At 49.2% G+C, this 71884-nt stretch overlaps 1 protein-coding gene across 3 annotated transcripts; it reads left to right on the top strand.

Annotated features, from left to right (window-relative positions):
• Window positions 1–31287: 31287 nt before the first annotated feature.
• LOC132385429 (heme-binding protein 2-like) lies at window positions 31288–55689 on the top strand. 3 transcript variants are annotated; one of them, XM_059957494.1, is made up of 7 exons: window positions 31288–31968; window positions 38603–38671; window positions 39586–39664; window positions 43579–43690; window positions 44413–44546; window positions 53516–53673; window positions 54978–55689. In XM_059957494.1, exons 2-7 carry the CDS (start codon window positions 38613–38615, stop codon window positions 55075–55077), a joined length of 642 nt encoding a protein of 213 aa, XP_059813477.1. In that variant the 5' UTR covers window positions 31288–31968; window positions 38603–38612; the 3' UTR covers window positions 55078–55689. The 3 variants fall into 3 exon arrangements, with proteins under 3 accessions (XP_059813477.1, XP_059813475.1, XP_059813476.1); XM_059957492.1 differs by lacking the exon at window positions 31288–31968 and adding an exon at window positions 31969–32085; XM_059957493.1 differs by lacking the exon at window positions 31288–31968 and adding an exon at window positions 32017–32089.
• Window positions 55690–71884: the final 16195 nt, after the last annotated feature.

Here is a 71884-nt window from a genome sequence, read left to right as displayed (position 1 = left end):
CAAATATGTAGAAAGGGCTATGATTTAGTAGCCATTACAGAAACATAGTTGCAGGGTGGAGAGGTTTGGGAATTAAATATCCAAGGATATCAGGTAATATGGAAGAACAGGCAGAAAGTTAAGGGATGTGTGGTAGGGCTCTTCATTAAAGGTGAGATCAGGGCGATAGTGAGAGATGACGTAAGATCTAAAGAGCAAAATATTGAACCATCTGGGTAGAGATTAGGAATAGTAAAGGGAAAAAAAATCACCGGTGGGAGTTGTCTATCAGCTACCGAATAATAACATGACAGTGGCACAGGCAATAAGCAGAGAATTATCTGAGGCATGTAAGAAAGGAACAGCAGTTGTCATGGGAAGTTTAACTTGCACATAGACTGGGTGAATCAAGGCTGTCTTGAGAACTTCAGACAGTGAATACACGATAACGTTCTTCAACAGCATGTTACCCCTACACACTATCTTAGACCTGGTCCTGTGCAATGAGGCAGGTAAAGTTAGCAATCTTGTAGTTAAGGATCCTCTTGGAAAGAGTGATCGCAGTATGATTGAGTTTCTCATACAAATAGAGGATGCGATAGTTCGATCTAAAACCAGTGTATTATGCCTAAACAAGGGAGACTACAACGGGATGAGGGAGGAGTTGGATAGCGTAGACTGGAAACACAGGCTATATGAGGAACAGCGGATGACTTTCAAACAGATTTTTCACAGTGCTCATGTCCGTATTGGAGCTGTCTGAGTTGACAGCTTTCTACAGCTTTTCCAAACCCGTGCAGTTGCTCCTCCCTATCAGACAGTGATACAATTGTCTGTTTCAGGAAGGTTAGGGACATTGGCCAATGTTGAGGTGGATGAGTTCCCAGGGTCAGACAGTATCTGTCCCAGGAAATGACAGGAAGGACGGGGGTGGGGGGGAGTGTAGTTGAGAGACGATGGTCACTTGTCTGCCATTTGTCTGTCACGGATGGGGTGCCAGATGACCAGAGTATGGCTCATGTTGTTCGCTCACTCAAAGATGCCAGCAAACTACAGGATGGTGAAGTGATTGGAAAACATCCTCATGGATAGCGTCCATGAAATGTAGGAGGGAGGGATTAAGAGTAGTCAGAATGATCAGGTCACAGGAAATGCATTTGTTTTCTCTTGGAAACACGGGAGGGATGGGTTAAGAGGAGTCGGAATGGTTTGGTGCAGGGGAGATCAGGTCACAGGAAATGCATCTGTTTTATCCTGGAAATGCAGGAGGTTGGATAAAGAGGAGTCGGAATGGTTTGGTCCGGGGAGATCAGGTCTCTGAGATGTGATTGCTTTTCCCTGCAGGTGGTAACTGACAAAATGGCTGAAGGTAGGTGGTAAATGTGGTTGGAAGGGTTGTAGCAAGGCTTTCAGAATCAGATCGTTGCTCCAAGGCTCCTCTCACTATAGGAAACATCCTCTGCATGTACATTCGGGTTCACTGATCGAGCAGAAACGGCAGGGACTTGTGGCAGGTTTGGAGCTTTGCACAGTGGCCAATCAGTGTTCCGGATTGATTAGCAAGAAGAAATTAAAGTAGGGCAGTGGAAAGCAGAGTGGCTATCGTCAGAGCGGGCAGAGTTGGAGTGGAGATTTTGAGGCTTTAGCTCTTCTGAGATTCACACAGAGAAGGAGAGAATGAAAGCTGCAGTTTCTTTCCAGCTTCTTTACATTTCCTCATTTTGAACAGTTGAGATGCCAGGCAGGATAGTGGAATGCCCCTCTTGCATGGTGTGGGAAGTCAGCGAGCCCTCCAGTGCCCAGACAACTTCACCTGAAGAAATGCATCCAGCTGCAGCTTCTAACAAACCAATCTGGCCTGACTTGAGAACGGCCATGAGTGGGAGCTGGAACTGGATGAACTCCGGATCATTCAAGAGGCTGAAGGGGTGATAGACAGGTAAGACTTATAGAGAGGTGTCCTCCCAGGGTGCAGGACACAGATAACACAGGATGGGAAAAGGGGTTAACCAGCCACTGCAGAGTACCCCTGTGGCCACCCCCCTCAACAACAGGTATATTACTTTCGATAGTTGGGGGGAATGACCCAACAGAGCAATGGTACGTTGCTTCCTGGGTGCCAGTGTCCAGGGCATCTCAGATCGAGTCCTCAGCATTCTTAAGTGGGAGGGTGAGCAGCCGAGGTCATAGTCCGTGTAGGTAGGGATCTCTGACATAGGCAGGAAGAGTGACAAGGTTCTGCAAAGGGAGTTCAGGGAGTTAAAGGGCAGGGCCTCCAGGGCTGTGATCTCAGGATTACTACCATGACACATGCTAGTGAGGCCAGAAACAGGAAGATTACACAGTTCAACAGGTGGCTAAGGAGGGAGGGAGTTGGGGTTGGATCATGGGGCTCTCTTCCAGACAAAGTGGGACCTGTACAGAAGACAACACACACAAAATGCTGGTGGAACACAGCAGGCCAGGCAGCATCTATAAGGAGAAGCACTGTCGATGTTTCGGGCTGAGCCTGCTGTGTTCCACCAGCATTTTGTGTGAGTTGTTTGAATTTCCAGCATCTGCAGATTTCCTCATGTTTGCCCTGTACGGACGAGACAGTTTGCACCTGAACTGGAGGGGGACGAATGTCTCTGTGGGATGGGTTGATAGTTAAATTAGAGTTGCAGGGGGATGGGAACCGAGAACCAGAAGAGATAGTGGAGAGGTCATAGAGACTGATGTTGATTAGACCTCAAAGTCAGGAGTCAAAAGGTTAATCATAGTGTGATTTGTCCTGAACTGTGTATATTTCAAAGGAAGAAGTATCATAGGAAAGGTGGGTGAGCTCAGAGCATGGATCAACACCTGGAATTATGATGTTGTAGGCATTAGTGAGACTTGATTGCAGGAGGGGTAGGAGTGGCAGCTCAATAATCTGGGGTTCTGTTTTTCAAACACGACAGAGCAGGAGGGATTAAAGGAAGAGGGGTGGTGTTCCTCGTCAGGGAGAATGTCACAGCAGTGCTCACTCTGGAGAGACTGGAGAACTGGCCTAGCGAGTCTTTACAGATCGAACTGAGAAGTACGAGACGTAGGACCACATTAATAGGGTTCTAATACAGACCACGCAACAGTCCAGGCATAGAAAGGCACAAATTTGCAGAGAGATCACAGACTGTTGCAAGAAACATAATGCTGTTACAGTAGGTTATTTTAATTTTTCACATATTGACTGAGACTCCCACACTGTAATAGGATAGGATAGAGTTTGTCAAATGTGTTCAAAAAGTTTCCTTAATCAGTATGTGGAAGCCCCAGTGACAGAGGATGCAATGCTTCATTTCCTCCAGGGAATGAGACAGGGCAGGTGACAGAGGTTTGTGGGGGCTTCTGGGACGGGTCTCACAATGCAATTAGTTTCAAACTGAATATGGAAAAGAATTGGTCTGGTCCACGGGTTGAGAATCTAAATTGGAGAAAGGCCAGTTTTGAAGGTTTCAGAAATTATTTAGCAAGTGTCGACTGGGAAAGGTTCTTTTCTGGGAAAGGTATACTTGGCAAGTGGGAGGCCTTCCGAAGTGCGGTTTTGAGAGTACAAAGCTTGCATGTGCCTGTCAGGATGACAGTGTAGGGAAGCTGGGTTTTCAGGAAATTTCAAGGCCCTAGCTAAGAAAAAAAAATGCATGTTAGGTTTTGACAGGTAGGAAAAAATGTGGTAGTTATGGAGCATGAGAAATACCAGGGAACGTTTAAGAAATCAGGAGAGATAAAAAGAAGCCAGGAAGTTGCCCTATCAGGCAGGGTGAAGGAGAATCCTCGGGGATTCTGGAGATACGGTCGGATTGTAGTGGACGAGATCAGAACGTTAGTCCGTGTGTGGAGCCAACAGAGATGGGGAGATCTGAAAGAGGTTTTTTGCATTCGTATTTACTCAGGAGACAGGCACAGATTCTATAGAAGTGAGGCAAAGCGACATCAACTTCACAGACCCTATACTGATGAGCAGGTGTTTAATCCCCAGAGCCTGACAAGAGGTTCCCTCAGACCCCACGGGAGGCAAGTGCAGAAACTGCTGGAGCCATAGCAGAGATATTTTAATCACCCTTAACAACGAGAGAGGTACTCTATTGGCTGCTGTTGTGGAGGGGTAGGATTTTCAGTTCTGTCAGCTAATGTTGCTCAGCTGCTTAAAAAGGCTCTAAACATAAAGCAGATTATAGGTCGACGAGTCTGACATCATTGGTGGGAAAGTTATTGGAAGATATCCTAAAGCATCAGACATTGACATTTGGATCGACGTGGACTGATTAAGGATCATCAGCATGGCTGGTGTGGGGTAAGGTCAACGACGACCATCGGAGTTTGCAGTAGGATCTGGGTCAGCTGCAAAAATAAGCTGTAGAGTGGCAGATAGAATTTAATGCCGACAGTTCGGTAGGACCAACCATAGTTCATCTTACACAGTGAACAGTGGAGCCCTGAGGAGTGTGGTAGAACAAAGGCGTCTGCAATGGAGGTCCGTCATTAATTGAAATCATAGGTAGACTGGGTCATAAAGAAAACTTTTGGCACATTGGCCGTCATATATCAAACACAAAGTACACTGCAGATGCTGAGGCCAAATCAACATGTACAAACAAGCTGGATGAACTCAGCAGGTCAGGCAGCATCCGTTGAAATGAGCAGTCAACGTTTCGGACCGAGACCCTTCGGCAGGAGGGGGCAGGTGCCCTATAAAGAAGGTGGGGGGAGGGTGAAAAACCAATCAGAGGAAAGATCAAGGGGTGGGGGAGGGGATAGGCAGGAGAGGTGAAGAAGGAATGTAAGGGGAAAGCACTATGGGTAGTAGATGAAGGCAGAATCATGAGGGAGGTGATAGGCAGCTGGAAGAGGAGGCAGAGTGAAAATGGGATGGGGGAAGGGAGAGGGAGGGAATTACTGGAAGTTGGAGAATTCGATGTTCATGCCAAGGGGCTGGAGACTACCCAGATGGTAGATGAAGTGTTGCTCCTCCAACCTGAGATTGGCCTCATCATGGCAGTAGAGGAGGCCAAGTACGGACATATCCGAATGGGAATGTGAAGCAGAGTTGAAGTGGGTGGCAACCGGGAGATCCTGTCTGTTGTGGTGGGTGGAACGGAGGAGCTCGACAAAACGGTCCCCCAATCTGCGTCAGGTCTCACCGACATACAGGATGTATGTCCTCCCTCCCTCTTCCCCCATCCCACTTTCACTCTGCCTCCTCTTCCAGCTGCCTATCACCTCTCTCATGATTCTGCCCCGTAGTGCTTTCCCCTTACATTCCTTCTTCACCTCTCCTGCCTATCCCCTCCCCCACCCCTTGATCTTCCCTCTGATTGGTTTTCCACCCTCCCCCCACCTTCTTTATAGGGTCGCTGCCCCCTCCTTCTTCAGTCCTGACCCGAAACCTTGACTGTTCATTTTGGCGGATGCTGCCCAACCTGCTGAGTTCATCCAGCTTGTTTGTATGGGCCGTCATGTATTTGAAAGCGTGCAGAGAAAATTTACAAGGATGTTGCCGGGTCAGAGTTCTCAGGAAAAATTAGGACTTCGTTCTTTAGAGCGTAGAAGATTGAGAGGAGATTTGATGAAGTATATAAATTATGAGGGGTATACTTAGGGTAAATGGAAGCAGGCTTTGGTACTGAGGGTGGGTGGGACTACAACGAAAGGTCATGGGTTAAGGGTGATGGGTGAAAGTCTAAAGGGGATATGAGGGAACATCTTCATTCAGAGGGTGGTGAGAGTGAGGAATGAGCTGCCAACACAAGTGATCCGTGTGAGCTCGACTCTGCTGCTGAGAGTCTCTGCGTTGCGTCGAGAGGGGTGGGGGTGCCCGGGGGGGCGGGGGCTACACGGGCAGCAGATTGATCTCCATGTTGTACTGCCCCGGGTTGGGAATCTGGACAAGCTGGACGCAACATCCATGGTCGACCCTGACCGACGGAGACCTCACTGACCTGCTGAGTTCCTCCAGCACTTTGTGTTAACTGCTCTGGATTTCCAGCCTCTGCAGAATGTCTCAGCTGGCAGGATAAAGTAGTGGCGGCTGGGCTGTGAGGAGGTGGGTTACAAAAAGCCTTTCTAAGGGAACTGTTTTTCACTCTGCTGGTCCTGTCGAGTTTGCTAGGGAGCCTCCTTTATCATGTTACTGATTTACCAGCAGCGGTTTGCTGGCGTCTCCCCAACAACTTCAGCAGCGGTTTGCTGGCGTCTCCCCAACAACTTCAGCAGCGGTTTGCTGGCGTCTCCCCAACAACTTCAGCAGCGGTTTGCTGGCGTCTCCCCAACAACTTCAGCAGCGGGTCCAGTTCCGGGTTGTGAACCGACCCAGTCTCGGGTAGGGGCGGGGCGTTTAAAGCGATTGCTAGCGGGGACGTAATTGGCTGCTGCAGAATACATCTGGTTAGATTTCCCTGATGATTGGCTGAATTTGAACTAATCACTTAACAATTTAATTTCAAATCAGCCCGGGAAACAGTTTGCTGTAAAACGGGATCAGACCGTGGTCGGAGCGTGTCTACGGACCGGTGAGTGACTGTTATCCCGGACACCCTGCGCTCCCTCTCCCGCGGATTGACTGCTTCCCTCACAGACCCGCAGCAGCGCCGGGAACTCGCTCGCCGCGGTAGTGTAGTGGTTAACACAGCGCCGAGAGCCAGGTTCAATTCCCACCGCAGTCTGTAAGGAGTTAAAACCTTCTCCCCGTGACCGTGCGGGTTTCCTCCGGGTAAACAGGACCTGGTTAGTAGGTTAATTGCTGACAAGGGGGTAATTGGGTGTCGAGGGCTTCTGGGACGGGTCTCTAAATAAATAGGCTTGGTGGTCAGTCAAATAGGAAAGGGCACAGGGTAAAGATGACGGGATGTGGGGTGGGGGACGCTGAGGGGAGATGTGTGGAGCAAGTTGCTTGAGCCTGGAACAGGCCGGGGTGGGGTGGAAGCAGATATGATTGTGGTGTGTTAGGGGCATTCAGACCGACACACACACAGTAAGGGAATGGAGTGATTTCAGTTCTGTACATTTGGGTGATAAAGTATTAACCCGACCTGACCCCTCGCTGTACTCTCCTCCGTCCCAGGTTTTTCCAGCCCTGGAACTGGGAATTCTGCCTGCAGAAGGAACTGGAGCGAGCTGACAGACTGGGATAACTGTGAGGATGCTACACTCCGATGGGAAGGCAGAGAAGCTCCTGTGGATACTGGCAGGTACTGGGAGATCCCACTCCGGAGAAGGGGCCGAGATGTGGGTTCATTCTGGAACTCTGTAGGTTTGATGTCATCCGGCTATCGGTATTGGGTTTATTACCTCTGTCCTATGGTGTGAAATTCTGTCTTTTATCGCAGCAGTACAGTGTAAAGACATAAAAATCTATCGATTATAAAACAAATAAAGAGAAAAACAGTGAGGAGGTGTTCATGGAGAGTTCAGATATCTGGCTGAGGGCTCTCACGTACCCCATGTCCGGGTTACCAAACCAGCAGAAATAGAATAATACTTTGGAGTCCAGTATTACTGTAACTAATAGTGTTTATTAGTAAACTAAGTAATACAGTACTATAAAATGCAAATATATATAAAAACAGGTTAGCGGTAATATATACTGAAGTGTGGAAATAGGAATCAAAACCAAGCTCTATCAAAGTCTAGGGGTAAATGAATTGTCATAAGATGGTGCAGAATTCAGTTCAGTTTAAGTCGAGGTTGTTGCTCTTGTAATGTTGGAGAGAGAGGGGGAGAGGGAGACAGGGAGAGGGAGAGGGTGATTCCGTTGTCTTCTTGTCCTGTTGTGGTCACCGACTGTGACCCCTCCGTACCAGGCACGATCGTTCTTCAGTGGTGAGCCTGTCACCCAGGCGATGGTGGACACACACACAACCCCCCACCGGTCTGCCTTCACCCCCTGTGAGCCCGAATCGATCCTCCAAACCCCCACCTTCGCGTGGGTACACAATGTTCTTCCAGTGTCCCGTGGTGTGTCTGAGCAGACTCGTCTTTTACCTCCCCTGCCGGGCTACCGGCCATCCATCAACTCCATGTCCATCACCTGGGACGGCATTGCGGGCTCAGCAGGAATCTGCACGAGCAGGCAAAGTGAGTGGCCTTGGAGCAAAAGTAAATAATCAGGCATGGAGCCATAACTTTAAATCTTTGTCGCTCTCTCTGTCACATCAGCGCTGGGTGCTGCCCCCCCCCCCTCTTTTTCTCTCTCTCCCGTTAGCTGCATAAAGTGTCCAAAAGCCAGTATCATTCTCCCGCCATTTTAAAGTGGTTGTCAACAGAAAATATGACCCCGAGGGGTACCCAACAGGGCAAGAAGCTGTTCCTGAATCATTGAGTGTGCGTCTACAGGCTCCTGTACCTCCTCCCTGTGGGGAGCAATGAGAAGAGGGAACGTTCTGGGTGGTGAGGGGCCTTCATGTTGGGTGCTGCCTTCCTGAGGCATGGCCTCTGATCATCTGCTGGTGGTTGGGTTGTGTTTGTGATGGAGCTGGCTGAGTTTACAACCCTCTGCAGCTTCATCTGATCCGGTGCAGTTCCAGGTGGTAATGCAACCAGTCACAATGCTCTCTCTGGTACATCTGGAGAACTTTTACTCTACTGGGACGTAGGCCACTGACAGCAACTCGCCAAATTCCTCGGACCTGGGCCAGTGTTCCAAGTTGTCTGCAGATGCAGCCCATCGTCCCAGATCCTTCCTCTCCCAGGGATGAGGTCTTTGCAGCTTCTGTTGCCAGCCACCCACCCCGTGCCCAACCCTCAGCCTTTCATAGCCGGGCTAAAACAGACCATGGTGGAGATCTGTATGTCTTTGATGACGTAACAAATCCTCTCAAACTTCACATGAAGTAGAGTTGTTGGTGTGCCACCTTCATGATTGCATCAATATCTCGGTCTCAGGATAGAAACTCTGAGATGTTGGCATCCAGAAACCTGAAACTGCTCACCCTTTCCAGTGTGATCCCTCAGTGAGGACTGACCCACAGTCTTTCCTTGGTCTTACTCTTGTCATGGGAGAGGCTGTTGTTGCAACCCACTCAAACAGCTGATCAATCTCACTCCTGTACACCTCCTCGTCTCCATTTGAGATCCTGCCAAAAGCGTGCACTACAGAATTAGGCCTTTCCAAGATGAAAATGTCTGTCTGCTGACATACCATCTCCAGGTAGATTACACATGATCACGATCAATATTACCTATTCCATCTGCAGTAATGCACATTCTCAGTTTGAAGGTCTGGTGGACTACGACTGCCCCAGGCCCATCCTGACTGGACATTGTCTTTATCCCCTGTCTTCCCCTAGCTTCCACACCAGTGGCTATGCTTCATTAGGAGTTTTTCAGAAGATTTGCTGGCACCAAAGTCTATCCAATTTCTACAGGAATTCTCTGCTCCCTGTAGCGGGTGTGAGGGTGATAATTTCTCCATGTTTTATTCCAGTCCTTCCCACTGTGGTCCAGTGCAGAGTGGCTGTGGCCTCCCCAGACTCAATCACCACCGTCCTTGCTGGTGGATCCGTCCACTTCCCCATCCTCCACGTCAGTGAAGACAAGTATGAGGTGACTCTGGGGAAAAGGTCCCCGAACCAGCTGAAGATCTTGGCCTGGATGTCAGACCGACCGGAGAGTCCGTACGTGATCCGGCCGTCCTACAGGAACCGGGTTCACTTCTGGAGTGATGGTGTTATCGAGATGCGAGGCATCAAGCAGAGTGACCAGGGGACGTACGAGGTGCAGACAAACTACTTTGGGAGGGAGCTGAGAAACCGTGACCGTGAGCAGTTTGAGATCCATGTTTTCGGTGAGTAGTCGTGTTAGAAAGCACGAGAGCATGGAAACAGGCCATTCAGCCCATCTAGTCTGTACTAAATTATGAAAGTGTCATAGATCGCCACAGCCATTCAGTCCATGTATTCTCCCGAGTCGCATTGGCCCATACCTGGACCATAGCCCTCCCTACCCGTCCCATCCACGTAACATCCAAAATTTCTCTTAAATATGAAAATCAAACCCATATCCACCATTTGCCCTGCCAGCTCAGTCCTTGCTCTCACCACCCTCTAGGTGCTGATGTTCCCCCTCCTGTTCCCCTTAAATATTTCACCTTTTACCCTTAACACATGACCTCTTGTAGTCTCTCCCAAACTTACTGGAAAAGGCCTGCTTGCATTTACCCTGTCCAATTACTCCACGTAATTTTGTATACCCCTTTCAAATCTCCCCTCAGTCGGCTATGTTCCAAGGAATGCAGTGTTAACCGGTTTAACCTCCCCCTATGACCCAGGTCATCATGTCCCAGCAAAGTCCACGTTTTAGGGGCAGTACCCACCTCTCCCACCCGCTGGTCCCCAGCACGAGACTTTCTGATCCCGAGGACCCAGACACCACCCAGGTGACCCTGTCACCGCCCCCCCCCCCCCCGACTATGCCTTCCCCCTCTTACTGTGACCGACAGCAGGCTGTGTCTCAGCCCAGTACCCCCTCCCTCACTCTGGATCCTTGAAATCTCGTGTGAATTTCTTGATGCTTTTCCCTGGGGGGAAAGTACTGACTCCATTCTAAGCCCCTTTATAATACACGTCTATAAGGTGTAATGTATAAGGGTTAAGGAAACAGCAATGAAAAATCTTTCTACATCTGAGTGACAGACATGGAGAACCTTCACTGCTGCCCCAAACACCAGCAGGTGTAACGGGAAGGAAATCGGAGGAATGATGTTCCAGCCTGCCTGTCCTCACCCTAGAAGCCGGTTCCTCACGTCCAGGCAGGACTTGGCCTGGAACGTCGACTCCATAGATGCTGCCTGACCTACTGAGTTCTCCTCCAGCATTTTGTGTGTGTGTTCCTGTAGCTCACATCCTTGTAAATGTCCTCTGCACTTTTTCCACACCTTCCCTGTGACAGGATAACCACAACTCCACCCACAGTACACCGAGCGTGGCCTCACCAACATCTTGTACAACTGTGCCGTGATGGCCCTCACGTCTGTAGTCAGTACCCTGACTGTACGGGCCAGCACGCTAAACGTCTCCTTCACCGCCCTGTCTACTGTGGATTCACTTCCACTTTGATCTCCATCAGCTGATCAATCCAAAGGGACTGAAACAGTCAGACACCAGCAGCATCGCTGCAGTTGCCAGTCAGCGTGGAACTGACGATAAACTTTCTCAGGGACTCCAGTTCCGGATTTCTCCTTGGGGTTTCCTCCTGAAGTCTGTCCCGTGGGTTTCCCTTCTCCTGCGGGAGCTGCCAGTCACAGCCGAGGAGCCCCGTTCGCCCGAAGCAACCTGCCTGACGGTGCCGGTAACAGGCCTTGGGCCCTTCTCCTGTTGGTGGAAATGATTCTGCTGGGTTCTGCTCGTTGAGACTCGCCATGGGGGACATTTAACAAATTGTGGAGCTTGTATCCGCACTACCCGCTCTCCCGGCTGTGACGATCTCCACCAGCTTGTGAGTGATTCACTGACAAATGTACCTTTCCCCAGTGAGGGGTAGTATCAGTGGGGGTGGAGTGGATTTGGCTGTGGGGGGTTTGTTGAGGGGAATGTTTTCAGGAATTTGATATTAATTCATAGTGAAATCTCTGCTGGCAGAGCCGGTGTCTGAGCCGACGGTGGAGATCAGCAGGAATGCCTCCCACGTCACGCTGAACTGCTCGGCTCTCGAACCGGACAGGTCACCTATCGGTGGGAGAGGCAGACAGACGCTGCCGGTGGGAACGTCACCTTCCATGGAGCCCTGCTGTTCCTGCAGAATGATGGGCTGAGTGGCCACACCTACAACTGCATTGCTGAAAATTGCTGCAGTCGGCAGATCAGCCTCCCAGTCTCTGCAGACCTCAACCCAGCCAGCGGTGAGTGGGAATCAGTGGATGTGGAGAAGGTGTTTCCAGTGGTGGGGAGTCTCAGGATATGGGGGCGTCCATTTAGGACAGAGATGAGGAATTTCTTTAGCCAGAGGGCGGTGAATCTGTGGAATTCATTGCCCAGACGGCTGTGGAGGCCGTCATTGGGTGTATTTAGAATGGAGGTTGTTGGTTCTTGGTTATTCAGGGTGTCTAAGGTTACAGTGAGAAGGCAGGAGAATGGGATTGAGAGGACAATGAGTCAGCCACAGTGGATAGCAGAGCAGACCCGACGGGCTGAATGGCCTACCTTTTGCCCTGTGTTATAGTCATATCATCTCCTACAGTCGGATGTGAAGTGAGGACTGCTTGGAGTCCAGTACATGTCCCAGGACCCTACTGGACAGGGGCTGGACTGAGAGAGGTGGGGAGGGAGTCCAGTTTCCAGACAAAGATTCTGGTTGTGGGTCTCTGACCATGAAATGGATCAGTGAATTGAGGTTTAATTCTGTTTCTCTTTCTGTCCCCAGAGTCCAGAAATTATTGGGCAAGTGTTCTCAGCTTTATAGTCCCTCTCAGTGGTTGTGATGTTAATCTTGGGTCAGCATCTGCTCAGGAAATCGGTACTGATTGGTGAGTATCCTCTTCGCTATCATCCATCCACCCTGGTGTAAGGTGTGTCCGATGTTGGGACAACACACACACATGCTGGAGGATACAGCGGGTCAGGTAGCATCTAATAAACAGGCCCGATATATATAATTATTAACATCTTTAACCCTGATTATAACTAATTACTATCTTTATCCTTGGTTATAACTAATGATTGATATATTTATACTCGATATGTCCAAGTACCTCCTGCACCACACCAGTCCCACATCCACAGGTAAACCGGGTGTATTCAGGGACTGACAATGGATGCACCGTCCCTGGTGCTCGGGAGGGAATAACTACCCTCCCTCATCACTGACTGGGAACTGACGTGTGACGTTTTCTCTCGCAGGTCAAGCGCATCCAGAAACCAAGGGCCAGGAGAGTTCCAGTGAGGATGATGGTTCGGACTGTCCTCATCCGGAAGTCCCGAGGTTCCTCTGACCCTGTGTGACCTGGAACCGGGACGGTGCTGAACATGTCTCTCCCACCAGCTGCTGTCTCCACCGTGACCTCCACCCACCCAGCCCCTGAGCACAGGACGTCTGCACCTCACACTGTGGGGCAGGTGCCACTGAGATGCTGGATTGCCCAGTGTGGGGCAATTCCTGACTGTAGCAACTACTGGGGAACGGGTGTGCATTGAGATGGGAACTCGGGGTGTCTGTTCCTGTGTCCTATTTATTTGTTCTGTCTCAGGTTTTACACAGAACATTACAGCACAACACAGGCCCTTTGGCCCATAATGCTGTGCTGACCTTGTAATCCAGTCTAACATCAATCGAACCCTCCCCTCCGACCTAGCACTCCACTTTTCTATCATCCATGTTCCTTTAAATGCCTCCACCACACCCCTGGCAGCTTGTTCCTTGCATCCATCCGATATCCCCCCTCGTACTTCCCTCCAATCACCATAAGTTGATGCTGTCTGTGACAGGGCCATTTCCACCCTGGGAAAAGTCTCTGACTGTCCACTCTGTTCCTGCCTCCTGTCATCTTGTACACGTCACTCTCGTCCTCCTTCACTGGAAAGAGAAAATCCCGAGCTCGCTCAACCTCTCCTCATCGGACCAGCTCCCAGAGCGGCCACCTCAGTGCAGCAAGGATGTGGATACTACGGAGAGAGTGCAGACGGGATTTACATCGGACCAGCTCCCAGAGCGGCCACCTCACTGCAGCAAGGATGTGGATACTACGGAGAGAGTGCAGACGGGATTTACAAGGATGCTGTCTGGGTAGGAGAGTGTGCCTTTTGAGAATACGTAGGGTGAACTCGGCCTTTTCTCCTTGGAGTGACGGAGGATGAGGGGTGACCTGATAGAGGTGTATAAGATAATGAGAGGCATTGATCGTGTGGATAGTCAGAGGCTTTTCCCAGGGCTGAAATGGCTAACACGAGGGGGCACAGTTTTAAGGTGCTTGGAAATGGGTACTGAGGGAATGTCAGGCGTCAGTGTTTCCACACAGAGAGTGGTGAGTGTGTGGGATGGGCTGTCAGTGATGCTGGGGGTGGAGGCGGATACGATAGGGTGTTTTAAGAGACTCTTGGATCGGTACGTGGAGCTCAGAAAAGTAGAGGAATTTCTCGGTAGTTTCTGGAGTAGGTTACATGGTCGGTACAACATTGTGATCCGTAGAACCTGTAATGTGCTGTAGAGTTTCTATGTTCTATATTCTGTTTTATTTTGATTATTGGTTCTCTTTGTCTTTTGTAGTTTTTCACAATTTCTATTATATTTGTGTACTTTGCATTGAATGTCTGTAATTGAATGAACCTATGATGCCGTGTGATGCCCTGGGAAAAGTCTCTGACTGTCCACTCTGTTCCTGCCTCCTGTCATCTTGTACACGTCACTCTCGTCCTCCTTCACTGGAAAGAGAAAATCCCGAGCTCGCTCAACCTCTCCTCATCGGACCAGCTCCCAGAGCGGCCACCTCAGTGCAGCAAGGATGTGGATACTACGGACCGACAACTTGGAACACTGGCCCAGGTCCGAGGAATTTGGCGAGTTGCTGTCAGTGGCCTACGTCCCAGTAGAGTAAAAGTTCTCCAGATGTACCAGAGAGAGCATTGTGACTGGTTGCATTACCACCTGGAACTGCACCGGATCAGATGAAGCTGCAGAGGGTTGTAAACTCAGCCAGCTCCATCACAAACACAACCCAACCACCAGCAGATGATCAGAGGCCATGCCTCAGGAAGGCAGCACCCAACATGAAGGCCCCTCACCACCCAGAACATTCCCTCTTCTCATTGCTCCCCACAGGGAGGAGGTACAGGAGCCTGCAGACACACACTCAATGATTCAGGAACAGCTTCTTGCCCTGTTGGGTACCCCTCGGGGTCATATTTTCTGTTGACAACCACTTTAAAATGGCGGGAGAATGATACTGGCTTTTGGACACTTTATGCTGCTAACGGGAGAGAGAGAAAAAGAGGGGGGTGGGCAGCACCCAGCGCTGATGTGACAGAGAGAGAGAGACAAAGATTTAAAGTTATGGCTCCATGCCTGATTATTTACTTTTGCTCCAAGGCCACTCACTTTGCCTGCTCGTGCAGATTCCTGCTGAGCCCGCAATGCCGTCCCAGGTGATGGACATGGAGTTGATGGATGGCCGGTACCCGGCAGGGGAGATAAAAGACGAGTCTGCTCAGACACACCACGGGACACTGGAAGAACATTGTGTACCCACGCGAAGGTGGGGGTTTGGAGGATCGATTCGGGCTCACAGGGGGTGAAGGCAGACCGGTGGGGGGTTGTGTGTGTGTCCACCATCGCCTGGGTGACAGGCTCACCACTGAAGAACGATCGTGCCTGGTACGGAGGGGTCACAGTCGGTGACCACAACAGGACAAGAAGACAACGGAATATCTCTCCCTCCCCCTCCCCCTCCCCCTCCCCCTCCCCCTCCCCCTCCCCCTCCCCCTCCCCCTCCCCCTCCCCCTCCCCCTCCCCCTCCCCCTCCCCCTCCCCCTCCCCCTCCCCCTCCCCCTCCCCCTCCCCCTCCCCCTCCCCCTCCCCCTCCCCCTCCCCCTCCCCCTCCCCCTCCCCCTCCCCCTCCCCCTCCCCCTCCCCCTCCCCCTCCCCCTCCCCCTCCCCCTCCCCCTCCCCCCCCCTCCTCTCCCCCTCCCCCCCCCTCTCCCCCTCCCCCCCCCTCTCCCCCTCCCCCCCCCTCTCCCCCTCCCCCCCCCTCTCCCCCTCCCCCCCCCTCTCCCTCTCCCCCCCCCTCTCCCCCCCTCCCCCTCCCCCTCCCCCTCCCCCTCCCTCTCCCCCCCCTCTCCCTCTCTCTCCCCCCCCCCTCTTTCTCTCCCTCAACTTAAACTGAACTGAACCCTGCACCATCTTATGACAATTCATTTACTCCTAGACTTTGATAAAGCTTGGTTTCGATTCCTATTTCTATACTTCTGTATATATTACCGCTAACCTGTTTTTATATATATTTGCATTTTATAGTACTGTATTACTTAGTTTACTAATAAACACTATTAGTTACAGTAATACTGGACTCCAAAGTATTATTCTATTTCTGCTGGTTTGGTAACCCGGATATGGGGTACGTGAGAGCCCTCAGCCAGATATCTGAACTCTCCATGAACACCTCCTCACTGTTATTCTCTTTATTTGTTTTTATAATCGATAGATTTTTATGCCTTTACTCTGTACTGCTGCGATAAAAGACAGAATTTCACACCATAGGACAGAGGTAATAAACCCAATACCGATAGCCGGATGACATCAAACCTGCAGCGTTCCAGAATGAACCCACATCTCGGCCCCTTCTCCGGAGTGGGATCTCCCAGTACCTGCCAGTATCCACAGGAGCTTCTCTGCCTTCCCATCGGAGTGTAGCATCCTCACAGTTATCCCAGTCTGTCAGCTCGCTCCAGTTCCTTCTGCAGGCAGAATTCCCAGTTCCAGGGCTGGAAAAACCTCGGACGTAGGAGAGTACAGCGAGGGATCAGGCCACTGTCATCACGCCCGGTTTAACTAATATCGCCCAAATGCACAGAATTGAAATCACTCCATTCCCTTAATGTTTCTGTGTCTGTCTAAATGCCCCCTGACGCAACACAATCATATCTGCTTCCACCCCACCCCGGAGCCCGTTCCAGGCTCCCATCACTGTGTAAAACAACTTGCCCCACGCATCTCTCCTCAAGGATCCCCCCCCCCCACCCCGCTCACTGGCATCTCTACCCTCTGCCCTCTCCAATCTGACATTTGACGCTGGGCAAACAGACTGACAGCCAAGCCTATTTATTTAGAGATGTCTGCACCTCACACTGTGGGGCAGGTGCCACTGAGATGCTGGATTGCCCAGTGTGGGGCAATTCCTGACTGTAGCAACTACTGGGGAACGGGTGTGCATTGAGATGGGAGCTCGTGGTGTCTGTTCCTGTGTCCTGTTTATTTGTTCTACCTCAGGTTTTACACAGAACATTACAGCACAACACAGGCCCTTTGGCCCATAATGCTGTGCTGACCTTGTAATCCAGTCTAACGTCAATCGAACCCTCCCCTCCGACCTAGCACTCCACTTTTCTATCATCCATGTTCCTTTAAATGCCTCCACCACACCCCTGGCAGCTTGTTCCTTGCTTCCATCACTCCACCTCCGATATCCCCCCCTCGTACTTCCCTCCAATCACCATAAATTGATGCTGTCTGTGACAGGGCCATTTCCACCCTGGGGAAAGTCTCTGACTGTCCACTCTGTTCCTGCCTCCTGTCATCTTGTACACGTCACTCTCGTCCTCCTGAAATAAATCATTCCTGGCTCGCTGTAAAAATCAGTGAATATTCAAAACCCGTCCTGTTGCTACCAGATGATCCGTGTTGCCCTCGCTTAAAGTGATCACAAAGTTTTGGACCCCCATGTCTTCCTTTGAAATTTGCCTCCATATTCTACTGCCCCGGGTTGTGAATCTGGACAAGCTGGACGCAACATCCATGGTCGACCCTGACCGACGGAGACCTCACTGACCTGCTGAGTTCCTCCAGCACTTTGTGTTAACTGCTCTGGATTTCCAGCCTCTGCAGAATGTCTCAGCTGGCAGGATAAAGTAGTGGCGGCTGGGCTGCGGAGAGGTGGGTTACAAAAAGCCTTTCTAAGGGAACTGTTTTTCACTCTGCTGGTCCTGTCGAGGTTGCGAGGGAGCCTCCTTTATCATGTTACTGATTTACCAGCAGTGGTTTGCTGGCGTCTCCCCAACAACTTCAGCAGCGGGTCCAGTTCCGGGTTGTGTCCGAGTCTAGGGTAGGGGCGGGACGTTTAAAGCGATTGCTAGCGGGGACGTAAGTGGCTGCTGCAGAATACATCTGGTTGGATTTCCCTGGTGATTGGCTGAATTTCAACTTATCACATAACAAAGTGGTTGTATTTAATTTCCATTCATCCCGGGAAACAGTTTGCCAGGAAACAGATCGGAGCGTGTCCACGGACCGGTGAGTGACTGTTATCCCGGACACCCTGCGCTCCCTCTCCCGCGGATTGACTGCCTCCCTCACAGACCCGCAGCAGCGCCGGGAACTCGCTCGCCGCGGCAGTGTAGTGGTTAACACAGCGCCGAGAGTCAGGTTCAATTCCCACCGCAGTCTGTAAGGAGTTAAAACCTTCTCCCCGTGACCGTGCGGGTTTCCTCCGGGTAAACAGGACCTGGTTAGTAGGTTAATTGCTGACAAGGGGGTAATTGGGTGTCGAGGGCTTGTTGGGACGGGACTCTAAATAAATAGGCCTGGTGGTCAGTCTCTTTGCCAGGGTCGAATATCAGATCGGAGAGGGCACAGGGTAAAGATGATGGGGAGGGGGCGTTGAGGGGAGATATGTGCGGCAAGTTGCTTGACACAGTGATGGGAGCCTGGAACAGGCCGGGGTGGGGTGGAAGCAGATATGATTGTGGTGTGTCAGGGGCATTCAGACCGACACACACACAGTAAGGGAATGGAATGATTTCAGTTCTGTACATTTGGGTTGGATTAGTTGAAACCGGCGTGGTGACTGTGTCCTGGCCGACTGTACTCTCCTACGTCCGAGGTTTTTCCAGCCCTGGAACTGGGAATTCTGCCTGCAGAAGGAACTGGAGCGAGCTGACAGACTGGGATAACTGTGAGGATGCTACACTCCGATGGGAAGGCAGAGAAGCTCCTGTGGATACTGGCAGGTACTGGGAGATCCCACTCCGGAGAAGGGGTCGAGATGTGGGTTCATTCTGGAACACTGTAGGTTTGATGTCATACGGCTATCGGTATTGGGTTTATTACCTCTGTCCTATGGTGTGAAATTCTGTCTTTTATCGCAGCAGTACAGAGTAAAGACATAAAAATCTATCATATAACCATATAACAATTACCACACGCAAACACTCACCTAGTCCCACTGACCCGCACTCAGCCCATAACCCTCCGTCCCTTTCCTGTCCATATACCTATCCAATTTTACTTTGAATGACAATGCCCAACCTGCCTCTACCACTTCTACTGGAAGCTCATTCCACACAGCTACCACTCTCTGAGTAAAGAAATTCCCCCTCGTGTTACCCGTATACTTTTACCTCCAACTCTTAAATCATGTCCTCTTGTTTGAATCTCCCCTACTCTCAATGGAAAAAGCCTATCTACATCAACTCTATCTATCCCCCTCATTATTTTAAATACCTCTATCAAATCCCCCCTCAACATTCTACGCTCCAAAGAATAAAGACCTAACTTGTTCAACCTTTCTCTGTAACTTAGGTTCTGAAACCCAGGTAACATTCTAGTAAATCTTCTCTGTACTCTCTCTATTTTGTTGATATCTTTCCATTAATTCATTGAACAGAACTGTACACAATACTCCAAATTCGGCTTTACCAATGCCTTGTACAATTTTAACTTTCCATTCCAACTCCTATACTCAATAATCTGAATTATAAAGGCCAGCATACCAAAAGCTTTCTTCACCACCCTATCCACATGACATTCCACCTTCAGGGAACTATGCGCCATTAACCCTAGATCACGATGTCAACGATTTAGATGAGGGCATTGAAAACTATATCAGCAAGTTTGCTGACGATACTAAACTGGGTGGCAGTGTGACATGCGAAGAGGACGTTAGGAGAATACAGGGAGACTTGGATAGGCTGGGTGAGTGGGCAGATACTTGGCAGATGTCATTCAATGTGAATAAATGTGAAGTTATCCACTTTGGAAGCAGGAACAAGAGGGCAGAGTATTGTCTGAACGGTGTAGAGTTAGGTAAGGGAGAAATGCAAAGAGACCTAGGAGTCCTAGTTCACCAGTCAATGAAGGTGAATGAGCAAGTGCAACAGGCAGTGAAGAGGGCAAATGGAATGTTGGCCTTTGTTACAAGGGGAATTGAATACAAGAGCAAGGATGTCCTTTTGCATTTGTACAGGGCCCTGGTGAGACCACACCTGGAATATTGTGTACAGTTTTGGTCTCCAGGTTTAAGGAAGGACATTCTGGCAATTGAGGAAGTGCAGCGTAGATTCACTAGGTTGATTCCTGGGATGGCAGGGCTGTCTTACGCAGAGAGATTGGAGAGATTGGGCTTGTACAGACTGCAATTGAGGAGATTGAGAGGGGATCTGATTGAAACGTTTAAGATAATTAAAGGATTTGATAGGATTGAGGCAGGAAATATGTTCCAGATGTTGGGAGAGTCCAGTACCAGAGGGCATGGATTGAGAATAAGAGGTCAGTTATTTAAAACAGAGTTGAGGAAGAGCTTCTTCTCCCAGAGAGTTGTGCAGGTGTGGAATGCACTACCCCGGAAGACGGTGGAGGCCAATTCTCTGGATGCTTTCAAGAAGGAGCTAGATAGATATCTGATGGATAGGGGAATCAAGGGATATGGGGACAAGGCAGGGACTGGGTATTGATAGTGAATGATCAGCCATGATCTCAGAATGGCGGTGCAGACTCGAGGGGTCGAATGGTCTACTTCTGCACCTATTGTCTACTGTCTATTGTCTATCACTCTGTTCTACTGCATTCTTCAATGCCCTACCATTTACCATGCATGTCCTATTTGGATTATTCCTACCAAAATGTAGCAAGTCACACTTATCAGCATTAAACTCCATCTGCCATTGTTCAGCCCATTCTTCTAACCGGCATAAATCTCTCTGCAAGCTTTGAAACCCTACATCATTATCAACATCGCCACCTACCTTAGTATCATCTGCATACATACTAATTCTATTTACTACTCCATCATCCAGTTCATTAAAGTATATGACAAACAACATTGGACCCAGTACAGATCCCTGAGGCACACCACTAGTCACCGGCCTCCAATCAGACAAACAATTATCAGCACTACTCTCTGGCATCTCTCATCCAGCCACTGTTAAATCCATTTTACTACTTCAATATTAATATCTAACGATTGAACATCCACTGCTTTACTCTCGTCAACTTTCCTCGTAACTTCTTCAAAAAATTCAATAAGATTTGTCAAACATGACCTTCCATACACAAGTCCATGCTGACTATGCCTAATTAGACCCTGTCTATCCAGATAATTAATATACCATCTCTAAGAATACTTTCCATTAATTTACCCACAACTGACGTCAAATTGTCAAGCCTATAATTGCTAGGTTTACTCTTAGAACCCTTTTTAAACAATGGAACCACATGAGCAATATGCCAATCCTCTGAAACCATCCCCGTTTCTAATGACATTAGAAATATTTCTGTCAGAGCCCCTGCTATTTCTACACTAACTTCCCTCAAGGTCCTAGAGAATATCCTGTCAGGGTCCGGAGATTTATCCACTTTAATATTCCTTAAAAGCACCAGTACTTCCTCCTCTTTAATTGTCATAGTTTCCATAACTTCCCTGCTTGTTTCCCTTGCCTTACACAATTCAATATCCTTCTCCTTAGTGAATACTGAAGAAAAGAAATTGTTCAAAATCTCCCCCATCTCTTTTGGCTCCACACATAGCTGTCCACTCTGATTCTCTAAGGGACCAATTTTATCCCTCACTATCCTTTTACTATTTATATAACTGTAGAAACCCTTCGGATTTATTTTCACCTTACTTGCCAAAGCAACCTCGTATCTTCTTTTAGCTTTTCAAATTTCTTTCTTAAGATTCTTTTTACATTCTTTATATTCCTCAAGCACCTCATTTACTCCATGCTGCCTATATTTATTGTAGATCTCCCTCTTTTTCCAAACCAAGTTTCCAATATCCCTTGAAAACCTTGGCGCTCTCAAACTTTTAACGTTTCCTTTCAACCTAACAGGAACATAAAGATACTGTATCCTCAACATTTCTCCTTTAAATGACCTCTATTTCTCTATTACATCCTTCCCATAAAACAAATTGACCCTATCCATTTCTTCTAAATCCCTTCGCATCTCCTCAAGGTTAGCCTTTCGCCAATCAGAAATCTCAACACTGGGTCCAGTCCTATCCTTCTCCCTAATTATATTGAAACTAATGGCATTGTCATCACTGGATCCGACGTGCTCCCCAGCACATACCTCCGTCACCTGACCTATCTCATCCCCTAACAGGAGATCCAACACTGCCCTTTCTCTAGTCGGTACCTCTATGTATTGCTGCAAAAAACTATCCTGCACACATTTTACAAACTCCAAACCATCCAGCCATTTTACAGAAGGGGCTTCCCAGTCTATGTTTGGAAAATTAAAATCTCCCACAATTACAACCTATCGATTATAAAAACAAATAAAGAGAATAACAGTGAGCAGGTGTTCATGGAGAGTTCAGATATCTGGCTGAGGGCAAGAAGCTGTTCCTCAATCATTGAGTGTGTGTCTGTAGGCTCCTGTACCTCCTCCCTGTAGGGAGCAATGAGAAGAGGGAACAATCTGGGTGGTGAGGGGCCTTCATGTTGGGTGCTGCCTTCCTGAGGCATGGCCTCTGATCATCTGCTGGTGGTTGGGTTGTGTTTGTGATGGAGCTGGCTGAGTTTACAACCCTCTGCAGCTTCATCTGATCCGGTGCAGTTCCAGGTGGTAATGCAACCAGTCACAATGCTCTCTCTGGTACATCTGGAGAACTTTTACTCTACTGGGATGTAGGCCACTGACAGCAACTCGCCAAATTCCTCGGACCTGGGCCAGTGTTCCAAGTTGTCTGCAGATGCAGCCCATCGTCCCAGATCCTTCCTCTCCCAGGGATGAGGTCTTTGCAGCTTCTGTTGCCAGCCACCCACCCCGTGCCCAACCCTCAGCCTTTCATAGCCGGGCTAAAACAGACCATGGTGGAGATCTGTATGTCTTTGATGACGTAACAAATCCTCTCAAACTTCACATGAAGTAGAGTTGTTGGTGTGCCACCTTCATGATTGCATCAATATCTCGGTCACAGGATAGAAACTCCGAGATGTTGACACCCAGAAACTTGAAACTGCTCACCCTTTCCAGTGTGATCCCTCAGTGAGGACTGACCCACAATTATTCCTTGGTCTTACTCTTGTCATGGGAGAGGCTGTTGTTGCAACCCACTCAAGCAGCTGATCTCACTCCTGTACGCCTCCTCATCTCCATCTGAGATCCTGTCAAAAGTGTGCAAAAGAATTAGGCCCTTTGGCCCATCCTGGCCATGCTGGACATTGTACCTATCCATTCTAGCCCCAACATTTGGCCAGTGGTCTGTGCCTTGGCATTACAAGTGATTGTCTACAGAGTTGTAAAAACATCGTGCAAGTCTCAGCTGTTTTCTCCAAATCCAACCATGCACAGATTGAGCCCCCTTAAATTGCCCCAAAACATGCCCTTTGGTTAAAGACCCGCTTGGTTAAGTGGTGTTGCAACAGGAGCCTCACACTCAATGTCTGTAAGACCAAGGAACTGATTGTGGTCTTCAGGAAGGGGATCTAACACCAGTCCTTATCAAGGGGTTAACTGTGGATAAGCTGAGCACTTCCGAGGTTCTGGGTGTCAAAATCTCTGAAGCTCTCTCCCGGCCCCAATTTACTGATGCAATCATGAAATGGCGAATATTGATTTCCTGCCCTGCAATACACGAGTTAAAAGTGATTCAAAACTGCAAGCTGGCAACAGATGATACTTTGAATTTAGTAAAGCATTTGTCCCTTAGTTGTTCAATGTGTTTCACGTCTTTCTGCTATTCCTATCTCATCTGTCTCCAGCAACCCCTAGGTGTAAAGGGAACCGATGTTCTTCAAAGACATTTCCAAAGGGAAAAGTCTGTCTCCAGACTCACCATCTCCAGGTAGATTACACATGGTAACAATAAACCTTGCCTGTCTCACCTGCAGGAAGCAAAGGTGGCTCCACTTCAAAGGCCTGGTGGACTACGACTGCCCAAAGCCCATCCTGACTGGACATCCCCTGTCTTATCCTAGCTTCCACACCAGTGGCTATGCTTCATTAGGAGTTTTTCAGAAGATTTGCTGGCACCAAAGTCTATCCAAGTTCTACAGGAATTCTTTGCTCCCTGTAGCGGGTGTGAGGGTGATAATTTCTCCATGTTTTATTCCAGTCCTTCCCACTGTGGTCCAGTGCAGAGTGGCTGTGGCCTCCCCAGACTCAATCACCACCGTCCTTGCTGGTGGATCCGTCCACTTCCCCGTCCTCCACGTCAGTGAAGACAAGTATGAGGTGACTCTGGGGAAAAGGTCCCCGAACCAGCTGAAGATCTTGTCCTGGATGTCAGACCGACCGGAGAGTCCGTACGTGATCCATCCGTCCTACAGGAACCGGATTCACTTCCGGAGTGATGGTGTTATCGAAATGCAAGGCATCAAGCAGAGTGACCAGGGGACGTAAGAGGTGCAGACAAACTACTTTGGGAGGGAGCTGAGAAACGATGACTGTGACCAGTTTGAGATCCATGTTTTCGGTGAGTAGTCGTGTTAGAAAGCACGAGAGCATAGAAACAGGCCATTCAGCCCATCCATTCTGTACTGAATTATGGAAGTGTCATAGATTGCCATAGCATTGAAACAGATATTCGGTCATGTACTCTGTCAAACTTTATACTCCCAAGTTCCATTGACCCATCTCTGACCATAGCCCACCCTACTCCTCCCATCCATGTAGCATTCAAAATTTCTCATAAATATGGAAATCAAACCCATATCCAAGGACTACAGTCGTAAACTATTCAACCGTTCCCGATATCTCAGGTCCTCGGCTCCCGGCAATGTCCACCTTTCCCACCAGTTTGACCCCATCATGACACTTCCTGATCTCCAGCACACAGACACCACCCAGGTGACCCTGTCACTGCTGAGACTTACCCCCCCCCCCCATCCCACAACAGTGACCAGCAGCAGGCTGTGTCTCTCTGCTCTCAGATCTCAGCCCAATAAATCCCTCCCTCACACTGGATCCTTCACCTTTTGTGTAGTTCTTGATTATCTGAGGTGTTATAGTCATATCCTCTCCATGTGAAGTGAGGACTGCTTGCAATCCAGATCTTGCCCCAGCACCCTACTAGACTGGGGCTGGACTGGGAGGGAGTCCAGTTTCCACACACAAAGGTTCTGGTTGTGGGTCTCTGACCATGAAATGGATCAGTGAACTGAGGTTTAATTCTGTCCGTCTTTCTGTCCCCCAGAGTCCAGAAATTATTGGGCAAGTGTTCTCAGCTTTATAGTCCTCTCAGTGGTTGTGATGTTAATCTTGGGTCAGCATCTGCTCAGGAAATCGGTACTGATCGGTGAGTATCCTCTTCGCTATCATCCCATCCCACCCTGGTGTAGGGTGAGTCAGATGTTGGGACAGCACACACACACACACACACACACACACAGTGCTGGAGGGCTCAATGGGTCAGGTAGCATCTATGAGGGGAATAAACAGGCCGATGGGCTGACTGGTCTCATTCAGCAGCTACGTCTTGTGCTGTTAAATTTCACTGTAACCTCATGACTACCCTCCAATGCACAGCCCCAGAAAGTGGATCCCCAGAAAAATCTTATCTTGCAGGGACTGGAGAAAAAAGATGAGAAGTCAGAGTAAGAAGGTGGGGGAGGGGGAAGAAGAATACAAGGTGGTAGGTGATAGGTGAATCCGAGAGAGGGGAGGAGTGAAGCAAAGAGCTGGAAAGTTGATTGGTGAAAGAGATACAGGGCTGGAGAAGGGGGAATCTGATAGGAGAGGACAGAAGGCCTTGGAAGAAAGGGAAGGGGAGGAACACTAGAAGGAGGTGATAGGCAGGTAAGGAGATAAAGTGAGAAAGGGAAATGGGAATGGAGAATAGTGAGGGGGGGCCATTACCGGAAGTTCAAGGAATTGACGTTTATGCCATCAGGTTGGAGGCTACCCAGACGAAATATAAAGTGTTGCTCCTCCAACCTGAGTGTGGTCTCATTGCGACAGTAGAGGAGTCCAGGGATTGACATATGGGAATAGGAGGAATTAAAATGGGTGGCCACTGGAAGGTTTCACTTCTTCTGGTGGACGGAGTGTGGGTTCTCAGTGAAGCAGTCTCCCAATCTGCGTCGGGTCTCACTAATATACAGGAGGCTGCACTGGGAGCACCAGATACAGTAGACAACCCCAACAGACTTGCAGGTGAAGTATCGCCTCACCTGGAAGGACTGTTTGGCATCCTGGATGGTAGTGAGGGAGGAAGTGCAGGGGCAGGTGTAGCACTTGTTCACCAAACATGAAGCATTCGGTTCACAAAATTTTGTATTTGCTCTTTGAAGAAACTGACATTTTTTGAGCAGTTTGTGAATTATTAATATCTTTATCCCTCAGTATGTCTATTTGTTAATATCTTTATCCCTCATTGTAACTAATTACTATCTTTATCTTTCATTATAAGGAATGATTGATATGTTTATCCCTCGATATGTCCAAGTACCTCCTGCACCACACCAGTCCACAGGTAAACCGGGTGTATTCAGGGACTGAGAATGGATGCACCGTCCCTGGTGCTCGGGAGGGAATAACTACCCTCCCTCATCACTGACTGGGAACTGACGTGTGACGTTTTCTCTCACAGGTCAAGCGCATCCAGAAACCGAGGGCCAGGAGAGTTCCAGTGAGAATGACGGTTCGGACTGGGGAACCGGTTGATAATTGTGTGCATTGAGATGGGAGCTCAGGGTGTCTGTTCCTGTGTCCTATTTATTTGTTCTGCCTCAGGTTTTACACAGAACATTACAGCACAACACAGGCCCTTTGGCCCATAATGCTGTGCTGACCTTGTCATCCAGTCTAACGTCAATCGAACCCTCCCCTCCGACCTAGCACTCCACTTTTCTATCATCCATGTTCCTTTAAATGCCTCCACCACACCCCTGGCAGCTTGTTCCTTGCATCCATCCGATATCCCCCCTCGTACTTCCCTCCAATCACCATAAGTTGATGCTGTCTGTGACAGGGCCATTTCCACCCTGGGAAAAGTCTCTGACTGTCCACTCTGTTCCTGCCTCCTGTCATCTTGTACACGTCACTCTCGTCCTCCTTCACTGGAAAGAGAAAATCCCGAGCTCGCTCAACCTCTCCTCATCGGACCAGCTCCCAGAGCGGCCACCTCAGTGCAGCAAGGATGTGGATACTACGGAGAGTGCAGACGGGATTTACATCGGACCAGCTCCCAGAGCGGCCACCTCACTGCAGCAAGGATGTGGATACTACGGAGAGAGTGCAGACGGGATTTACATCGGACCAGCTCCCAGAGCGGCCACCTCACTGCAGCAAGGATGTGGATACTACGGAGAGAGTGCAGACGGGATTTACAAGGATGCTGTCTGGGTAGGAGAGTGTGCCTTTTGAGAATACGTAGGGTGAACTCGGCCTTTTCTCCTTGGAGTGACGGAGGATGAGAGGTGACCTGATAGAGGTGTATAAGATAATGAGAGGCATTGATCGTGTGGATAGTCAGAGGCTTTTTCCCGTGGCTGAAATGGCTAACACGAGGGGGCACAGTTTTAAGGTGCTTGGAAATGGGTACTGAGGGAATGTCAGGCGTCAGTGTTTCCACACAGAGAGTGGTGAGTGTGTGGGATGGGCTGTCAGTGATGCTGGTTGTAGAGGAGGATACGATAGGGTGTTTTAAGAGACTCTTGGATCGGTACGTGGAGCTCAGAAAAGTAAAGGAATTTCTCGGTAGTTTCTGGAGTAGGTTACATGGTCGGTACAACATCGTGATCCGTAGAACCTGTGATGTGCTGTAGAGTTTCTATGTTCTATATTCTGTTTTATTTTGATTATTGGTTCTCTTTGTCTTTTGTAGTTTTTCACAATTTCTATTATATTTGTGTACTTTGCATTGAATGCCTGTAATGAAATGAACATATATATGAACGTGTATATAATTCTGTTGTGTGTTTAATATTTGAGCAAATGTGGATTGATTACTCATCTGGATTATTATTGATTATCCGTGTTTAATGATTCTACATGCTGTTAATCTATTGTTTGCTTAAATGTATAATCGTTCTCTACATTGTTGATTCTTAGTGTAAGTAAATCATCCTAGCTCGCTGTAAAAATATGTCAAGTCAAGTTGCTTTCATTGTCATTTCGACCATAACTGCTGGTACAGTACACAGTAAAAATTAAACAATGTTCCTCCAGGACCCTGGTGCTACATGATCTAGTGAATATGTAAAACCCGTCCTGTTGCTACCAGATGATCCGTGTTGCCCTCGCTTAAAGTGATCACAAAGTTTTGGACCCCCATGTCTTCCTTTGAAATTTGCCTCCATATTCTACTGCCCCGGGTTGCGTGTCTGGACAAGCTGGACGCAACATCCATGGTCGACCCTGACCGACGGAGACCTCACTGACCTGCTGAGTTCCTCCAGCACTTTGTGTTAACTGCTCTGGATTTCCAGCCTCTGCAGAATGTCTCAGCTGGCAGGATAAAGTAGTGGCGGCTGGGCTGTGAGGAGGTGGGTTACAAAAACCCTTTCTACTAAGGGAAGGGAACTGTTTTTCACTCTGCTGGTCCTGTCGAGGTTGCTAGGGAGCCTCCTTTATCATGTTACTGATTTACCAGCAGCGGTTTGCTGGCGTCTCCCCAACAACTTCAGCAGCGGGTCCAGTTCCGAGTTGTGAACCGTCCGAGTCTAGGGTAGGGGCGGGACTTTTAAAGCCATTGCTAACGGGACGTAATTGGCTGCTGCAGAATACATATTTCCCTGATGATTGGCTGAATTTGAAATAATCACATAACAAAGTGGTGGTGTTTAATTTTAAATCAGCCCGGGATCCGGTTTGCTGTGAAACAGATCAGACCGTGGGCGGGGCGTGTCCACGGACCGGTGAGTGACTGTTATCCCGGACACCCTGCGCTCCCTCTCCCGCGGATTGACTGCCTCCCTCACAGACCCACAGCCGCACTGGGAACTCGCTCGCCGCGGTAGTGTAGTGGTTAACACGGCGCCGAGAGCCAGGTTCAATTCCCACCGCAGTCTGTAAGGAGTTAAAACCTTCTCCCCATGACCGTGCGGGTTTCCTCCGGGTAAACAGGTCCTGGTTAGTAGGTTAATTGCTGACAAGGGGGTAATTGGGTGTCGAGGGCTTCTGGAACGGGTCTCTAAATAAACAGGCCTGGCAGTCAGACTCTTTGCCAGGGTCAAATGTCAAATAGGAGAGGGCACAGGGTAACGGGGAGTTGGGGGGAGCGTTGAGGGTGATGTGTGGGGCAAGTTGTTTTACACAGTGATGGGAGCCTGGAACGAGCTCCGGGTTGGGGTGGAAGCAGGTATGATTCTGTTGTGTCAGGGGGCATTTAGACAGACACAGAAACATTAAGGGAATGGAGTGATTTCAACTCTGTACATTTGGGTGGGGTTAGTTGACTGTGTCCTGTCCGACTGAACTGTCCTACGTCCCATGTTCTTCTAGACCTGGAACTGGGAATTCTGCACAGCTGGAATTCTGCCTGCAGAAGTGGGGGAGAGGGATGAGGGGTCATCCTCATGAGGGGATGAGGTACGTGGAACAAATTAAGGGGCCGAGCGGCCTGTTTTGCTGGATCTGATCGAAGAGACCCCCGAAGACAACCGTTGGGGTTTTGTCCGTCCCGCACACCAGCCGCCCTCCCCTGCTCGCTCTCTCTTACCCCGAGCTCACCCCTCACCATACCCCGCGTGATCGCTGGGTCCTCGCCCTCTCCTCTCTCCAGCACTCATCTGTCGTGTGTGTGGTGGTTTTGTTCACAGCGATGCCGTGTGGAATAGTTGGGTATTTCTGTGCCATTTGGTGTGACCCTTTCGCGGCTCGTGGCCGCGGACGGAGGCGACCCAGCCGGTGAGGAGAGCTGGTTGGAGCCGCTGACTGTTACTGGGTGTTGCTCTTGCTGTCCCTAGGGTGCGGGACAGTGTGGTTGGGTGACAACATCGGCAGACACCGCAAAAGTGATGCTCAGCCACCTCAGTATTACCCGAGGGTGGTGCGCAGCCCGCGGTGCTGACTCAGCGTCTGAGCATGGGATCCATGTCCCGGGGTAACCGCTAACTCTTTCGGAACCGTCTCGCTCCGAAGAGAAAAGCTGAAGATCGTTTCCAGCGTCCCTCTTGTTGTCTGATGCATGTCCCTCAGATTTGTGCAGTTCGAACCGGTTGTATCACTGTGTGGTGTCCGGGGTGGGGGGGTCGGGAAAAGCTGCAGAAAGTTGTAAACTCAGCCATGGACACCTGATTATGATTCTACTTTGTGATGGTCAGATGAACTGGACTTGTTTCTTGGTCTCTGCTGGCGTACGGGGCTGCAGAGGGGCCAGGTGCGTTCAGAGCACTCCTTTACAAAACTATGATCGAGATTGGGTGAAGGGTAGGAAAGACCCTCCCCCCCACCCCCGCCCCCCCCAGCGAGGTATCTAACGTCGAATGGAACGGGGTGTAATACAGAGGGTTAGAAGGGGCGGGATTGTTTACTCGGCGGGGGGGGGAGGACGTGAATGTAATTGTCTGAGGGGGGTGGGCGGGAGGCAGAGCCCACTCCCACCGGGGAGGAGGCTGCGTAGCATCCACACCAGGACCACCAGACTCAAAAACAGTTACTTACCCCAAGCGGCAGGGCTGATCTACACCCCACTCACTAATCCACCCCTCCGCCATTATCTTATCATTTCCTATCAGGACTATAAAGCGTCGCTTTATGGACATACAGTGAATCCATGTATATCAGCCATCCTATATTGATTGTGTTGTTTTTGTTATGATTGCGTTCTTTATCTTGCGGGGTTTTTTTGCACTGCATCGGATCCACAATCGTTTCGCTATGTAGGAGTCAGCGGGCCGATGAGCCTCGGCTCCGCGGCTGTACACCGGGAGCGGCGCAGAAGACCCTGTTAACCTGTCTGGAACAGGCGGAGATATGGACAGCGGGCATGGGGCACAGACGCAGCCGACGTGAGCCGTCAGAGATGCGTTGCAGGCGGACGCAACGGTCAGCGAACCGCGCGTCCTCGGCGCTGGGGACTGCGGCCGCGGCTTCATGAAACCAACAGCCTGCAACCTGGAGCAGAGGGTATCTACACAGACACAGAAAACCTACAGCACAATACAGGCCCTTCGGTCCACAAAGCTGAGCCGAACATCCCCCTACCTCAGAAATTACTAGAATTACCCAGAGCCCTCTATTTTACTAAGGTCCGTGTACCTATCCAAAAGTCCCTTAAAAGTCCGTTGCCGGCAGCCGACTCCACGCACTCACCACTCTCTGAGTAAAAAAACTCCCCAGCACCTTAAATCTGTGTCCTCTTGTGGCAACCATTTCAGCCCTGGGAAAAAGCCTCTGACTATCCACACGATCAATCATCATCTTATACACCTCTATCAGGTCACCTCTCATCCTCCGTCACTCCAAGGAGAAAAGGCCGAGTTTACTCAACCTATTCTAAGGCATGGTCCCTAATCCAGGCAACATCCTTGTAAATCTCCTTTCTATGGTTTCCACATCCTTCCTGTAGCGAGGCAACGAGAACTGAGCACATATTCCAAGTGGGGTCTGACCAGGGTCCTGTATAGCTGCAACATTACCTCTCGGCTCCTACATTCAATTCCACGATTGATGAAGGCCAATACACCGTATGCCTTCTTAACCACAGAGTCAACCTGAGCAGCTGCTTTGAGTGTCCCATGGACTCGGACCCCAAGATCCCTCTGATCCTCCACACTAAACCAACAGGCGGGCTGGTGTCTCATTTATCCATGGCTGAGTCCCTCCCTGCCCGTCGCCGGCAAGGCAGTTACTCTCAATGCGAGACTCCTCACTGAATCCGGCGAAGGCGGCCAGAGGCAACGCCCACATCATACTGGTCCTCATCTTTGCTGGGAGAGGTGGAGACCCCCGCCCGTCACACACAGATTCCAGAGAGACTCAGCGGACCGGGCAGCGTCTATGGAGGGGGAAAGGGGGCTGTCCGTCTCTGGGATCAACTCCGAGCGCCAGGACGCTTCAGGACCCCCCCCCCCCCCTCGATTCGGCGGCCAGAGCTCCCGATATCATCACGTGTTAACTGCTGACGGAATGAAAGCCTCTGACGATCATTAAAAGTTGCAACAGGTTTGTTTCGCAGCGGTGAGGGTGGGCGGGGACCGTGTGGTTCGAGAGTGTGCGTGCTCTTATAAAAGGGAGCTCCCGGCTAGAAAGATCACTGCTGGACAGTGGGTCTCCGGTGAGGTAGGTAGGTGTGGGTGTGTGTGTGGGGGGGGGGGTGGAATGTGAGTGTGTGTGTGTGTATACGTCTCAGGGAGGGGTTGTTGGAAGTGTGTCTGTGTGAGGGGGGAGTGTGGGTGTGTGTGTGGGGGGGAGTGTGAGTGTGTGTGTGTGGAGGGGGAGTGTGAGTGTGTGTATACGTCTCAGGGAGGGGTTGTTGGAAGTGTGTCTGTGTGTGGGGGGGGTGTGGGTGTGTGTGTGGGGGGGAGTGTGAGTGTGTGTGTGGGGGGGTAGTGTGGGTGTGTGTGGGGGGGGCAGTGTGAGTGTGTGTGTGTGTGGGGGGGGAGTGTGAGTGTGTGTGGGGGGGTAGTGTGAGTGTGTGTATACGTCTCAGGGAGGGGTTGTTGGAAGTGTGTATGTCTGTGGGTGGGTGTGGGGGGGGTGGAATGTGAGTGTGTGTGCACGTATCAGGTGGGGGAGGGGTTGTTGGAAGCGTGTCTGTCTGTGGGTGGGTGTGGGGGGGTGGAATGTGAGTGTGTGTACACGTCTCAGGTGGGGGAGGGGTTGTTGGAAGTGTGTCTGTCTGTGGGTGTGTGTGGGGGGTGGAATGTGAGTGTGTGTACACGTCTCAGGTGGGGGAGGGGTTGTTGGAAGTGTGTCTGTCTGTGGGTGTGTGTGTGTGTGGGGGGGAGTGTGAGTGTGTGTACACGTCTCAGGTGGGGAGGGGTTGTTGGAAGTGTGTCTGTCTGTGGGTGTGTGTGGGGGGGTGGAATGTGAGTGTGTGTACACGTCTCAGGTGGGGGAGGGGTTGTTGGAAGTGTGTCTGTCTGTGGGTGTGTGTGGGGGGGTGGAATGTGAGTGTGTGTACACGTCTCAGGTGGGGAGGGGTTGTTGGAAGTGTGTCTGTCTGTGGGTGTGTGTGGGGGGGGTGGAATGTGAGTGTGTGTACACGTCTCAGGTGGGGAGGGGTTGTTGGAAGTGTGTCTGTCTGTGGGTGTGTGTGGGGGGTGGGAGTGTGAGTGTGTGTACACGTCTCAGGTGGGGGAGGGGTTGTTGGAAGTGTGTCTGTCTGTGGGTGTGTGTGGGGGGTGGGAGTGTGAGTGTGTGTACACGTCTCAGGTGGGGGAGGGGTTGTTGGAAGTGTGTCTGTCTGTGGGTGTGTGGGGGGGAGTGTGAGTGTGTGTATACGTCTCAGGGAGGGGTTGTTGGAAGTGTGTCTGTCTGTGGGTGTGTGGGGGGGAGTGTGAGTGTATGTACACGTCTCAGGGAGGGGTTGTTGGAAGTGTGTCTGTCTGCGGGTGTGCGTGGGGGGGTGGAATGTGAGTGTGTGTACACGTCTCAGGTGGGGAGGGGTTGTTGGAAGTGTGTCTGTCTGTGGGTGTGTGTGGGGGGGTGGAATGTGAGTGTGTGTACACGTCTCAGGTGGGGAGGGGTTGTTGGAAGTGTGTCTGTCTGTGGGTGTGTGTGGGGGGTGGGAGTGTGAGTGTGTGTACACGTCTCAGGTGGGGGAGGGGTTGTTGGAAGTGTGTCTGTCTGTGGGTGTGTGTGGGGGGTGGGAGTGTGAGTGTGTGTACACGTCTCAGGTGGGGGAGGGGTTGTTGGAAGTGTGTCTGTCTGTGGGTGTGTGGGGGGGAGTGTGAGTGTGTGTATACGTCTCAGGGAGGGGTTGTTGGAAGTGTGTCTGTCTGTGGGTGTGTGGGGGGGAGTGTGAGTGTATGTACACGTCTCAGGGAGGGGTTGTTGGAAGTGTGTCTGTCTGCGGGTGTGCGTGGGGGGGTGGAATGTGAGTGTGTGTACACGTCTCAGGTGGGGGAGGGGTTGTTGGAAGTGTGTCTGTCTGTGGGTGTGTGGGGGGGAGTGTGAGTGTGTGTACACGTCTCAGGGAGGGGTTGTTGGAAGTGTGTCTGTCTGTGGGTGTGTGGGGGGGAGTGTGAGTGTGTGTACACGTCTCAGGGAGGGGTTGTTGGAAGTGTGTCTGTCTGCGGGTGTGTGTGGGGGGGAGTGTGAGTGTGTGTACACGTCTCAGGTGGGGGAGGGGTTGTTGGAAGTGTGTCTGTCTGTGGGTGTGTGGGGGGGAATGTGAGTGTGTGTACACGTCTCAGGGAGGGGTTGTTGGAAGTGTGTCTGTCTGCGGGTGTGTGTGGGGGGGTGGAATGTGAGTGTGTGTACACGTCTCAGGTGGGGGAGGGGTTGTTGGAAGTGTGTCTGTCTGTGGGTGTGTGGGGGGGGAGTGTGAGTGTGTGTACACGTCTCAGGGAGGGGTTGTTGGAAGTGTGTCTGTCTGCGGGTGTGTGTGGGGGGGTGGAATGTGAGTGTGTGTACACGTCTCAGGTGGGGGAGGGGTTGTTGGAAGTGTGTCTGTCTGTGGGTGTGTGGGGGGGAGTGTGAGTGTGTGTACACGTCTCAGGGAGGGGTTGTTGGAAGTGTGTCTGTCTGCGGGTGTGTGTGGGGGGGTGGAATGTGAGTGTGTGTACACGTCTCAGGTGGGGGAGGGGTTGTTGGAAGCGTGTCTGTCTGTGGGTGTGTGTGTGGGGGGGTGGAATGTGAGTGTGTGTACACGTCTCAGGTGGGGGAGGGGTTGTTGGAAGTGTGTCTGTCTGTGGGTGTGTGGGGGGGAGTGTGAGTGTGTGTACACGTCTCAGGGAGGGGTTGTTGGAAGTGTGTCTGTCTGCGGGTGTGTGTGGGGGGGTGGAATGTGAGTGTGTGTACACGTCTCAGGTGGGGGAGGGGTTGTTGGAAGTGTGTCTGTCTGTGGGTGTGTGGGGGGGAGTGTGAGTGTATGTACACGTCTCAGGGAGGGGTTGTTGGAAGTGTGTCTGTCTGCGGGTGTGTGTGGGGGGGTGGAATGTGAGTGTGTGTACACGTCTCAGGTGGGGGAGGGGTTGTTGGAAGTGTGTCTGTCTGTGGGTGTGTGGGGGGGAGTGTGAGTGTGTGTACACGTCTCAGGTGGGGGAGGGGTTGTTGGAAGTGTGTCTGTCTGTGGGTGTGTGTGGGGGGGTGGAATGTGAGTGTGTGTACACGTCTCAGGTGGGGGAGGGGTTGTTGGAAGTGTGTCTGTCTGCGGGTGTGTGTGGGGGGGTGGAATGTGAGTGTGTGTACACGTCTCAGGTGGGGGAGGGGTTGTTGGAAGTGTGTCTGTCTGCGGGTGTGTGTGGGGGGGTGGAATGTGAGTGTGTGTACACGTCTCAGGTGGGGGAGGGGTTGTTGGAAGTGTGTCTGTCTGTGCCGCTCACGTGTAAAACGCTGGTGAGTCGGGAGTGAGTGCAGTCATAAGCCACCGCTGCACTCCTCAGAGATTCCCGGGGTATTACCTGGGGTGGGGTGTCTCAGTTATGAAGACTGAGACTGGAGAGGCGAGGCTGAGGGGTGACCTGTGAAAGGATACCAAGTTCTGAGTGGGTCGGGAGAGTTAGACGGCAAGGAACCCTGTCCCTCCGGCAGAAACGGGGCAGGCATGGGGGGAGGGGGGAGAGATCGTTGAGTAGAGACGGAGGGGATGAGGCACGAAGAACAAATTGAAGGGCCGAGCGGCCTGTTTTGCTGGATCTGATCCGAGAGACTCCCGAAGACAACCGTTGGGTTTTGTCCATCCCGGACACCAGGTCCCACAGGAAAACACCGGGCGGACATCCCGGAGACCAGGTCCCACAGTTAAACACCAGGCGGACATCCCGGAGACCAGGTCCCACAGGAAAACACCAGGCGGACATCCCGGACACCAGGTCCCACAGGAAAACACCAGGCGGACATCCCGGACACCAGGTCCCACAGGAAAACACCAGGCGGACATCCCGGAGACCAGGTCCCACAGGAAAACACCGGGCGGACATCCCGGACACCAAGTCACACAGGAAAACACCGGGCGGACATCCGGGAGACCAGGTCCCACAGGAAAACACCAGGCGGACATCCCGGACACCAGGTCCCACAGGAAAACACCAGGCGGACATCCCGGAGACCAGGTCCCACAGGAAAACACCAGGCGGACATCCCGGACACCAGGTCCCACAGGAAAACACCAGGCGGACATCCCGGACACCAGGTCCCACAGGAAAACACCAGGCGGACATCCCGGAGACCAGGTCCCACAGTTAAACACCAGGCGGACATCCCGGACACCAGGTCCCACAGGAAAACACCAGGCGGACATCCCGGACACCAGGTCCCACAGGAAAACACCAGGCGGACATCCCGGACACCAGGTCCCACAGGAAAACACCAGGCGGACATCCCGGACACCAGGTCCCACAGGAAAACACCGGGCGGACATCCCGGACACCAGGTCCCACAGGAAAACACCAGGCGGACATCCCGGACACCAGGTCCCACAGGAAAACACCGTGCGGACATCCCGGACACCAGGTCCCACAGGAAAACACCGGGCGGACATCCCGGAGACCAGGTCCCACAGGAAAACACCGGGCGGACATCCCGGACACCAGGTCCCACAGGAAAACACCAGGCGGACATCCCGGACACCAGGTCCCACAGGAAAACACCGGGCGGACATCCCGGAGACCAGGTCCCACAGGAAAACACCAGGCGGACATCCCGGAGACCAGGTCCCACAGGAAAACACCGGGCGGACATCCCGGAGACCAGGTCCCACAGGAAAACACCGGGCGGACATCCCGGAGACCAGGTCCCACAGGAAAACACCGGGCGGACATCCCGGACACCAGGTCCCACAGGAAAACACCGGGCGGACATCCCGGACACCAGGTCCCACAGGAAAACACCGGGCGGACATCCCGGACACCAGGTCCCACAGTTAAACACCAGGCGGACATCCCGGGCACCAGGTCCCACAGGAAAACACCAGGCGGACATCCCGGACACCAGGTCCCACAGGAAAGCACCAGGCGGACATCCCGGACACCAGGTCCCACAGGAAAACACCGGGCGGACATCCCGGACACCAGGTCCCACAGGAAAACACCAGGCGGACATCCCGGAGACCAGGTCCCACAGGAAAACACCGGGCGGACATCCCGGACACCAGGTCCCACAGGAAAACACCGGGCGGACATCCCGGACACCAGGTCCCACAGGAAAACACCGGGCGGACATCCCGGACACCAGGTCCCACAGGAAAACACCAGGCGGACATCCCGGATACCAGGTCCCACAGGAAAACACCGGGCGGACATCCCGGACACCAGGTCCCACAGGAAAACACCAGGCGGACATCCCGGAGACCAGGTCCCACAGGAAAACACCAGGCGGACATCCCGGACACCAGGTCCCACAGGAAAACACCGGGCGGACATCCCCGAGACCAGGTCCCACAGGAAAACACCAGGCGGACATCCCGGACACCAGGTCCCACAGGAAAACACCGGGCGGACATCCCGGAGACCAGGTCCCACAGTTAAACACCAGGCGGACATCCCGGACACCAGGTCCCACAGGAAAACACCAGGCGGACATCCCGGACACCAGGTCCCACAGGAAAACACCAGGCGGACATCCCGGACACCAGGTCCCACAGGAAAACACCGGGCGGACATCCCGGAGACCAGGTCCCACAGGAAAACACCGGGCGGACATCCCGGACACCAGGTCCCACAGTTAAACACCAGGCGGACATCCCGGACACCCGGTCCCACAGGAAAACACCAGGCGGACATCCCGGAGACCAGGTCCCACAGGAAAACACCGGGCGGACATCCCGGAGACCAGGTCCCACAGGAAAACACCAGGCGGACATCCCAGAGACCAGGTCCCACAGGAAAACACCGGGCGGACATCCCGGAGACCAGGTCCCACAGGAAAACACCGGGCGGACATCCCGGAGACCAGGTCCCACAGGAAAACACCAGGCGGACATCCCGGACACCAGGTCCCACAGTTAAACACCAGGCGGACATCCCGGACACCAGGTCCCACAGGAAAACACCAGGCGGACATCCCGGAGACCAGGTCCCACAGGAAAACACCAGGCGGCGGACATCTCCGGGACGTAGCGCACTTCCCCCTACCCTAGGCCCCTCTTACCGATCCACGGTCACGGGCATCCGTCACTGTCTCGGCGCACAGAGACTGTGGTGCGCCTGTTCCTTCCTGTGCAGCCCCGGGAGAGGGGCCGACCTCGCTTCGTCAATGCAGCTCCCGGAGCGACGCGGAACTGAAGCCGTCCACTGCCAGCGAATCACTCCCGGGTGTAAATCGGGAGGGAATTACTGTGCGGGAGGGTCGGAGTGGAGGAGTGAGGAGGAAGACGATCCGTCAAGTTGGAGCGGTCGGGGTGAAACGAGGAAGGAGAAGGGTGGGGGTAGAGGGCGATGGGGAGGGAGGAACGGGAGGTAGGGAAGGGTGAGAGGGGGAGGGAGGAAGGAGTGGGGAGGAGGTTTAGAGGATGTAGGTGAAAGGGGAGGGGAGGGCAAAGGGAAGCGGGTAGAGGACGGAGGGTTGGAGGGAAGGGGGTGGGTTGAATGGGGAATTACTACCGGACGTGAGCCCCTACCGGGAATTCCCGTTTCCCGAGATCCCCGGGGTTGGGAGCGCGAGTTAATTCGCACCTCTTTCTCTCCGCCTCCAGGGTGGGCATTATGCTGCCTCTGCTGCTGTGGACTTTGCCCCTCCTGTGTCAGGGGGTCGCGGCACAGTGGTACGTACCCGGCACCTTCGTCCTTCGGGGAGGGGAAGGGGCGGAGACTGTGTCCAAGGCGGAGGGCGGAGGAACCCTTGCGGTCGCCGGGCTCCGAGATATCCTATTTCACAACCGTCCCTCCCCCCTCCCCCTCCACTCCACCCTCCTTACCCTTCCCCTCCGCCCTCTGCTCTTTCTTCTCTTCTCCATCCCCTCCTCTTCCCCATACTCTGCCCCCCTCCCCCGTCCACTCACTCCCTCTATCCCCTCCACTTTCCCATTCCGCTGCCCATTCCACCCCCTCAAATCTCCAGCTCCAGGCTCTACCAACCCCTCACTGATAAAGACCATAAGACGTGGGAGCAGAATTAGGCCATTCAGCCCATCGAGTTTGCTCCACCATTCCATCATGGCTGATTTATTTTCCTTCTCCGCCTCATTGTCCAGCCTTCTCCCTAACCTTTGACTACTAATCAAGAACCTCGTTTTTAAGTATACCCAAAGATTAATGAAATATACTCAGCCGTGTGTGGCAATGAATCCTCTGACGAAAGAAATGCGTCCTCATGTCTGTTTTAAAGGGACGTCCCCCCATTCCGAGGCCGCGTCCTAGACCACCCCCCCTCCTTCCCCGCCCCAGGGAACATCCTCCCCACTTCTGCTTTCCATATTTCGTAGGTTTTAACGAGACGCTTCTCATTCTTCTAAACTCCGGCGAGTGTCGGCCCAGAGCCATCAGACTTTCCTCACACGTTAACCTTTTCATTCCCGGGATCGTTCTCATGACAAACCTGCTCTACTTTATAAGGTTTAAAAAAAAAACAATTTTCAGGATACGTATAATAAACCAGAGAGCTGCGGCCGGGTTGCCGAGAGAGAGAGAGAGAGAGAGAGAGAGGTGCCGGTATTAACACCGCCGCTGTCCCCTGCAGGAGCCGGACGCCGCTCACCTGTACCGACGCCTCTGAATGCCCTTCCTACATCACCGTGTGTCGGAACCTGGACTACGAGGTGAGGTCTCACTCTGCATCGGGACGCAGAGAGGTGGGGGGGCAACTGGAGTTCCAATCTCCCTCCCAAAGCGTCAACGCTCCACCCCCCCCCCCATTGTTTATAGCCTCATGCCAGGGGGCGGGGTTGCGCTGAACATCACAGATTGCAGAGTCAGCGACACGGGTTCAATTCCCGGCGCTGCCTGTCCGCTCTCCGTCTCCTCCCACATTCCGAAATCGTAGGTTAACTGGCCACATGGGTCTAACTGGGCGGCGCGGGGTTTTTTTGGGTCGGAAGGTCCGGTGTTTCTCTAGGTAAAAGGTAAATCTGGGGACCCGCTCGGAGTTTCTGGTCGCAGAGGGATGCAAAAGAAGTTCACCTGGATTAGGATTTTGGACGGGTTAATCCCCCTGATATGAGGCAGCAACTTCAGAGGGTAAGTGTTCTCAGGGAAATGCGTAACGTGGAGGGTGCTCAGGGAGCATTTGCCACGTGAAGGGGAAGAGTTAGATTGGGTGGGCTTTTCTCTTTGGAGCGAAGGAGGATGAGAGGTGACCAGGTAGAGGTGTATAAAATGATGAGGGGCATAGATAGGGTGAATAACCGGTGGCTATTTCTCTAGAGTGGAAATGGCTAACACGAGGGGCATAATTTGGAGGAAAGCATCAGGAAAGGGGTGTGTCGAGGAATATAGAGGAGGCTTCACCCAGCGCTGCCGAGACGATCGATAACTTTAATTCGTTCAGTCCTTAAGTCGAGTCGGACTCTTCGTGACCTCGTGACCCACATGGCAAGGTACGGAAGCCGATTGCAAGGCCTACCTTCCGCGCTGCTGCCCAGGTCGGGTTTGAATTCAGGAAGTCCAGTGCTGACGCCACGACACCACCAGCCGGCCCAGCAGCTTTAACAATAAACCCCAAAATAATAACACACCACGCCATGAGAGGCCGCAAAACAAGAAACTAAATGCGACAGGTAAAGTTAGCAGCGATTTTGAGGCTGGCTGGATCGCTGAGTGAACAACGACTGTGGTTGAAAACTGGGGCTCAGCAGTGAGTCCGGAATGAGCAGTAAGTGAAACTGGGAGATGCCTCCAAGTGCAGGCAGGGAGGTATCAACGGGAGCAGCCCTGACAGGATGCCAGGAAAGTTGGACACGTCACTGAGAGCGGCGGTGGAGACAGATACATTGGGGACATTTAACAGCCTCCTCGGTAGGCGCTTAGACGGTAGAACGATTGAAGGCTGTGTGGAAGGGACGGGTCAGATCGATCTTGGCACAACACCGTGAGCCGAATTCTACCGAATTATATTTTTATTTATTTGGAGACTTCACGTAATCGGCCCTCTTGGCCCTTCACGCAACGCTGCCCCGCAACCAACGACAACGCCCGGTTTAACGTCGCTCAGAGGTGACCATGGATATTGTATCCGAGCTGTCTCGATACGCAAGCCTGGGCAGTACGGTATGGAGGGCGAGCTGTTGCCCATGGTGCAGGCTCCCCCTTGCCAAAGCAACGGCAGAGACCGATATGGTTTGGTCGTAGACCTCCCCCCACTGGGACGGTCAGATCACAACCTGCTGCATCTCAAACCCTGCTACGTGCCTCTGGTGAAGAGTAAACCTGCAGCCTCGAGGTCAGCGAAGAAATGGTCGGGGGAGGCTTATGAGGCACTCCAGGATTGTTTTGAGGTGACAGACTGGCAGACCCTCTGTGAGCCACATGGAGAGGACATTGATGGGCTCACAGAGTGCATCACTGGTTACATCAACTTCTGTGTGGACTGCAATGTTCCGGCAAGAACTGTCCTTTATTATTCAAATAACAAGCCATGGGTAACAAAGGACATTAAGGACATCCTGAATGCTAAAAGAGGGCGTTTAGAGATGGAAATAGGGAGGAGCTGAGGACAATACGGGGGGACCTGGAAGCCAAGATCAGGGAGGCTAAAGACAGGTGTAGGAGGAAGCTTGAGTGGAAACTCCAGCAGAACAACATGAGGGAGGTCTGGAGTGGGATGAGAACCATCACTGGGTTCCAGCAAACCAGCAACAGAGGAGCTGAAGGCAGTGTGGACAGGGTCAACGAACTTCACCTGTTCTTCAACAGATTTGACACTGTGGCCCCTGCCCATCCCCCACATGATTCATCTGTTGTTGGCCCCCAGCCAACACTTACACCACTCTCCCCTCCCACCCCTCCTCACAGCCCCCACCCTGTTCTCATGACTACACCCCTCCCACACCTGAAACCACCACGGTGGGCTTCACAGGGGACTGTCCTGTCTCCCTTTCTCTTCACCATCTACACCTCGGACTTCAACTACAACACAGAGTCTTGCCATCTTCAGAAGTTTTCTGATGACTCTGCCATAGTTGGATTCATCAGCAAGGGAGATGTGGCTGACTACAGGGCTACGGTAGGAAACTTTGTCACATGGTACGAGCAGAATCATCTGCAGCTTAATGTGAAAAAGACTAAGGAGCTGGTGGTGGACCTGAGGAGGGCTAAGGCACTGGTGACCCCTGTTTCCATCCAAGGGGTCAGTGTGGACATGGTGGAGGATTACAAATACCTGGGGATACGAATTGACAATAAACTGGACTGGTCAAAGAACACTGAGGCTGTCTACAAGAAGGGTCAGAGCCGTCTCTATTTCCTGAAGAGACTGAGGTCCTTTAACCTGCTGGACGATGCTGAGGATGTTCTACGAGGCTGTGGTGGCCAGTGCTATCATGTTTGCTGTTGTGTGCTGGGGCAGCAGGCTGAGGGTAGCAGACACCAACAGAATCAACAAACTCATTCGTAAGGCCAGTGATGTTGTGGGGGTGGAGCTGGACTCTCTGACGGTGGTGTCTGAAAAGAGGATGCTGTCCAGGTTGCATGCCATCTTGGACAATGTCTCCCATCCACTCCATAATGTACTGGTTAGGCACAGGAGTACATTCAGCCAGAGACTCATTCCACCGAGATGAAACACTGAGCGTTATAGGAAGTCATTCCTGCCTGTGGCCATCAAACTTTACAACTCCTCCCTCGGAGTGTCAGACACCCTGAGTCAATAGGCTGGTCCTGGACTTATTTCCACTGGGCATGATTAACGTATTATTTAATTATTTATGGTTTTATATTGCTGTATTTCTTCACTATTCTTGGTTGGTGCTACTGTAACGAAACCCAATTTCCCTCCGGATCAATAAAGCATGTCTGTCTGTCTGTAGAATTTGCCAGTCCGCATTGAACTCAATGTAGGACTATGTTCGGGACTCCAATTCCGGATTTTTCCTCGGGGTTTACTCCCAAGCCCCTCCCCATAATCTAGGCAGCGGAGGTTTGAGATCAGAGTTTTCCTCTCCTAGGTGAGCTGACGAGCCCCATCTGCCCCAGCCGACTGTTTTGCCCCTTCTCCCATCAGTAGAAACAGTTCCGCCGGGTTTAGTAGCTGAGCCACACGCGAAGGCCAGGAGCGTTCTGGGAACGTTGAGTCGGCAGTGCGAGCTTGTCCCCATGACCACCCCCTGCTGTAACACAAACAATGACCAGGTGCGTGTCTGGAGCACCCGGGGAAAACCCGCGCACCCCACGGGGAGGATTTACCGAGGACTCTGGGATTGAACTCCGGCGCCCGGAGCTGTGACACCGCCGCGCTGACTGCTACAACACGGAAAATAGAACAGTACAGTAAATCAGTAATCACATTTCTAACTAAATGAATCTTTTCTGCCTACACATTTAGAAGCCCCTAACGCATCTGCCTCTATAGCAGACAGCACATTCCGGGCTCCCACCGCTCCGTGTAAAATCACGTGCCCCTCACACCTCCTTTGAAACGGCCGCCGATGTTACATGTTCTTTGCCTGTTTTTTGAGGTCCGGCTGGCTCTGTGACCAGAGCGGACCCCTCTGACGGTGTCCCCTTCTCACCCTCACAGACTCGTGCCTACGCGCCCACTGTCTGGGTGGGCACACAGGTTCTGCCCACCGAGGGAAGGTACCAATCCGTCCAGCGACTGAGGGAGTACTTCAACAAGAGAAACAGACCGGGTAGGCCACCTCGGAGATTCCAGGGTCAGACCCGCCGCCCGGAAGATAGCCTGAGAGGGGCTGGTCAGGAGTACCAGGCGAAACCTCCTCAGTCACCGCGTAACCAAGCGGTTTCAGGCCAGAGTTATTGGTTCCTCCCCGAGCCAATTCCGATCAGGACAGACGATCTCACCGGGGCCCCAAACTCCCGGGATTGGCAGGGAAGGGGACGGATGGTTTCTTTGTCGGGGGGGTGGGGGGGTTGCAGTCTGGATCTGTTGGGTCGCGGGAGGGGACAGATCCCGGTTTGTCGGGACTGGGGAGACTGACCCCGCGTCGATGACGGGACAGGGGGAGTGGATCACCTGGTCAGTGGACGGTGGAGGTTGGGGGGGGGATGGTAATGAGTCATATGGTCAGTGGAGAGAGAGCGGAACCCTGGTCAGTGGGAGGGGGCGGGTGGAGTGGTGTAGGGGTGAAAGTAGAAGTTCACGCGTCAGTCGCTCAGCGGGCCGCGCAGTCCCCGGCGCTGGTCAGTGGGAGGGGGTGGGAGTGGATTGGTGGTAGGGGGCGGTGTAGGGGTGAAAGTAGAAGTTCGTCGCTCAGCGGGCCGCGCAATCCCCGGCGCTGGTCAGTAGGTCGAGGCAATCTCGGCGGGTCCGGTCACTGAACTACGCTTTGCCGGGGCTGCGGGAGGCAAGCAGAAGCCGCCCAGCTGATGACTCTGCCTGCTGGTTTCTCAGTGATTCAGATCGAACGGACTGCGCCCACTCTCACCATGTACCAGAACGTGAACGACGTTCCCAGACCTATCGCTGTGTTCACCTACCTCCCCCGCCGGTTCCTCTTCAACCCGCCCATTCCTCGGGACGAGCTCGTGAGTATTCATTTCAATGAGCCAGCACTGACTGGGGAGCTGAAAACGAAAGACATCTTAGGGACAACTGATCCTAATTTGGTCAAATTCATCCTGAAATTTGAGAAGAAGCTAAAGTCAGATATATCAGTATTACAGTGAAGTAGAAGGAATTACAGAGGAATGAGAGAGGAGTTGGCCAGAATTGATTGGAAAAGAACACTGGCAGGGATGACGGCAGAGCAGCAATGGCTGGAATTTCTGGAAGCAATTCGGAAGACACAGGAAATATATATCACAAAAAGGAAGAAGTATTCTCAAGGGAAGATGACACAGCAGTGGCTAACAAGTGAAGTCAAAGCCGACATAAGAATCAAAGAGAGGGCATACAATAGAGAAAAAAAATAGCGGGAAGTTAAATGATTGGGAAACTTTTAAAAATTATCAGAAGGCAACAAAAAAGTATTTGAGAAGGTAAAGCTGGAATTCAAAAGTAAGCTAGCCAATAATATTAAAGAGACTACCAACTAGAGAGAAGGTTCTCTAAACTGGAAGGTCTGAAGGTCGGTAGACTGGTCACCTGGACCAAACGGTGTACACACCAGGGTTCTGAAAGGTGGCTGAAGAGATTGTGGAGACTTTCGTAACGATCTTTCAGGAATCACTAAATTCTAGAATGGTCCCGGAGAATTGGAAAATTGCAAATGTCACTCCACTCTTCAAGAAGGGAGAGAGGCAGAAGAAAGGAAACTAGAGGCCAGTTAGTCTGATCTCAGTGGTTGCGATGATGTTGGAGTTGATTATTAATGATGAGGTCTCAGGGTACTTGGAGGCACGTGATAAAATGGTCAGCATGGTTACCTCAATGGAAAATCTGGCCTGACCAATCTGTTAGAATTCTTTGAAGCAATAACAAGCAGGATAGACAAAGGAGAATTGGTTGATGTTGTGTACTTAGATTTTCAGAAGGCCTCTGACAAGGTGCCACACGTGAGGCTGCTTCACAAGCCTGTGGTATTACAGAAAGGATTCTGGCATGGATAAAGCAGTGGCTGATTGGCAAGAGGCAAAGAGTGAGAATAAAGGAAGGCTTTTCTGGTCAGCTGTTGGTGACTAGTGGCTATATAGGGGCCTAGAAACATAGAAAACCTGCAGCACAGTACAGACCCTTTGGCCCTCGAAGTTGTGCCGAACATGTCCCTATCTTAGAAATTACTAGGCTTACCCATAGTCCTCTATTTCTCTAAGCTCCATGTACCTATCCAAAAGTCTCTTAAAAGACTCTAAACACAAAAATACAACTGCAGATGCTGTGGATCAAAGAATACGTACACAACTCTGGAAGAACTCAGCAGGTCAGGCAGCATCCGTGAGAAAAGAGTAGCCAACGTTTCGGGCCGAGACCCTTCATCAGGAAAGATCCTCTTAAAAGACTCTATCGTATCCGCCTCCACCACCGTTGCCGGCAGCCCATTCCATGCACTCACGACTCTCTGAGTAAAAAACTTACCCCTGACATCTCCTCTGTACCTACTCCCCAGCAAATCTGTGTCCTCTTGTGGCAACCATTTCAGCCCTGGGGAAAAGCCTCTGACTATCCACACGATCAATGCCTCGTATCATCTTATACACCTCTATCAGGTCACCTCTCATCCTCCGTCACTCCAAGGAGAAAAGGCCGAGTTCACTCAACCTATTCTCATAACCTCACCTGTAGTGAGGTGACAAGAACTGAGCACAGTACTCCAAGTGGGGTCCGACCAGGGTCCTATATAGCTGCAACATTACCTCTCGGCTCCTAAATTCAATACCACAGTTAATGAAGGTCAATGCACCGTATGCCTTCTTAACCACACAGTCAACCTGCACAGTTGCTTTGAGTGTCCTATGGACTCGAACCCCAAGATCCCTCTGATCCTCCACACTGCCAAGAGTCTTACATTAATACTATATTCTGCCATCATATTTGAACTACCAAAATGAACCACTTCACACTTATCTTGGTTGAACTCCATCTGCTACTTCTCAGCCCAGTTTTGCATCCTATGAATGTCCTGCTGTAACCTCTGACAGCCCTCCACACTATCCACAACACCTCTAACCTTTGTGTCATCAGCAAACTTACTAACCCATCCCTCCGCTTCCTCATCCAGGTCACTTATAAAAAAAACACGAAGAGTAAGGGTCCCAGAACAGATCTGAGTCACTCCACTGGTCACCGACCTCCATGTAGAATATGACCAGTCTACAGCCACTCTTTGCCTCTGTGGGCAAGCCAGTTCTGGATCCACAAAGCAATGTCCCATTGGATCCCATGCCTCCTTACTTTCTCAATAAGCCTTGCATTGGATACCTTATCAAATGCCTTGCTGAAATCCATATACACTACATCTACTATTTTACCTTCATCAATGTGTTTAGTCACATCCTCAAAAAATTCAATCAGGCTCGTAAGGCACGACCTGCCTTTGACAAAGCCATGCTGACTATTCCTAATCATATTATACCTCTCCAAATGTTCATAAATCCTGCCTCTCAGGATCTTCTCCATCAACTTACCAACCACTGAAGTAAGACTTACTGGCCTATAATTTCCTGGGCTATCTCTACTCCCTTTCTTGAATAAAGGAACAACATCCGCAACCCTCCAATCCTCCAGAACCTCTCCTGTTCCCATTGATGATGCAAAGATCATCACCAGAGGCTCAACAATCTCCTCCCTCGCCTCCCACTGTAGCCTGGGGTCCATCTCATTCGGTCCCAGTGACTTATCCAACTTGATGCTTTCCAAAAGCTCCAGCACATCCTCTTTCTTAATATCTACATGCTCAAGCTTTTCAGTCTGCTGCGTCATCACTACAATCACTAAGATCCTTTTCCATAGTGAATTCTGAAGTAAAGTATTCATTAAGTACCTCTGCTATTTCCTCCAGTTCCATACACACTTTCCCACTTCCACATTTGATAGGTCCTATTCTCTCACGTCTTAAACTCTTGCTCTTCACATACTTGTAGAATGCCTTGGGTTTTCCTTAATTCTGCCCACCAAGGCCTTTGCATGGCTCCTTCTGGCTCTCCTAATTTCCTTTTTAAGCTCCTTCCTGTTAGCCTTATAAACTTCTAGATTTCTAACATTACCTAGCTCTCTGAACCTTTTATAAGCTTTCCTTTTTTTCTTGACTAGATTTATTCCAGCTTTGTACACCACGGTTCCTGTACCCTACCATAACTTCCCCGTCTCATTGGAATGTAGCTATGCAGAACTCCACACAAATATCCCCTAAACGTTTGCCACATTTTTCCATGCTTTTCCCTGAGAACATCTGTTCTCAACTTCAGCTTCCAATTTCCTGCCTGATCGCCTCACAATTCCCCTTACTCCAATCAACCACTTTTCTAACTTGTCTGTTCCTATCTCTCCCCAATGCTATTGTAAAGCAGATAGAATTATGATCACTATCTCCAAAATGCTCTTCCACTGAGAGATTTGACACCTGACCAGGTTCATTTCCCAATACTAAATCAAGTACAGCCTCTCCTCTTGTAGGCTTATCTACTTATTGTGTCAAGAAACCTTCCTGAACACACCTAACAAACTCCACCCCATCTAAACCCCTTGCTCTAGGGAGATGCCAATTGATATTTGGGAAATTAAAATCTCCCATCACGACAACTCTTATTATTACACCTTTCCAGGATTTGTTTCCCTATCTGCTCCTCGATATCCCTGTGGCCTATAAAAAACACCCAGTAAAGTTATTGACCACTTCCTGTTCCTAACCTCCACCCACAGTGACTCCACAGACAACCCCTCCATGGTGTCCACCATTTCTGCAACTGTGACATTGTATCTGATCAACAGTGCCGCACCCCCACCTCTTTCGCCTCCCTCCCTGTCCTTTCTGAAACGTCTAAAACCCAGCATTTGAAGTAGCCATTCCTATCCCTGAGCCATCCAAGCCTCTGTAATGGCCACCACATCATAGCTCCTGTGTTGTGAACGGTTGTTTTTACATTTTATGTCAATCATTTGCATGATGGAAGTAATGGCTTTGCTGAAAAGTTTGCAGACGGTATGAAGGTAGGTGGAGGGGCAGGTAGTTGCGAGGGAGAAGTACTTGACTTTTTAGGAGAATGGACAAAGAAGTGGCAGATGGAATACCGTTTTGGGAAGTGTATGGTCATGCACTTTGGTAGAAGAAATGAAAGAGTTAATTATTTTCTAAATGGCAAGAAAATATATTAAAAAAAACTAATATGCAAAAGGACGTGGAAGTCCTTTAGCAGGATTCTCTAAAGGTTAATTTACAGGTTGAACCTGTGTTGAGGAAGGCAAATGCAATGTTAACATTAATTTTACCAAGCACCTACACTCCCTCCTACTGGCCACCCATTTTAATTACACTTCCCACTCCCATTCTGATATGACCATCCATGGCCTCCTCTGCTGTTGTGATGAAGCTACACTCAGGTTGGAGCAGCAACACCTTGTATTCTGCCCGGGTAGCCTCCAACCTGATGGCATGAACATCAATTTCTCAAATTTTCAGTAAAGGCCACCCCCTCCCTCACCATTCCCCTTCCCATTTCCCACTCTCAACTTATCTCCTTGTCTACACCCTCTTTTCTTTCTTCCATGGCCTTCTGGCCTCTCCTATTAGATTCCCCCTCCTCCAGCTCTGTATCCCTTTCACCAACCAGCTTCCCACTCTTTATTCACTCTTCATCCCCTCCCAGTTTCACCTATCACCTTGTGTTTTGCCTCCCTTCCCCTTCTAACCCTGACTCCTTGTCTTTTTTTTTCTCCAGTCCTGAGAAAGGGTCTCGGCCCGTAACATCAAACTTTCCATGGATTGTGTCTGACCTGCAGAGTTCCTCCAGCATTTTGTGTCCATCGATTAATTTCAAGAGGACTAAGCTGGGATGTAATGTTGAGAGTGGTGAGGCCTCACTTGGGGTATTGTGAGCAGGTTTGGGCCTGTTTTCTTAGAAAGGATGTGTTAAAACTGGAGAGGGTTCAAAGGAGGTTCATGAAAATGATTTCAGGATTGAATGGCTTGTCAGATGGAGAGTACCTGAAGGCTCTGGGCCTGTATTCACTGGAATTCAGAAGAATGGGGGTGATCTCATTGAAACCTATCAAATGGTGAAAGGCGAGTGGATGTGGAGAGGATGTTTCCTGTGGTAGGAGAGTCTAAGACCAGAGGACACAGCCTCAGAATAGAGGAGTTTCCTTTTAGGGTGGAGATGAGGAGGAATTTCTTTAGCCAGGGAGTGGTGAAACAATGGAAATTTTTGCCACAGAGGCATGGGCCCCAGCTATTCCTGCTTGTTTGTCCGCTACCAGAACAGTCTATGTTCCAAGCCTACACTAGTGACCGCCCCACACTTTTCCTACGCTAAATCAACAACTACATTGGTGCTGCTTCCTGCACCCATGCTGAACTCGACCACTTTGCCTCCAACTTCCCCCTTGCCCTCAGGTTCACCTGGTCCATTTCTGACACCTCCCTCCTCTGTATCTCCAGACACAGCTGATGTCTATTATCAACCCACTGACTCTCATCCCACCCTGCTACTTATCTCAATTCCTCCATCTCTGCTATATCTGCTCTCAGGATCAGGCTTTTCATTCCAGAACAAAGGACATGTCCTCTCTTTTCAAAGAAAGGGGCTTCCCTTCCTCCACTATCAACACTGCCCTCAACCCCATCTCTTCCATTTCACACATGTCTGCTCTTACCCCATCCTTTTGCTACCCTACCAGGGATAGGGCTCCCCTTGTCCTCACCTGTCATCTCACCAGCCTCCACACCCAGCATGTAATTCTCCGAAACTTCCACACCTCCGACGGGATCCCAGCACCAAGCATATCTCTCCCTCCCCCCCCCCAACCTTCTGCTTTCCGCAGGGACCTCTCCCTATGCAACTCCCTTGTCCATTCCTCCCTGCCCACTTACCCTTGCAAGTAGAACAAGTGCTACACTTCCCGGCTCCCTAGCATTCAGAGCCCCAAACGGTCCATCCAGGTGAGGAGACATTTCCCTTTGAGTCTGTTTGGGTCACTTACCGTGTTTGGTGCTCCTGGTGTGGACCCCTGTATATTAGTGAGACCACTATGCTGAGCATCTACGCTCCATCTGCCAGAACAAACTGGTCTCCCAGTGGCCAATCACTTTAATTCCACTTCCCATTCCTATTCCGATATGTCCATCCATGGCCTCCTCCAGCGTCGTGATGAGGCCACACTCAGGCTGGAGGAAACACACCTTATATTCCATCTGGGCAGCCTCCAACCTGATGGCATGAACATTGATTTTGGTAACGCTCCCTACACCACCTCCATTTCTCCATTTCCCATCCCCTTTTCCCTCACTTACCTTATCTCCTTGCCCACCTATCGCCACCCTCTGGTGCTCCCTCCCCTCCCCCTTTTCTTTCTTCCCTGGCTGCCCGTCCCTTTCTCTCTCCCCTCCCACCCCCTTTTCAATCTACTCCTCAGCTTTTCACTCCAGTCCTGCCGAAGGGTTTTGGCCTGCAATGTCGACTGTGCCTTTTTCCATGGACGCTGCCCGGCCTGCAGAGTTTTATGTGTGTTACTCGGATTTCCGCTTGTTTGTAGTTACCCGGACCCGGGTGCCTGAGTTCCAAGGACAGTCTGTGTAGACTAGGGTTTTATTCCCTGGAATGTGGGAGATTGAGGGGCGTAGTCGGGGTGAAAGCACACAGTCTTTTTCCCAAGGAGCGTGCGAAATACAAGAGCTCACAGGTCTAAGGTCAGAGGTGAGAAATTTAAAATGGACATCAGGGGCAACTTCTTCACACAGTGTGACATGTGATGAGGATGTTAGGAGAATTCAGGGTGACTTGGATAGGCTGGGTGAGTGGGCAGATACTTGGCAGATGATGTTTAATGTGAATAAGTGTGAAGTTATCCACTTTGGGAGTAAGAACAGGAAGGCAGATTATTATCTGAACGGTGTAGAGTTAGGTAAGGGAGAAATACAAAGAGATCTAGGAGTCCTAGTTCATCAGTCACTGAAGGTGAATGAGCAAGTGCAGCAGGCAGTGAAGAAGGCAAATGGAATGTTGGCCTTTATTACAAAGGGAATTGCGTACAAGAGCCAGGAAATCCTTTTGCATTTGTACAGGGCCCTGGTGAGACCACACCTGGAGTATTGTGTACAGTTTTGGTCTCCAGGGTTAAGGAAGGACATCCTGGCTGTAGAGGAAGTGCAGCGTAGATTCACGAGGTTAATTCCTGGGATGTCTGGACTGTCTTACGCAGAGAGGTTAGAGACACTGGGCTTGTACACGCTGGAATTAAGGAGATTGAGAGGGGATCTGATTGCAACAGATAAGATTATTAAGGGATTGGACAAGATAGAGGCAGGAAATATGTTCCAGATGCTGGGAGAGTCCAGTACCAGAGGGCATGGTTTGAGAATAAGGGGTAGGTCATTTAGGACAGAGTTAAGGAAGAGCTTCTTCTCCCAGAGAGTTGTGGGGGTCTGGAATGCACTGCCTCAGAAGGCAGTGGAGGCCAATTCTCTGGATGCTTTCAAGAAGTAGCTAGATAGGTATCTTATGGATAGGGGAATCAAGGGATATGGGGACAAGGCAGGAACCAGGAATTGATAGTAGATGATCAGCCATGATCTCAGAATGGCGGTGCAGGCTCAAAGGGCCGAATGGTCTACTTCTGCACCTATTGTCTATAAAGATTAGTGTGTATTGGGAACAAGTTGCCAGTGGTTGAGATGGGAATGGTCTCACCGTACTCCCCAGGTTCCTGGTCCCAGAACACAAGGTCCCACCATACTCCCCAGGTTCCTGGTCCCAGAACACACGGTCCCACCCTACTCCCCAGGTTCCTGGTCCCAGAACACATGGTCCCACCCTACTCCCCAGGTTCCTGGTCCCAGAACACATGGTCCCACCCTACTCCCCAGGTTCCTGGTCCCACCGTACTCCCCAGGTTCCTGGTCCCACCGTACTCCCCAGGTTCCTGGTCCCAGAACACACGGTCCCACCCTACTCCCAGGTTCCTGGTCCCAGAACACTCAGTCCCACCCTACTCCCCAGGTTCCTGCCATTCCTGGTCCCTGAATTCTACACAATCAGGAGAGCTCACGATTGCCTTTTTCTTTCTGATGAGGATGAAGTGAGTTGGGCTGTGTACATTTATACTCGGATCATTATATAGATGTACAGTCGACAGCATCCCATGTGGTATAGAAACTGCACTGCGGTGGAGAGGGAGGCTCTACAATGGGCACTCAAAACTGTTTAACAGATCATTGGCACCAGCCTACCCACCATCAAGGACATTTATACTGAACAGGGCCATTAATGTCAGGAAGGATCCCACCCATCCTGCTCACAGACTGTTTGTCCCTCTCCCATCAGGGAGGAGGCTACGTATCATCCACACCAGGACCACCAGACTCAAAACCAGTTACTTTCCCCTGATCAACACCCCACACATTAACCCACCCCTCCACAGCCCCAGCCACTACTACATTATCAATTCCTGTCAGTCACCTCATGTACAGACACTCCTGTGCCTAGTGTCACTTTATGGACAGACAATCAATCCATGTATATAAGCTATTTTATGTATTTTTATTTATTGTGTTCTTTAGTGTACTTTATCTTAGTGTGTTTTTCTGTGCTGCGTCAGATCTAGAGTAAGAATTTCTTGTTCTCCTTTACACTTGTGTTCTGGAAATAACACGAAACAACCTTGACCCTTACATTCACCGTCTGTGTGGAGTTTGAGCATTCGCTCCTGGGCACTGCCCTCACACAGTTCAAGGACTGTGGGTCCCTGTTGGAAATTGCCCCCAGTGTGGGTCTCTACCCTCCTGCATTGAAAACCCTGCCCACCCTGTTGGTGCTGCCCTCTAACCAGGACAGCCCCCTCAGCGAGGCCACCCCCTACTTCCTGTGACCATTCGGCCCCCCAGCTGGTCTCTCCCCTGCCACAGGTCTACCTTACCCTGTCTCCGGCCCGGACGGTGTTCGTGCGGTTGGCCAGTCCCTTCCTGTTCAACGTTGAACGCACGTCCCAGGAGCTGTTCGAGGACCTGCTGAGGCAAGCGGAGGCTTTCGCCCAGGACCATTTCTACGTGGCCGAGTACAGCAGGTACGTAGGGCAAGAGGAGTGTGCAGAGTGGAGGGGTGCGGGGGGGGGCAGGAGAGAGGAGCATGAGTGGGTTGCAGAGGGGTGGGAAATAGAAGGGATGTTGGTTGCAAGACGGGCAAGAGTGGGGAAGGAGGGTGAGGAGGGTATGAGGAAAGGGTATGAGAGGGTTACAGAGTGCAGGAGAGTTGTGCTGGTTTGGGTTACGGGGGGTGTGGTAGGGAGTGAGATGCAGCATGAGGGATGGTTACCGGGAGCAGTGTGGTGGGAGGGGTACAGGGTCAAGGAAGAATATGGGGTTGGCTTGGAGGGGAATGATAACGAGGGTACTGGGATGTGGGAGGGGTACAGGTATTGTATGGAGAGAGGCTGGCTGATGCAATGGCATCTTTTCCTTTCTCCCCACCTACCCCCAACTCACCCCCTCTGTCCCTCATCTCTCCACCTCTCCCTCCCAGACTCTTACCCTCCTCATTTCCCCATTCCTCTCCCTCCCTCACTCTTCCCCTCTCCCTTTCCCACAAGAACATAAGAAATAGGAGCAGGAGTCGGCCATCTGTCCCATCGAGCCTGCTCTGACATTCAGAAAGATCATGGCTGACCTGACCATGGACTCATCTCCACCTACCTGCCTTTTCTCCATAACCCTAATTCCCCAATGATGCAAAAATCTATCCATCCTTGTCTTAAATATATTGACTGAGGTAGTCTCCACTGCTTCATTGGGCAGAGAATTCCACAGATTCACCACTCTCTGGAAAAGCAGTTCCTTCTCATCTCCGTCCTAAATCTGCTTCCCCAAATCTTGCGGCTATGTCCCCTAGTTCTAGTCTCACCTACTGTTGGAAACAACACTCCTGCCTCTATCCCTTTCGTAATTTTATATGTTTCTAAAAGATCTCCTCTCGTTCTTCTGAATTCCAGCGGGGACAGTCCCAGGTGACTCAATCGCTCCTCATAGTCTGACCCCCTCATCTCTGGAATCAACCTGGTGACCCTCCTCTGCACCACCTCCAAAGCCAGTATGTCATTCCTCAAGTAGGGAGACCGGAACTGCACGCAGTACTCCAGGTGTGGTCTCACCAGTACCCTGTCCAGTTGCAGCGTGACCTCCCTGCTCTTAAACTCAAACCCTCTAGTAATGGCCAACATCCCATTTCCTTCTCCTTCCCCTATTCTTCCCCCTCTCCCTCACCCACACTTCCCCTTCTCCCTCCTCTCGCCCACAGGGGGTGCTCTGTGTAGGCCCAGTGCAGGGGAGGGATCTCTGCCGTTCACTGACCTCTGCTCTCCCCTCCCCTTGGCAGCCCACTCCGCCTCTTCGGACGACGTAACGAGGTGTGGTACCTGGCCCTGGGAATAGGCCGGTGTGACCCGGGCCCCGGGAGACCCTCGTTCCGGCTGTGACATGATCAGGATTGGCCTGCCCACCCAGGAATCTGACTTTCGGACAACAGCGGCCAGACGTGGGCATACCCCGGGAGTGCTGGAGGGGACCACTGCCCCCGATTCACAATTCCCACTATCTTGACCACCCTGTGCGGGACAGGGCTCCGGATCTCTCGGGCTCCTCACCTGCGAACAGGAACGGGTGCGCGCAGTCGGGTGGGTTGGCCAGGGGAGATGATGGTTTCCCCTTTCTCTCCCGCCTCCTCCTTCCTCCCTCTTCCTAGACTCTCTCCCCCTCCTCCCTTCCAGTCCCCATCTTCCCTCTCCCTCTCCCCTCCATTCACCTCTCCTCCCTCTCTCTGTTCCCTCCCCCTCTCCCCTGCATTCACCCTCTCCTCCCTCTGTCTTCATCCCCCTCTCCCTCTCCCCTCCATTTCCTCCTCCCACTTTCTGTCCCTATCTCTCCTCCATTCTCCCTCCTCTCTTACTGCACCCACCCAGTCTCTTCCCCCCATCCCGGGAGTAGTAGACTTGCTGTATGAAAAAGGACATAACTGCACGATGGGGGGGCATTGACAATGGAAGGGAGGGGAGGTGTGGGGGTATTAATCTCCGCCCCCCCCCCGAGGTGGTGGATCATTACATTTATTTGGGGGGGGGGGTGATAGACACTCTGACAATGGAAAGGAGGGGAGGTGTGGGGGTGTTAATCTCTGCCCCCCGAGGGTGGTGGATCAGTACATTTATTTGGGGGGGTGATAGACACTCTGACAATGGAAGGGAGGGGAGGTGTGGGGGTATTAATCTCCGCCCCCCCCCGAGGGTGGTAGATCATTACATTTATTTGGGGGGGTGATAGACACTCTGACAATGGAAGGGAGGGGAGGTGTGGGGGTGTTAATCTCCGCCCCCCCCCCGAGGGTGGTGGATCATTACATTTATTTGGGGGGGGGGGTGATAGACACTCTGACAATGGAAAGGAGGGGAGGTGTGGGGGTGTTAATCTCTGCCCCCCGAGGGTGGTGGATCAGTACATTTATTTGGGGGGGTGATAGACACTCTGACAATGGAAGGGAGGGGAGGTGTGGGGGTATTAATCTCCGCCCCCCCCCGAGGGTGGTAGATCATTACATTTATTTGGGGGGGTGATAGACACTCTGACAATGGAAGGGAGGGGAGGTGTGGGGGTGTTAATCTCCGCCCCCCCCCGAGGGTGGTAGATCATTACATTTATTTGGGGGGGGTGATAGACACTCTGACAATGGAAGGGAGGGGAGGTGTGGGGGTATTAATCTCCGCCCCCCCCGAGGGTGGTAGATCATTACATTTATTTGGGGGGGTGATAGACACTCTGACAATGGAAGGGAGGGGAGGTGTGGGGGTATTAATCTCTGCCCCCCCCGAGGGTGGTAGATCATTACATTTATTTGGGGGGGTGATAGACACTCTGACAATGGAAGGGAGGGGAGGTGTGGGGGTATTAATCTCTGCCCCCCCCGAGGGTGGTAGATCATTACATTTATTTGGGGGGGTGATAGACACTCTGACAATGGAAGGGAGGGGAGGTGTGGGGGTGTTAATCTCTGCCCCCCCCGAGGGTGGTGGATCATTACATTTATTTGGGGGGGGGTGATAGACACTCTGACAATGGAAGGGAGGGGAGGTGTGGGGGTGTTAATCTCCGCCCCCCCCCCCGAGGGTGGTAGATCATTACATTTATTTGGGGGGGGGGGGGTGATAGACACTCTGACAATGGAAAGGAGGGGAGGTGTGGGGGTGTTAATCTCTGCCCCCCCCGAGGGTGGTGGATCATTACATTTATTTGGGGGGGGGTGATAGACACTCTGACAATGGAAGGGAGGGGAGGTGTGGGGGTGTTAATCTCCGCCCCCCCCCCCGAGGGTGGTAGATCATTACATTTATTTGGGGGGGGGGGTGATAGACACTCTGACAATGGAAAGGAGGGGAGGTGTGGGGGTGTTAATCTCTGCCCCCCGAGGGTGGTGGATCAGTACATTTATTTGGGGGGGTGATAGACACTCTGACAATGGAAGGGAGGGGAGGTGTGGGGGTATTAATCTCCGCCCCCCCCCGAGGGTGGTAGATCATTACATTTATTTGGGGGGGTGATAGACACTCTGACAATGGAAGGGAGGGGAGGTGTGGGGGTGTTAATCTCCGCCCCCCCCCGAGGGTGGTAGATCATTACATTTATTTGGGGGGGGTGATAGACACTCTGACAATGGAAGGGAGGGGAGGTGTGGGGGTATTAATCTCCGCCCCCCCCGAGGGTGGTAGATCATTACATTTATTTGGGGGGGTGATAGACACTCTGACAATGGAAGGGAGGGGAGGTGTGGGGGTATTAATCTCTGCCCCCCCCCGAGGGTGGTAGATCATTACATTTATTTGGGGGGGTGATAGACACTCTGACAATGGAAGGGAGGGGAGGTGTGGGGGTATTAATCTCTGCCCCCCCCGAGGGTGGTAGATCATTACATTTATTTGGGGGGGTGATAGACACTCTGACAATGGAAGGGAGGGGAGGTGTGGGGGTGTTAATCTCTGCCCCCCCCGAGGGTGGTGGATCATTACATTTATTTGGGGGGGGGTGATAGACACTCTGACAATGGAAGGGAGGGGAGGTGTGGGGGTGTTAATCTCCGCCCCCCCCCCCGAGGGTGGTAGATCATTACATTTATTTGGGGGGGGGGGGTGATAGACACTCTGACAATGGAAAGGAGGGGAGGTGTGGGGGTGTTAATCTCTGCCCCCCCCGAGGGTGGTGGATCATTACATTTATTTGGGGGGGGGTGATAGACACTCTGACAATGGAAGGGAGGGGAGGTGTGGGGGTGTTAATCTCCGCCCCCCCCCCCGAGGGTGGTAGATCATTACATTTATTTGGGGGGGGGGGTGATAGACACTCTGACAATGGAAAGGAGGGGAGGTGTGGGGGTGTTAATCTCTGCCCCCCCCGAGGGTGGTGGATCATTACATTTATTTGGGGGGGGGTGATAGACACTCTGACAATGGAAGGGAGGGGAGGTGTGGGGGTGTTAATCTCCGCCCCCCCCCCCGAGGGTGGTAGATCATTACATTTATTTGGGGGGGGGTGATAGACACTCTGACAATGGAAGGGAGGGGAGGTGTGGGGGTGTTAATCTCTGCCCCCCCCGAGGGTGGTGGATCAGTACATTTATTTGGGGGGGGGGGTGATAGACACTCTGACAATGGAAGGGAGGGGAGGTGTGGGGGTGTTAATCTCTGCCCCCCCCGAGGGTGGTGGATCAGTACATTTATTTGGGGGGGGGGTGATAGACACTCTGACAATGGAAGGGAGGGGAGGTGTGGGGGTGTTAATCTCCGCCCCCCCCCCCGAGGGTGGTGGATCATTACATTTATTTGGGGGTGTGATAGACACTCTGACAATGGAAGGGAGGGGAGGTGTGGGGGTGTTAATCTCTGCCCCCCGAGGGTGGTAGATCATTACATTTATTTGGGGGTGTGATAGACACTCTGACAATGGAAGGGAGGGGAGGTGTGGGGGTGTTAATCTCTGCCCCCCCCCCGAGGGTGGTGGATCATTACATTTATTTGGGGGGGGGTGATAGACACTCTGACAATGGAAGGGAGGGGAGGTGTGGGGGTGTTAATCTCTGCCCCCCCCCGAGGGTGGTAGATCATTACATTTATTTGGGGGGGTGATAGACACTCTGACAATGGAAGGGAGGGGAGGTGTGGGGGTGTTAATCTCCGCCCCCCCCCCCCGAGGGTGGTGGATCAGTACATTTATTTGGGGGGGTGATAGACACTCTGACAATGGAAGGGAGGGGAGGTGTGGGGGTGTTAATCTCCGCCCCCCCCGAGGGTGGTGGATCAGTACATTTATTTGGGGGGGTGATAGACACTGGAAGGGAGGGAATCAGAATCGGGTTTACTATCACTGGTATTTGTCTTGAAATGTGTAGCTTGGCAGCAGCAGTATATAATAAAATCTAACAATTACTGTCAGTGGTATCTCTAAAATTAAACCAAGCGGCACAAAGAGCAGGGGGGCACCGTCCATTCAGAAACCTGATGGCAGAGGGGAGGAAGCTGTTCCTGAATCATTTGTACCTCCCCCACTGATGGTATCCATGAGAGGAGGGCATGAACACATTGAGGGGGGTTCTTTAGTATTGATTGCCTCCTTTTTTGCTGCCTTGCTTTTGAAGATGTCCTGGATGCTGGGGAGGCTAATGCCCACGATGGAGCTGGCTGAGTTTGTCTGCAGCTGTTTCTGGTCCAGTGCAGTGGCCCCTCCACACCGGACAGTGACACAACCCGTTAGAATACTCTCCACGGTACATCTGTGGAGATTTGCGAGAGTCTTTGGTGACATCCCAGGTCTCCTTAAACTCCGATTGAAACATAACTGCTGTTTGTTTTGCCTTAGTTGTAATTTCATCAATATGTTGGGCCCAGGATAGATCCTCAGAAACCCGAAACTGCTCACCCTTTCCCCTTCTGATCCCTGCAGGAGGACTGGTGTGTATTCCCTCAACTTACCCTTCCTTAAGTCCACAATCAATTTGAGCGTGACAAGCAGTTGGCAGGACAGGAGGCCCGGGAAGATCATACTGAGTACAGGTGCAAGTTGGAAGGGCCGAGTGGCCTACTTCCTCTCTTCATTCTGGAAATCTGGGCTTGGAATGTTTGGATCCCGTGCATGGGATAGAAGTGTAATAGACAATAGACAATAGGTGCAGAAATAGACCATTCAGCCCTTTGAGCCTGCACCGCCATTCTGAGTTCATGGCTGGTCATCGACTATCAATACCTGGTTCCTACCTTGTCCCCATATCCCTTGATTCCCCTATCCATAAGATACCTATCTAGCTCCTTCTTGAAAGCATCCAGAGAATTGGCCTCCACTGCTTTCCGAGGCAGTGCATTCCAGACCCCCACAACTCTCTGGGAGAAGAAGTTTTTCCTTAACTCTGTCCTAAATGACCTACCCCTTATTCTCAAACCATGCCCTCTGGTACTGGACTCTCCCAGCATCTGGAACATATTTCCTGCCTCTATCTTGTCCAATCCCTTAATAATCTTATCTGTTGCAATCAGATCCCCTCTCAATCTCCTTAATTCCAGCGTGTACAAGCCCAATCTCTCTAACCTCTCTGCGTAAGACAGTCCGGACATCCCAGGAATTAACCTCGTGAATCTACGCTGCACTTCCTCTACAGCCAGGGTGTCCTTCCTTAACCCTGGAGACCAAAACTGCACATAATACTCCAGGTGTGGTCTCACCAGGGCTCTGTACAAATGCAAAACGATTTCCTTGCTCTTGTACACAATTCCCTTTGTAATAAAGGCCAACATTCCGTTAGCCTTCTTCACTGCCTGCTGCACTTGCTCATTCACCTTCAGTGACTGATGAACAAGGACTCCTAGATCTCTTTGTATTTCTCCCTTACCTAACTCTACACCGTTCAGATAATAATCTGCCTTCCTGTTCTTACTCCCAAAGAGGATTACCTCACACTTATTCACATTAAGCATCATCTGCCAAGTATCTGCCCACTCACTCAGCCTATCCAAGTCACCCTGAATTCTCCTAACATCCTCATCACATGTCACACTGCCACCCAGCTTAGTATCGTCAGCAAACTTGCTGATGTTATTCTCAATGCCTTCATCTAAATCATTGCTGTAAATCGTAAACAACTGTGGTCCCAATACCGAGTCCTGTGGCACCCCATTAGTCACCACCTGCCATTCCGAGAAACACCCATTCACCGCTACCCTTTGCTTTCTATCTGCCAACCAGTTTTCTATCCATGTCAATATCTTCCCCCCAATGCCATGAGCTCTGATTTTACCCACCAATCAAATGCTTCTGAAAATCAAGATACACAACATCCACTGGATCTCCCTTGTTTAACTTCCTGGTTACATCCTCAAAAAACTCCAATAGATTAGTCAAGCATGATTTACCCTTGGTAAATCCATGCTGGCTCGGCCCAATCCTATCACTGCTATCTAGATATGCCACTATTTCATCTTTAATAATGGACTCTAGCATCTTCCCCACTACTGATGTTAGGCTGACAGGACGATAGTTCTCTGTTTTCTCCCTCCCTCCTTTCTTAAAAAAATGGGATAACATTAGCCATTCTCCAATCCTCAGGAACTGATCCTGAATCTAAGGAACATTGGAAAATGATTACCAATGCATCCACAATTTCCAGGGCCACCTCCTTTAGTACCCTAGGATGCAGACCATCTGGACCTGGGGATTTGTCAGCCTTCAGTCCCATCAGTCTACTCATCACTGTTTCCTTCCTAATGTCAATCTGTTTCATTTCCTCTGTTACCCTATGTCCTTGGCCCATCCATATATTTGGGAGATTGCTTGTGTCTTCCCTAGTGAAGACAGATCTAAAGTACTTATTAAATTCTTCTGCCATTTCTCTGTTTTCCATATCAATTTCACCCAATTCATTCTTCAAGGGCCCAACATTGTTCTTAACTATCTTCTTTCTCTTCACATACCTAAATAAGCTTTTGCTATCCTCCTTTATATTCCTGGCTAGCTTGCGTTCGTACCTCATTTTTTCTCCCCTTATTGCCTTTTTAGTTAAATTCTGTAGCTCCTTAAAAATTTCCCAATCATCTGTCCTCCCACTCACCTTAGCTCTGTCATATTTCCTTTTTTTTTAATGCTATGCAATCTCTGACTTCCTTGGTCAACCACTGTGGCCTCTTTCCCCCCTTTGAATCCTTCCTTCTCTGGGGGTTGAACTGATTTTGCACCTTGTGCGTTATTCCCAAGAATACCTGCCATTGCAGTTCCACTGTCTTTTCTGCTAGGCTATCCGTCCAGTTAACTTTGGCCAGCTCCTCCCTCATGGCTCCATAGTCTCCTTTGTTCAACTGCAACACTGACACCTCGGATCTGCCCTTATCCTTCTCAAATTGCCGATAAAAACTTCAATCGGGGAAAAGGTCCCTCCATATATCAATTAAACCAAAATCCTCAAAAAGTGTATTAACTTTCTTACGTAAAGATTTTCTTTCATTGCTTTTTCTATTGGAAGAGTCTAAGTTTGGTTGTAATTGTAAATTTAAGTCTCCCCCACATATCCGGAGACCTTCTCTTTCTGTTACCATAATATCAGTAATTTTCTGAAAGAAACCAATATCACTTCCCAGGGGTGCGTATATATTCAATAGAGTAACTGAATTTTCATCCATATTCCCCCTTACCAGAATATATCTGCCCTCTTTATCTCCCATTTCAAATACTTTTTCAAAATTTAACTTATCAAAATTTAGATAAGAATAGCAACTCCTCTCCTAGGTCCTGATTTATATGAGGAGAAAAACAAATTAGTGAAGCCCATTCACTGCTCATTATCACTTAAATGAGTTTTCTGTAAATACACTACATACAATTAGGAATTGTTGGATATTGCAAGATGGTTGAAACTCTCGACGGTGAAACCGGCAATGAGGAAGAACGAGACCTGGGTGTCATTGTACACCAGTCATTGAAGGTGGGCATGCAGGTACAGCAGGCGGTGAAAAAGGCAAATGGTATGTTGGCATTCATAGCAAAAGGATTTGAGTACAGGAGCAGGGAGGTTCTACTGCTGTTGTACAAGGCCTTGGTGAGACCGCACCTAGAATATTGTGTGCAGTTTTGGTCCCCTAATCTGAGGAAAGACATTCTTGCCATAGAGGGAGTACAAAGAAGGTGCACCAGATCGATTCCTGGGATGGCAGGACTTTCATGTGAAGAAAGACTGGATCGACTAGGCTTATACTCACTAGAATTTAGAAGATTGATGGGGATCTTATTGAAACGTATAAAATTCTAAAGGGATTGGACAGGCTAGATGCAGGAAGATTGTTTCCAATGCTGGGGACGTCCAAAACGAGGGGTCACAGTTTAAGGATAAAGGGGAAGCCTTTTAGGACCGAGATGTGGAAAATCTTCTTCACACAGAGAGTGGTGAATCTGTGGAATTCTCTGCCACAGTAAACAGTTGAGGCCGGTTCATTGGCTATATTTAAGAGGAAGTTAGATATGGCCCTTGTGGCTAAAGGGATCGGGGGTATGGAGAGAAAGCAGGTACAGGGTTCTGAGTTGGATGATCAGCCATGATCATACTGAATGGCGGTGCAGGCTCAAAGGGCCGAATGTCCTGCTCCTGCACCTATTTTCTATGTTTTTATGTGTTAGCTTTCATAAGTCGAGGGATAGAGTTTAAGAGACACGATGTAATGATGCAGCTCAATAAAATTCTTGTTAGGCCACACTTGGAGTACTGTGTCCAGTTCTGGTCGCCTCACTATAGGAAGGATACAGAAGCATTGGAAAGGGTACAGAGGACATTTACCAGGATGCTGCCTGGTTTAGAGAGTATGGATTATGATCAGAGATTAAGGGAGCTAGGGCTTTACTCGTTGGAGAGAAGGAGGATGAGAGGAGACATGATAGAGGTGTACAAGTTATTAAGAGGAATAGACAGAGTGGATAGCCAGCGCCTCTTCCCCAGGGCACCACTGCTCAGTACAAGAGGACATGGCTTTAAGGTAAGGGGAGGGAAGTTCAAGGGGGATATTAGAGGAATGTTTTTCACTCAGAGAGTGGTTGGTGCGTGGAATGCACTGCCTGAGTCAGTGGTGGAGGCAGACACACTAGTGAAGTTTAAGAGACTACTAGACAAGTATATGGAGGAATTTAAGGTGGGGGGTTATATGTGAGGCAGGGTTTGAGGGTCAGCACAACATTGCGGGCTGATGTTCTATGTTCTATGTTAAATTAAGCAAGTCACCAGGATCGGATGAGTATACCGCAGAGTGGTATAAAGAATTTAAAAATGATTTAATTCCTGTTTTACTCCCCACACTGAACTGGGCTCTAAAAAAGGCACAAATGCCACCCAGTTGGAAGGAAATGATAATCTCAGCTATACCGAAAGAAGGCAAGGATAAAATGGAATGTGGGTCATTTAGAGCAATATCCGTTCTTAATGTAAATTATAGAATACTTACCTCCATCCTGACCAAACAATTAGAGGAGTTTCTACCCATACTGATACATAACGATCAGACAGGTTTTATACAACGCCAGACTTGAGACAATATACAAAGGTCATTTCACATTATGGATCATATACAGAAAAATAAAATCGAAGCAATACTGATAAGCGTGGATGCTGAAAAGGCATTTGATTCAGTTAATTGGAATTTTCTTTGCATAGATTTGGTTCCCAAGACACAATTATTAAAACTATACTGACACTAGATGACAACCCTACTGCTAGGATTAAAATAAATGGATATGTATCAAATAGTCTTAGCCTAGAAAGGGGCATGAGTCAGGGTTGTGCATGGTCACTGCTACTCTTCGCGTTTTATTTGGAACCATTAGCTCAATACATCAGACAAAATGAAGATATCAGGGGAATTACTATTAAAGGGACAGAGCATAAATTGGCTTGCACACAGATGACATTTTGATCTATCTAGGGCAACCAACATACTCTTTACCTAAATTGATGCAATCCTTTGAACAATATGGTCAATTATCAGGATACAAGATCAACGAAGATAAAACCCAATTACTGTCATATTACTATAGCTCACCAAGAGAAATTGAAAGTAGATATCCTTGGGCATGGCACACAGTCTTTCCAGTATTTGGGCATCATTATGCCAAAAGATTTGGCAAAATTATCAGAATATAATTATCAGCCTTTATATAAAAAATTAAGGAAGATGTGGCAAGATGGAACCTGATTCTTTTTTTCAGTCTCAGTTCAAGGATTGAGTCTATTAAAATGAATATACTGCCCAGACTGTTATATCTCTTTCAGACCCTACCAATAGAGATTAATCAAAATCAATTCAATGAATGGAACAAGATGTTATCAAGGTATATTTGGCAGGGTAAAAGGCCTAGAGTTCATCTCAAAACTTTGTAATTAGCAAAGGAAAAGGGGGAATGGGGCCTACCTCTTCTTAGAGATTATTATTTTGCAGCACAGTTGAGAGCTGTGATATGTTGGTGCAACCCATCATATGATGCTCAATGGAAAAACATTGAGGAGCGGGTACTTCCCATCCCCATACAAGCAATTTTGTCTGATAACAGCCTGCAAAGGTACATAAACACTATTGAAAACCCATGGGTAAAATGGACTTAAAATATGGAAAACTACTATAAAAGAATAGAATCTAGAAGGAGATATTGCAATTCTTAAATGGTGTGCATATGACTCGGATTTTACTCCAAATAAACTGGATGCTAGATTTAAGGACAGGACAGCTAAAAGGATAACAGTTCTTTGCAACATAATGAAAGAAGGAACACTTCAGTTTTGAAATGCTTAAAGAGAAACACTTATTAGAAAAACAAAATTTTCATCGGTATTTACAAATGTGACAATATGTTATTAAGACACTTAAAAATGTAACCAAGGCAAGTACATGCTTGATAGAGCTATTTAGAAAAGCATATAATTCAGATAATGGTAGTAGAATCATTTAAAACATGTATAAGGGGTTGTCAAATCTTAAAACACATTTGACTTCATACATTAAAACAAAATGGGAGAAGGAAGGAGGGATAATTAGATCTGAGGAAGAATGGACAACAATAGGGAGATATCAATGGAAGGGTACCAGTTCACAGAAATGCAGGGAGTTTGGATGGAAAAACTTGATAAGATATTTTATTACACCCTCTCAGAAATCCCATTATGATAGTAACCTCCCTGTTTGCTGAAGAAATTGTGGAAATCAAAATGCAAATTATTATCATATTTTTTGGGACTGCCCTGTTATCAAAAACTATTGGAGTGGGATATACAATTTTTAAATGTGAAATACCCTTAGAGAGTAAGACCATATATTTTGGATATATAACTCAAGAATGGTTGAAAAGAGATAAATATTTAATGAATATACTGCTGGTGGCTGGTAAAAAGACTCTTACTAGGAAATGGTTATCACAGGAGAGCCCAACTTTAAATACATGGATGGAAATTACAATGGACATTTACCAAATGTCAAAATCTACAAAATTTACAAAAAACACACTGGAATTTAGAAGATTGAGGGAGGATCTTATTGAAATGTATAAAATTCTAAAGGGATTGGATAGGTAGATGCAGGAAGATTGATTCCGATGTTGGGGAAGTCCAGAATGAGGGGTCACAGTTTAAGGATAAAGGGGAAGCCTTTTAGGACCGAGATAAGGAAAAACTTCTTCACACAGAGAGTGGTGAATCTGTGGAATTCTCTGCCACAGGAAACAGTTGAGGTCGGTTCATTGGCTATATTTAAGAGGAAGTTAGATATGGCCCTTGGGGCTAAAGGGATCAGGGGATATGAAGAGAAAGCAGGTAGAGGGTTCTGAGTTGGATGATCAGCCATGATCATACTGAATGGCGGTGCAGGCTCTAAGGGCCGAATGTCCTACTCCTGCACCTATTTCCTATGTTTCTAAAATGGAAAAGATAACAGCATTGTTAACCATAAACTGGAACAATTTGATTCATACTGGGAAAAATGGTTTAACTACATAATGACTCATAGGCCTGATTTTATTCTCACAAATCAATGAATATGTTGTAAAAAAAAAGATCACTCCCTACTTGTACATAGTTTTTTTCTCCTTTTGCTTGTTTTTTCTCTCCACTCTTTTCTATAAGTGTGTACCTCAGATAAATACTTTGTGGAGATTTGTAATATGTATGATATATACGTACAATGTCTGAAATACATCTTATGAAAATGTTTGTTTGATGATGAACTTCAATAAAAAAATAAATTACAAAAAAAGAAGTGGAAAGCAGCTTCCTGAATCCAGCAATGGAAAGGGCGGAAAAAATCAGGAAATACTGGCTTGGGTTGAGCATCTAGAACGTTCGCTGATGGTTCTCGACAAGAAAATAGACAACAATATGGTAAAACTTGATGCTACCTCTTCTGAGATCAAGTTGTTACTAGAGAGTTTTCAATGTGTGCAGGAAAATATTATTTCCCTTGATTCTGAACTTAAAGAGGTGAAGCGTCAAATAGTGGATATCTCAGCTCGCTTGGAAAAGTCTCAACATAAGATTATCGATTTGGAAGCAAGAACCCGTCAGAATAATATTCGAATTGTTGGACTGAAGGAAGGATCTGAGAGTGGGGATTTATTAGGCTACTTTGATAACTTGTTTCAATCTCTGTTGTCGGATATTTTACCTCAATCTCCCGATATCGAAAGAGTGCATAGAACTTTCACCTCAAAATCTCGGGATCTGAGACCAGTTTTGGTCTGCTTCCTTCATTTCAAAGTTAAAGACCAAATCATAAAATATGCAAGGAAACACAGAGCTTTTAAATTTAATGGTTCTGAGATCCATTTTTATGAAGATTATCCACGGGAAGTTATGGACCTACGGTCTAAATTCGTTCCAACCATGAAGATAGCCTATGAGAAGGGATTATTCCCATCACTTCAATATCCAGCCTGATTAAAATTATTTCTCAAAGATTCGACTCCACATGTTTTTCTGGAGCCCAAACAGGCATTGGACTATATTAACTCTATTTTGGTTGTAGCCGAGGTTGGAATGGTTTTAGGTGTGCTAAATAATTGTCATTTCGGAAAGAAGATAAGCTTTGAAGATTTCTGATTTGATTAAGATGTCCTTTGATCCATCGATCATTTAAGAATGATGAATGACTTTTCTGAAATCTGCTTGCACCACTGAGTGAATTAACACAACGGACAGATTGTTTGATTATTTGTTTTTATCCTCCTTTTGTTTTTCATTAATTAAGTGATAGTTCCCATAGTTCATAAGGACTTTTTCTTACATATACATAGTTGTGAGTGCTTAGTATATAGATATTTAGTTTTTTCTAAAAACAGTTTTTCATTGGGCGTGTCAGTTAAATGAAGAATGGTGCTGATTTTCTTCACTAGAGATAAATTAGGCATTTTTCTCATTGTTTAATTTTATTGTTTTGACGTTTTTGGAGATTGTTTCTGCATTCCCCAGCGTGTTTTTAAGGATTAAGTATAAACACTTTTTTCCTCTGAACTTTTATGCTGAATGCGGGGAGCCAGATGTTGTAGAGAAATACTGCACAGTCCAGACCTTTTGGCCCATGAGGTTCTACTCACCTTTCAATCTACTCCATGATTGACCTAATGCTTCTGTCCTGTAGAGAATTCCATTCGTCTTTCATCATGAGCCTATCTAGGAGTCTCTCAAATGTCCTTACTGTGTCTGCCTCTATGGCTACCCATGGCAGATCTTTCCACGCACCCACTGGTCTATGACTAAAAATAAACATCTCTGAGATCCCTATACTTTCCTCTAATCACTGTAAAATTGTGCCCTCTTGTATTAGCCATTTCTGCTGGGAACCCGTACCATGTTTTAATAATTACTCAGCCTCACCAGTGTCCATTGTTCCAGCACACTGTAAAGCAATGGAAGGCATCAAAGTAAATTGATATTTAAATTGGGTATGTATCCGTTAGAAGCAAGGCCTGTAAGTGGGCAGAAGAACCAATTAACTTGACTTGACATGGTGGTGTGTTGCTCCGTAGTATTTGGCTTTTTATGTTTAGCAAAATATTTTTTCCTCTGCAGGGCTTTTCGATTTTAGGGCTGTATGTACGTTTGTATTTCTTTGTAACTGGGGGGAGGAATTAAGGAAAGCTTCTAAAACCACTATTATAAATGGGCAGCTCAAGGAATCTCTCTCTTTTTTACTCTATGGGGATACATTTCGGCTTTTTTTTGCTGAATTTCGGGCTTTTGGGGGTGGTGGGAGGATTGGGGTTAGTTTTGAGTTATAGGATTAATTGTAAGATTAATTTTAGTTTTCTTTTTTGTATTTTTTTCCCATTACAGAGTTCCGGAGCATGCATGTTTTGTATATGCTTATACTTATCACCGCCAGTTTTGATTAGCCCGTGCTGGTATGTGTGTATTTATGTGTTAAATAAAATAATATTTCTTTATGGGGACTAAACAGATAAATGTTATAAGTTGAAATGTACGTGATTGGAATCATCCTATTAAGCAAAAGAAGACTTTTTAAATTATTAATCAATTCCAACCCGATATAACTTTTGCTCAAGAAACGCATATCAAAATAGGTTTTTTTAAAATGTGGAAGGGCCTTCAATTTCATGCTACTTGTCAAAATAAAACAAAGGGAGTATCTATTTTTATTAAATCTAGTATTTTATTTATCCAAGAAGACATTGTGTCAGATATTAATGGTAGATTTTTAATTGTTAAAGGAACAATTTGTAATAGAAAAAGTGTTCTGGTTAACCTATATGGACCTAATGTAGATGAACCTTCTTTTTAAAAAATGTATTTGCTTTATTGCCAGATTTAAATGAATATATGTTGTTAATGGGTGGTGATTTCAACAGTTTAAATCCTTTGATTGACAAGAGTTCAACCAATGAGTGACTTCCGAGTTGTTCTGCATCACTTATTAACTCTCTTTTAATTGATTTTGGCCTGGTTGAAGTTCGGAGACATATCCTAATGATAGAGATTATTCTTTTTTTCACATGTTCACAAAAAATATTCGAGAAACAATTATTTTATCTTTGAATGTTAAAATGTGAATACTTATTCTTAATAAATCCAGCTTGATCATTGGAAATAACACTAGGAAAAATACTCTTGTCTATTAGCCAAAATCTTAGAAAGAATTTTAAAATCCACATTCAGTAAAGAGATTGATCTTTCGGAAGCTCATTCAAATAAATCTTTTTCTTTTTTTAGGAATTAGTGAGATCGATGCTTCATAAAAAGTTTTTGGGAGGTTCCCAGAGGACATAGAATCAGTGAAAATTTGACAAAAATGAGGTGTAAGAAAGTCTTATAAAATTCCACTGTATATCCATCCGGCCCCGGAGCCTTACCTGGTTGGAAAGAGGATATAGCCCCTGCTACTTCCTCTTGTTTAATAGGTGCATCTAATGTATTCATATCTTGGATAGAATTTTTAGGTATATTCAATTTTTTCAAAAATCTCTTCATAAAAGTAATACTGTCCAAAAATTCAGATTTATAAAGGTTAGAGTAGAAATCCATAAATACCTTGTTAATTTCATAAGGATCAACCATTTCAGTTCTATCATGTTTTTGTATTTTCAGGATCTGTCTTCTAGCCATATTCGCTTTGAATTGACCAGCCAATAATTTGCCTGACCTGTCCCCATGTATATAAAACTGACTTTTAGATTTAAGAAGTTGCTGCTCAATGGGAAAAGTCAAAAGCAAGTCATGCTGTGTTTGGAGTTCCACCCTTTCCTTATAGAGATCGTCACTAGTAGGCATTACTGAATAAACTTTTGTCTATTTCTTTAATCCTATTAGTAATCACTAAAAGTTCTGCCACCATTTTTCTTCTTAAACCTGCTGAGTATGAAATTATCTGTCCCCTAAGAAAAGATTTCATCATGTCCCAAATATCCAAATTTGACATTCCCTCAGTTGTATTTTATTCTGTCATAAAAACTTACAAAGGTTGAGTCTTGTAACAATGTAGCATTAAATCTCCACTGAGGTATCTTCAATATATTATCAGAAAAATTCAAAGTTAATTTCATGGGTGCATGATCCGACATCGCAATGACATCATATGCACAATCAGCAACAGAGGGCACCAATCGCGTGTCCAGCAAAACATAATCAATTCTTGAGTATTTATGGTGGGGGAAAAATCCCTCTCATTAGGTTACATAAATCTCCAAATATCGACCAGACTGTATTCTAATAGAAAAGAATTAATACAGGTCGCAGCTTTGTTAGGAAGCAATGGATTGGTGGACGATCTGTCAATCGACAGATTGAGACAGCAGTTAATGTCACCGTCCATAATCAACTTATATTCATTTAAATTCGGCATCTCAGAAAATAGCTTCTTTAAAAATTCAGGGCTCTGTATATTAGGTGCATAAGCACACACCAAAGCCACCTTTTGACCACATAACAGACCAGTGACAATTAAATATCTTCCAATTAAATCAGTAACAGTGTTAAAATGTACAAAAGGGATTTTAGAATTAATAAAAATAGATACCCCTTATTTTATTTACTGATAAAGAACGATATAAGGGACCCTTCCAAAATTTAAAAAAATTATTTTCATCCTGCCTACGAATATGAGTCTCCTGTGCAAAAATAATATCTGCATTAAGTGTTTTAATTTCTTAAAAATCTTTCTGCACTTAATAGGTTGGTTCATACCATTCAGATTCCAAGATATTATATTAATTTTATTAAGATCCATATTTAAAGTTTAATTTGAAATTTTATAAAGTAAGCTCATGCGCAGGTGCAAACGAAGTTCAAAAAAGAACGAAAGATGACTCGATCAAAAAGTGAAACAAGATGATCGAACAAGAAAGTGGCTCTCAGGACTGCCCAGTTGAAAAAAAACTAATCTAATAGACCCGCTCTCTCCCCCAAAGACCCAAAAACCGTCCAACAAATTCATTTAAAATGCATAACCATGTATTCAAAAAGCGATAAACCCAACCAACCAATATACTACAACTAATGTTAATGACTTACATATCAAAGAAAGAACAAGTAAATAGATATATTAAATCCAAAACTATATTATCTATTAAAGCAAACAACAACAGAGCTAAGTAAATCAGCCAAGTCCATGTCTGGGCACTCATAAAGCATGGAACGGACATTCATCGAAGCCGCTACAAACAGCTCCCAGCTAAGGATTAACTATTCAAGTTGCTTATGAAATGGACTTAAACTCTTTTATGATTTTC

Source organism: Hypanus sabinus (genome assembly GCF_030144855.1).
Source record: "Hypanus sabinus isolate sHypSab1 chromosome 5 unlocalized genomic scaffold, sHypSab1.hap1 SUPER_5_unloc_1, whole genome shotgun sequence".
Taxonomy (NCBI): domain Eukaryota; kingdom Metazoa; phylum Chordata; class Chondrichthyes; order Myliobatiformes; family Dasyatidae; genus Hypanus; species Hypanus sabinus.
Note: the sequence above shows the minus strand (reverse complement) of the source record. Positions and strands in the feature narration are given on the sequence as shown.

Bases quoted from the DNA above. Each gene is read 5' to 3' on its own strand.
- LOC132385429 (XM_059957494.1), top strand. From the start codon at position 38,613: ATGCTGCCTCTGCTGCTGTGGACTTTGCCCCTCCTGTGTCAGGGGGTC. The intron at 38,672-39,585 runs GTACGTACCCGG...TGTCCCCTGCAG, and splicing joins CAGGGGGTCGCGGCACAGTG to GAGCCGGACGCCGCTCACCT. The intron at 39,665-43,578 runs GTGAGGTCTCAC...TCACCCTCACAG, and splicing joins GTCGGAACCTGGACTACGAG to ACTCGTGCCTACGCGCCCAC.